We start from the raw sequence: 72,089 nt of genomic DNA, 5'->3' as shown, positions 1-72,089 counted from the left end.
AAGAGAAATTAATACTGTAAATTATAATTATTAATTTTTTTTTATGTAACCGCAAGGTTACCAACTATTATAGTAGTTGTAATCATGATGTCCAAGTAGACAAACTGTCCTTCAGAATACGTTATCTGATTAAAATGATTATAATTCTTTACTTACATGAATTTAATAAATAAATCTTAAACTTACCTATTTACAAAATGCACTCTCACTTTTCAAAACCTTCCTCGACAGGTTCGAAAATTTCGTATTAGATTTTGCTTTTACTAATCAGGCGAACCCTTCAAGCTTATTTAACTTTCGCATAATACCACTTGGACTTACACTGAAGGGAAGTGATAATTGAAATCAATTCTCAGGATCCTGAGAGTACTCAATGAAATGGTTTATTTGAAAATTTAACTGACATCTCCTCCGAATTAATGAAAATTGAATCCGCTTTTAAATTAAAAGGAAGTGAAAATCTGTCACTCAATTTTCGCTTTAATTTCTTTGTATTTGGTGCTCGAATAATTGGCGTCTCGTGTAATTAATATGTGATGGAAAGGGAATTAAAATAACAAAAAAGTCGCCAAGAGCCCCAGGTTCTGATTTGTTTCCAATATCTTTCAGACAGTTCAATATCACCGGGGGATCTTGAAATGAACAGTTTTAAATTTCCGACAGCTCAATGAAACTGACTGGGTTGCAGTGACTCTACCTTACTTTCTTCATTTCATCTTATTTAAATAACAAATTTTTGCTGATGAAATAAATGATTAAATAATAAATTACTTTTTCTGTTAGTTAGTTGAAGTATCGTAGGGATTTTTGAAGAATTAATTAGAATGAGTAAGTTAGACATTAAATTTCTGCGCTGTTAATGGGATTACTTCAAGTGTTTGATTAGAAATTTGTATTTGTTTAATGAAATAAATTAAACAATTCACGATGCTGTATGACTGATTAATTCTTCTTATATAGAATTAAAAGTCCGAAATTAATGGAAATTTGATTTTGTTTTGTTAAAAATTAGCATTTAAAGTTAAACATTTTCGAAGTAATTTATCTTTAAAATATTGAATTTTATTCTTTTTATTATAATTAAATCTTATTTTAATCTTTTTTTCTTCTTAAAATAAACATTAAGATGAAAAGCAGCCAATAAGAATTCGTTATTTAATCCCTTGGGTTTTTTTTTCAAATCAAACTTGTTCATTCTGTATTTTAAAAGATTACTGATATGAAAGAAAATCACACATTTCATTTTTAATAAAAACATGCAGAAATCGTAGATTTTTTATTCTATACTTTTATTGAACTGGACTTGATTTATGATTATGATAATGGAATTTTGCAATGAAATTTGGAGTCATGAGGGTCCAACGAGTTTGAATTTTGAAATATCATTCATTTATGTATACTTTTTGAGTCCATTAATGTTTTTAGGATTAAATTATTTATCAGTTATTCCATTGACCAAATTAAATTTTGATTCCATATCAATGGAACCATCCAGATGTAAATTTCAAAAACAAATTACGTCCGCAATTTATGAACAATAAATTAATGTTTAGAATGTAGACAATAATTACAATATATAGGCTTACTTTTTACTAAACATAAAATAGTTTATTTGAAAACCATATTTATTATATTAGTTTAAGGATGTATTTTTTTTCTGAAATGTTAAGTAAATTTGGAATACCTTAACAATTTGAATACATATATGATATTTTAGACTTCAGTTGTAAAAATAATAAATGCACGAAATACAAACTTTAAAAGACAGAACGTTGCATTTTCAGCCACCAAATTTGATATATAGTTATTTTTTATGTGGTTTTTAAAATTTTTTTATTGGATTTTTGTTTAATTAAAAACTAACCGAAATATTTATTGTTTTTCTTCGGTAACTTCGGAGCAGAATATTGTTCCTAAAACAATTTTTATCATCTCAAAAACTGTTTTTAAAATGTCAGTTTTTGAGTACTCAAACAATCAGCAAACAAGTTATTTTTGTAGAATTTGTTATCTAATATTGATACATTTTTCAACATTGATTTGAAACAATATTTCTCATTGTTGTAATGAAATCCAAACTGATTGTTGAAATTTTTCGCTGGCCTGATTTTCCAGTATTAAAATTATGATTATATATATATAATATAGCATTAACATGAAAGTAAAATTTTCACTCTCACATTTATTGATTTATTAATATTTTTGGGCTTCTATTCTTCATCATTTTCATCAACGATAAAACATTATCTTGATGCTGTTTATCTTATAATATAAAGGTTGTTCTAAAATTAATGCAAGATTTGAATTTGTTACCATTTATATAGTAAAGTGTTGGCAATCCCATTAAAAAACATTTGACAGCTGATGGTTTAGGTTTAGTCAAAATGGAGCGTTACACGTTAGAATAACGTGTTTTCATTGTTGAACAATATTTCAAAAATAATGAAAGTCTAGCGGCAAGAATTCAAAAATTTGAGAAATGACCCCCTAGATCGTATGATTTAACACATTGTATTTCCTTTTATGGAGTTATATGAAGTCAAAGGTCTTTGACAACAGGCTCACAAGCACGCGTGCGTGAAAGGAGGGAATCAACGTGGCATCGATGAAATTCAGCCACATTTATGCAAATGGCCATGGAACATTTCGACTAAAGAGTGTGTATGTGCCAGCAAAGCAGTTGAGGCTGTTTGCACTATGTGTTATTCAGTACATAACCTTATCCTGTGTATTTTACGAATCAATAAAAATATATCAATTTAAAGAAAAAAAAATGTATTTTTTTTTTATTTAATTGAAATTTTGCGTTAACACTTTGTTGTATGGCTCCATTTTTACTAGAACTAAACTATCAGCTGTCAAACAGTTTTTTTAATAAGATTGCCACCACTTTACTATAGGAATGGTGGCAAATTCAAATCTTGCATTAATTTTAGGACACCCTTCGTTTCTTAAATATTATCATTTTGAATTTTCAGTCAATTATTTCAAACTAAAAATTCAAATTTTAAAGAAAATTTTTTTAAATTTGAAAGTTGGGAGGATTTTTTAATACAATTTGGAGAATTTCTTCACTTATTATGAGAGATTTAATACATTCTTGTTCAGAAATATATATAAAATTTATATATTTTTTTTTACTATTGAAACTCGGTCTGACTAAAAATTTTCTAATGTATTTTTTATCACTCTTCTTATTATGTACTGTTATTTTGATATATTTATGTTTTTTGTAATATTTGTGCTTCATTACAATTAAATTCATGTATTAAAAGTTAATAGACTGAACGTAGTCTGTCAAATTCATATCAAATAATCCTTGAAGTTCTTATAAATATTTACACTTTTTTTTTATTTTAAAATGAAGAAAAATGTAATTCAGTAGCATATAAATACAATCGATCCTAATATTTTAAGCAGAATTTTTAATTTTTGACGTTTTGTAGAGAATTGTGAATATTACTAACTTCCCCGACTTTTTAACAAAGTAGTAAAATTTAAATAAGGACATGAAATCTAAACTTACACTTTTTTAAAAAAAATCAAATACTGGTAAATGGAAAAAATAGTTATCATCTAATATTTTGAAAGAAAGGTTTAAGATGACGTTGGACTCTCTTAGATACTTTTGCGAATTGTTCACTTTGAGCAATGAAATTTTTTATGCATATGTATTTATATAAATACTTCAAATTAATTAAAAAATTTTTAAACGTAACATAGGATTTTTAAAAAAGTAAATGATATATAACTTTTAAAAATTTCAAAATATTCCAAACGATTTAATTTTTAATTTTTCTATTATTTTTTATTCCTTATTACCCAATTCAAATATATTTGGAATAAAACTGTGTATTAATTTGTAATCCCAACTAAATGCTAATTTTTTAGAAATGTTTTTAGGCTCACTTAGCGAATTTTCATAAGAATTTTATGTTTTTCTAAACAATAATTGACTTTTGACTGTCTAAAAAAACTCGAAATATAAAATGCATATCTATTTTTTAATTTTTTACCAAAATCTTTATAATCTATTCTATTCAAAAATGAAGACATCAGGAACATTTCAAAGATGTTTAAATCTAATTACAATATCCTTTTAATAAATCATTAAAATGTGCTTTTATTTTGTAGGCCCTTCAACTATTTATTTTGTTGAACAATACATTTTATAACACTCTTATAGTTGAATATAAATATACATTTTTATTATGAAACGTTAAAAATAAAATTTCATGTTTTTGATCATTTTTGCTTATTTCAAAATCCACTGTTCTCTTAAAGTAAATAAAATTGAAAAAGAATAATATATGACTGAACATTTATATTCAATAATAGAAAATAAATTGTAATTTATTAACTTAACTAAATCGATCTGATAATCAATATTAACATTATGAAAATAATTAAATGGCAAAATTCGATTATTTATAAATGCATGTAAGAAGGAAGTTTTGATATATATAAATTTCGAAAGAAATTAATACATTTTATCAATTATTTTTGTAAATTTTGATAGTTTTCTATAATTACTCTTCAACTTTTTTTCATTATCTGTTCACAGTGCTTTATTAGACCCATTAACACCTCAAAAGCCTTAGTAAACTTCGAATAAAAAAATTAGTACAAGCTTAAATATAATCTATTCTTATGTTATTATATGCTCAACGGTCTTGTAGCGTGCATTAACTATAAGAATTTAAAAAAGCCATGCTGCTATGCGAATTATCAGTTAATAAATAAGTTAGCAAAGCGGGAAGTAGCAATAAATAACTACGCTAAAATGTTTATGAGGAAGAGCAAGGAATAAAATTACAGCCAACAGCGGAATTAATTTGTTCGTAGAAATATTATTCCATGCCCTTTTCGCCCAGGGCTAGAGCGGAAGGAGAGAAAAAAAAATCTAACCGAAAATAGCGAATCAATCTTTGTTATGTGTCTGACTTCGCATAAATAATTCCCTGAAAGCAATCATTTGAAGAATAAAGATTTCATCTTTCGATAAAAGTAATAAAAATAATAAATAATTCGGAGAACAAAGAAAAATGAAAAACAAAGCGCTTGGTTAATGCTCTTCCCTAAGGAGAACTAGGAGACACATTGCGCCATCTAGTGATGCTTTTGGTGCGAGGGAATCAATTAAAATTCTGCGTCTCCATGATTTTTCGCTTATGCTTCATGGATAAAATTGATGAGAAAGCATTTTTTAATAGAGCAGGAATTAAAAATTATGTTTAAAGGGGTTATTATTCAAATATTAGTCGGATGTGAAATTGATATTTGCATTTTAGAGTTAATTCTACAGTACACGGCTAATTTTAAATGCTTCATCTATTTTCGAATTTGAATCAAGAGCGTATGCCATAATTTCCATGTAAATTTTAAATGAGGAAACGTTGTTTAGCTTTTGCATGGACTAGTTTAGAGAATAGAAAACAAATCTTATTATTTTCTATGATAGATAAGTATATAATTTTTAAATTGCAATATAGAAAGCATAAATTAATGGCTAAAATATACAAAAAAAATAGCAAGATCATAATAATATTTTATATTTGCTTTTATAACAGAAATTATTTTTTAAAATAAATCTAAAAGATTAATGTTACCCAAAATCTTACGTTAACTGCTTAAAGTGAATTATATAGAAATTAAAATTTATATTCTAATTTGGTACAATTCTAAACTACATTTTTTTTTAAAAATTATTTTTTGAAGAAAGTATTGCTAATCCAAGAGCAATTAATACAGAAAATTAATTAAAATTATTTCTTAGTTTATTTTTCTAATTAATATTTATTATAATTAATGCGATTAAATAATTTATACATACACAATACATATACATATACATATACAATAAAGCGCGTTTGTGTGTGTGTGTGTGTGTGTGTGTGTGTGTGTGTGTGTGTGTGTGTGTGTGTGTGTGTGTGTGTGTGTGTGTGTGTGTGTGTGTGTGTGTGTGTGTGTGTGTGTGTGTGTGTGTGTGTGTGTGTGTGTGTGTGTGTGTGTGTGTGTGTGTGTGTTTTCAGGGATTGATGTAAAACATCGCTTGAATGAAAAGGCATGTAATGAAAATTTATCGAATAATATTAATTATTATAAATTCAATACTTTTTATGCAAATTAATTTAAAAGGAATAATTTTAACTCCTTTAAAGGCAGTTTAATGTATTTTTATAGCAATTAAAACGATAATTAAATTTTAAAATTCAAATTTATTGTAAAAGTTTTTAGAATATCATACTTTAATTGTATGTTTTGAGATGCATTATGCATTTCTTATTATATACGACTTATATTCACAGAGTTAATTATTTAATTAAACAAATGACAAACACAATCATCTGACGTTTTGATTAAACGCAGCAATGTGAATAGAATGGAATGGAATGTTTTTATCAGCAGTGAAAAAAAATAATAAGTTCGAGATTTTTTAATTGAATTTATTAGTGATTGGTGAAATAACTCATTTGCATTTTTTAAATCTTCATTAAATTAATACCAGATAATTTGTATTCTATTAATTCATCGTGAATGAGTTCGAAAACGATCTCTGCTCTCAGAAGATATCAATCTTCTTGTCCACCAAAACCTACGTATAAATGAAAGTTAGCATCCTTTGCATCTTGCAACCCATACTTTGCATCCTTCGTGTGATATAAGCGATGTACTTTATTTTTGCAATGGTTACGAATCCATTAGGATTGTAATGAAAGACATATAAATGATAAAGGAAGTATGAATGAGAAATGTATAACGAATGCTTTACTGTATTTATTGACAATTCAGTTCTTTTAACTATGAAGATAGCAATAAACAAATTTTATTTTGAACAATGATTCAAAATTTTATTTTGAACTTTAGGAGTGATTTTCCAAAAATGTTACTCCCTAAGAAAAGTATTTCGTTCTCGCCTAAAAATTGTGCATCTTGGGTAAGGCTATGAAACCCAAGAATGTTTATTGACCTATATATATATATATATATATCAAGTATGAATCTGTGTCGAGAGTTTATTTAAAGACAATCCTTATATCACATGGAAAAAGCTTTTACCGAATAGCGTTGTCGCACTCGACTCCGAAGGATTTAATCAAATGCTTGTGCAACCCAATCTAGGAGATTGCGTCTTTGGCCAAGATTATGAGCAATGGTATGGCAAGGTATGAGGTGCAAAACAATGACATTAATGTTCTGGTGGTAGAAAATAATCAGAAGTATCGACGAATTTACGGAGTTGCATACTGTGTCACGGCAGAAAACTAAGGATGATATTTGATCAGGAAAGGAGGAAATACTAGACTCAGTAGAGAAATAATCTTTTAGCAAAATAAAGAAAATACTAACAACATGGAAAATTATTGTATTGTACCTGGAGAAGCATCACTTCTACTAACAGGGCAGTAGTTATGTGCACTACAAATTCTTTAAGACGATGATATACAGTATTTTCTCCAAATTCTGAAGTATATCTAAAGGCAAAAGTCTATATAAAACTTTCTTGTAATGAAAAACATGCATTTAAAAAACAATTTGCATTATTAAAAATTTGTTGGAATATTTTTTGTCGGAAAAGACTGCATTGTCCTTTTTATATTGATGCCTATGGAAAAAAAATGTTTTGCTTAATATTTTAAAAAATATTAATTAATAATTAAATAAGATTCGAGAAGTAATTAGCACGTTAAATGTGGTTCCACTTTATAAAAAAATTCTAAATTTGCATGAAAATGATAATAATTACAGTCAACTCAGATATTACATTTCAGTTATTTATTTATTTATTTATTTTTTATTTATTTTTTTTTTGTTAATGTGACTCTAGTATAACTTTACATAAGTATAGCGTTATAGCTCATTTCAAAAGCGTTTAACTTTATTTTTATTTAGCGTTTAACCTTATTTTTAATTAGCTTGCATAAAATGGCGTATCATAGAAAAAATTACATTAAAGATTAAAGCTATACAGAATTAACAAGAGAGATTAATTTTATATAGAATAAACAAAAACAAGAACAAAAATAATAATCTGACAATTAAAATTGAGTAAAACACGAAAATTCATGTTTAAACTAAAATTCTTAAAATAAATCTTTTTTTTCTGTATTAATCGCCTTTGGCAACTAGTTGTTTCATCGGTGGTATTGGTTGTATTTAATATTACATAAATCGCTTGGATGAAACTTGATGTCCAAGACAGCGTCAAATTGTCAAACACGAAAACCATGTTATTTTAATAGTCTTATAAAATAATAAATAATTTAATTTAATCTATAAAAATTTTTAATGGAAACCAATTATATGACATCATAGCGCTATTGTGTTCGGTTCACCAATCTTCTAAATTTAAAAATATTATAACTTTACGTTTTTATTTATTCTCTAAACTGCATAGATATTAGATAAAATCCATCTTTAGCTTTCAACAACGGAAGAAAATCAGGCGATCAAATATTTGATGAAACAATGAAAATAATTTCGGTTTCATTCATAATAATGAATTTTTTTGGTACCTCTGATTTAGAGGTACCAGATTTGGTACTTCTAGGTCAAACAGTCTGACCTGTAGAGCGTCAACATACACGCACATTCATTCATATTATAAGTAGAGATTTAATCAGAATCAAATCTCATATTTGTGACAAAACAAATGGTTTACAATTTCAAAATCTATTAAGTCATTATTATTACTGGTTCATTAAGTCATTATTTCAAAGTTTATTAGTTTTTGAATATAATAATGAGAAGGCAAAATGACGTGAATTGACAAATATTATGAGTACTATGATAAAATGATAAAAACATATGGTTCTTTAAAATTAAAAAAAAAAAAGATTTTATAAAGGACAGAACATGAAATTTTCAAATTTTATCAATCTATTTCGTAAAATGTTTTATTTATCTATTAGGAATCATTTCAGGAAAAATTAGCAAATTAAGTTTATGTTGGAGTGACATCATAAAATGAATCTGTTGTGTAGTTCCTAAGTCCTAGTTATATTACTTAAATAATTTTAAATGAGATATTTCTGGGTGTTCTTTTTTTTTTTTTTTTTTCCAAACTCCAACTTCTTGAAGATAAATATGAAAGTAAAACTATCAGGAAAAAAAAGTAAAGAAATTAGAACTAACGAGACTCAGAAACAGCATACCTAGAGAAAGGATACAGTAATTAATATTACATTAACATTTTGCCAACTCTTATGCTTAAAATAATTAGCTTTTTCATTTAAACATAATTCTGAGCACAAAAAGGAAAAAAAAAAAAGTTTTTTAAAAAAAGAGAGATAGAAAGGAATTCCTACATTGAAAACTTGTTTATAATTCATAATTCCTTCTTAACATTTCCTTTCCAAACTTCTTCCACTATCTGTAAAAACCAAAACCTAAAATAAAAAATAAAAAAATAAATAATAAAAATTTCAAAAACTTTTATGCGGAGTACGGAACAAGTTTCAGTTCACAAAAGATATGCGATAACTTATTCAGCGAAAAGAATAAAATCCACTTCTACATCAAACAACAGCGATGTAACAGGAAATAAAAATTTAGCATTTCTGATTACCTTTGTCGAAATGCAGAAGTTACAAGTAAGAAGCCAAAAGAAAAAAAAAAAAAGAAAGACCGAACAAACTTGGGTGTGAGTAATTATGAGAGTAAATTCCATTTCTTTACCTCATCTACATATTACTTCTCCTCGAGGCAAAAGGTAGGAAGACGAAAATACAAAAGAAAAAAAAAAAAAAAGGAAACTACACATACCCAAATTGCTTCTTTGAGTTTGAATCTTAATATTCACTACAACGACAAAACTCACCTTATTACTCAAATAGCAAAGATGAGACAGTTATATAAACATAAAATTTGATAAAAAAAAAAATGTGTGGAGATAGCTCTGGAGAGCTAGTGGGACGGAAAAAACTACTAGATGATGTAGGTGCCTTTTCAGATTGAGAAATACATTAAATGGGTAAATGGCAAGGAAGATGGGGACTAACGGTGAACCGCAGAATTAAGTTAAGGGGGACTTTTCTGAAGCGGTTAATTAATTGAGATGGGGTGAAAATGTGTGCCACTAGTGGCTTATGCCACTGAATGGGTTTTAGAGGTAGAAGTGGAGGCGGGGGTTATTAACTTTCTTCGTCTGATTTTGTATTTGTATTTTTACCTCCCACTTCCATTTCCCGATGCTCTAAGTTCATTTATTTGCGTCTCGTCATTAATTTGAAGTGATGTTGGAGTTAAAACTTGTTTCTTGATGTTTTACTTGAATGAAATTCTAGTTGAAGTGGATCAAACACTTGAGAATTAGACGGGTTATTCCTTCGCAAAAGGCAAGTGTATCTAGTGAGTTGGTACTTATTAATGACGGAAAGAGAATTTGTTTAGAATCTTTGGAAAGTTGATTTCATGTTTGTTTTTTTAAAGAAAATTATGCTTTTTAAAGTTTGTGGTTATTAATGAGTTTCCAAAGCATAAACATCCATACTTTCTCGCCTAACATTAAGTTGAACAAATTGTTTCAAAATTTCTATTAAAATCTCGCTATAAAGAGCATAATTAATTCATAAATAGAAATCATCGGAACGCATCATTCTAAAGGATGTCTTATAATTTCCAATCATAAGCCATTAGTGAATTAATGATGTTTGAACTTATTTATACTTTGTGAATTCATTAATTATATACCAATGAAAAAAAAATTATCAAGCCTCTCAATTTTGAGAAATTGAGAATTTCTTCATCTGATTGTGTTTTTGGATTTATTCCTCCCAGACTTCCATTTGTTAATATTTAAAGTTCGGTGTTCTAAATTTTCAAGAAGGATTTAATCAATATTTTTACAGACATATTTGATATTCTCTTTAAAGGTAAAAATGATTCACAGTTTACATTTTTGTTACAAAATTTAATTTACACGGGATGCAATTACGCTTTGATTCACCATGCAATATTCTTTATATTAATCTGAGTTATGTATTAAATAATTAAAATTCGAAAATCAATTCTTGCTAAAAAAAGGATTTGTAGACAGTATCAACCAATTATTGAATATCTGTGTGTAAATACAGGATAATTAAGCATGCTATATCTTCAAACATATACCCTGTTCCTGATAGTGTTAACTCGTGCCTCTATAAGGATATCCTATGCCCTATAACATATGCCCATAATGGTCTTTGAAGCTCTGAGCATGGAAAAGCCAGTAACGTCAAACATCTAAAACATTTGAATAATATCCATTGAATAATATCCATATTACTTCTGATAATAAATTTCGATGAAAAAAATTAAAAGTGATCATTTGCGCTGTTTCCATTTTCATTTTATTTTTATACCACAAATATATGGAAAGTGGAATTATGACACTAAAAAATAAAAGATTCAATGAAAAGATCTTAACAATTCATTTTTTTCCCTTTACTTTTTTCTAGCATTTATTCTGAAATATAACTTTCGAAAAAAAATATTAACTTTACCAATTTTTACGAATACTTTTTTTTATTTTTCTCTGTTTGTATTTTTTTCATATTCTTTATAATCCCTTCATATTTTTTTAATAATTCTATCAGAATGAAAATCAAAATGCTAAGATTGAAGGAAAGAAATTACCTTTTTTAGTTCATTGCAGTTGAAGGGAGACGGAAATTGATAGTCAAGAGTTCATTAGATTCAGCCTATTTACATTTACAGAGCTCTTTAAATTAATAAAGCTGAATTGTAACAAGAAAGGTATTAAGAAAATAGACCTAGGTGTCCGGGGTTCGGTCATGGTTGTTCTCTTCCTTGTGTTCTCTCTGTGAGGTGCGTGAATGAGCCCCCCTGTAAAAAGGGGTTGTGCAAGCGAGTGTGTGTGTGCTATTTTCATTTGAGCTAGAAGTCAGACTTCTGCCTTCGGGTGCTCAGGGGTCTTTACCCTCAGAAGCTACTGCGCAAAAATGTGGCTTAAAATAGTCACACGACAAAAAAAAAAAAAAAAAAAATACTTATTTTTACCTTATATCATATAATACCTTATTTACCTTATATTTAACCATATTTGCTTTATTCATTACAATGTAAATTAATCGTATTTTTGATAAATGATAATATAAGTATTTTTTATGCAATTTATAATTAATATGCACCTTAACTGATTGACTCATTATACGTCTAAAGAATTAAATATTATTTACTCTACAAACTATTTTCCGATCTTATCCTATCTTTCACTTTAGAAACTTGCTGTGCGTCATTATTTTCCCATATTATTGCATGCATAAAAGTCTAACTTTGACTTTCTTATTATTAAGATATTTTTATTTGTAATTTCTTGAAGCGAAATACTTTTATATTAATCATCTGCTATGTTTGTTTGGTTTTTTTTTTCAGAAATTTCTCCGTTTTGAATACTATCATTTATTTCTTATCAACAAAATTTTAATAATTCTCAAAAATCATAAAAATGTCCTTTTAAAAATATACGATTCTTTTAATTCTGAAGTAATTTAAAAGAGGTGATATTACCTCGGATGGATACATCCTTATATAATTTTAAAAAACTTTAACATAAAGATAATTTATTAATTTAATTAAATTTATTAATTTAATTAAATTTATTAATTATTGTCATCTCGCAAATGCTAATAAAAGAGAGATCCAATAAAATGAATACCCTCACGATATGCACAAATGTTTTTGGTTTTTGATAGAACAATATTTTTTCCATGTGTGAATACATCATTGATAGATATTTGGATTAATTAATTAAATTTATTAATTTAATTAAATTTATTAATTAAAAACATTTATTAATTATTGTCATCTTGCAAATGCTAATAAAAGAGAGATCCAATAAAATGAATACCCTCACGATATGCACAAATGTTTTTGGTTTTTGATAGAACAATATTTTTTCCATGTGTGAATACATCATTGATAGATATTTGGATTAATTAATTAAATTTATTAATTTAATTAAATTTATTAATTAAAAACATTTATTAATTATTGTCATCTTGCAAATGCTAATAAAAGAGAGATCCAATAAAATGAATTCCCTCACGATATGCACAAATGTTTTTGTTTTTTGATAGAACAATATTTTTTCCATGTGTGAATACATCATTGATAGATATTTGGATTAATTAATTAAATTTATTAATTTAATTAAATTTATTAATTAAAAACATTTATTAATTATTGTCATCTTGCAAATGCTAATAAAAGAGAGATCCAATAAAATGAATACCCTCACTATATGCACAAATGTTTTTGGTTTTTGATCGAACAATATTTTTTCCATGTGTGAATACATCATTGATAGATATTTGGATTAATTTACAGAAAATATTAATATATTGCAGTACATATAGATTCATTAATAATGAATATCAATTTACTATTTTTTCACTTAGGATTTAAAGAATATGAAAGCAATAGCAAATTCATATGTAATAATATAACTAAATTATTGCATATAAAATTTTAATAATAATGCTTTGAAGATATTAATTATCATTAAGTTGATTCTGGAACAATAGTTTCTAATCTGTTTTCTTTACTTTTTAATAATTAATTCAGAAACAAAGAAAGGGTGGAAAAGATTCGAATGGTAGAATTTAAGGTCATTGAGCATTCACCTTAGATAACCAATATCTTATCTAAATGATCAATAACTGTCACAGTTACTTTACGATTCGTGATCGAACCCATCTCTGGACCAGCACAAACAAAAATCCGAAAACAGGCGGCATTACACTGTACTATTAATCAACTTACAACAACAAGAACACAACGATTCATTGTTACAATCTCCATTAAAATTAAATCCAATCCAATCCTAAGTGACTGTGCCAGTTTCTCATAACGCAGCAAAGAAAATTACAGCTGCTCCGAACAATACTTTATTGCAGGCACTTTGAAAAAGTGAGGGCAATTATTATTTAATTCTGGTAGCGTCGGATTTAGGACCCCTATTTACAAGGACAGACCCAAATCCATGGGAAATAGCCCTGGGGTTCTTGTAGTAAATTTTTATTTTTGATTGACTTTGCCCTTAGGATTTGAAGACCGGTTACCCAAGAGAAAGCGATAGAGAATTCTCCCCATGTATTGGGGGCCTGACTGACTGACTCTGCACCCGTAACCTTGAAAGTGACGAGGTGCCTGGTTAATTGTCTGCTGAAGAACAGGGTTCATTACACGGACAGACCAGGCTTTCAAGTTTCTAGCTCCTGTGCATATAAACACTGCTGGATTGCAGTTCGACTCACGATTCCCAGGCTCTTTTGAGTAATTAATTAATGCAGTGAAAGTCTCTTTGTTAACCATGGAAGTGTTTTTCGAGAATCAACTCTGATTTTATGGGTATAAGAAAAGCAAATTTGGAGATAATAAGTACATGAATGTAGAATTTTATTTCCCTAAGTGTAGTCGTTAAAATTGTGTATTTAGAAATGATTCGATTTCCTGCATTCACACTATATTTGTCCATTCAGACTATTTTTTTTCAGTACTTATTTTTCCTATACAAAAACTATTGGGTAGATCACAATAAAATTATGCACACATACTCCCTTAATTATGTCCATTCATTTTCTAAAGGAAAGAGTAAATAGTTCATGTCTTGGCCGTTAGGAGAGAAATGGCGCTAGAAGTGAAGAAAGTGTCTATTTTTTTAAAAAAAATTTCGTTAATAATTTTTTTTAAAAGGAAATGTAAATTATTAAATAGCACGTTCTCGATTGTTATTATGGGCATTTGTTATTTGTTCAACGATTGCACTCACAGTTCCCTCGGCTCTGTGTATTTCATTTTATTTATGATCTCGACAATGTTTCAATGTAAAAATCACCAAGAAAACAATATTCTTCACACTGTGTGAAAACCTGAGCATAATTATTTTTTTGACGGAATGCCTTGAATGTTGCAAAATCATCGTTAATTCTCAGGTAATCGCCTTTAGAGACTAAAGTTCAGTTGTAAAGTAGTACCACAATCGCTGAAATCTTATTTTAATGAAACTTGATGCATAGTTATCCTGGTAAAAATTTTTTTAAATACATTCAATTTTGCGAAAATTATTAGAGGCACGATACTTTTTTTTTTTTTTCATTTCATCAAAATGAGATTTTATTTTTTGTTTTTATCGTGTATCATGCATTATTTTTCCCTCGTGAATAAGAATAGCTGCTGTAAAATAAAAAATAAAAATCCAATTGTTACCTTAATATTTCATATTTCAATAAAGATGGGATGAATCATATTTCCTTAAAAAAAATAGTCATAGTAAATTGTTCATAGGAAAATGAATTTACAACAATAAATTCATTACTTTAAAAACATTCAACTGAGGTTCGAACTGCTTTGTCTTTTTACCATTTTTTGAATTTTACTCGTAATTATCTAGAGATAATAGCGTACATACAAGAATGAGTTTTATAAGTTAGTAACCAAAACAATAAAACGTTTTTTAGAAAATATTTTTAAAAATAAATTAAAAATCCAAAAAAAAAAAATGTATCTTAAATGAAAATGGTATGATTCAAAACTTTAGAATTCAAACTTTAGAATAAAACTTTAGAAAGACCTTGAGGCATGCCAATAAAATAGTAATGAATTTTTTTGAAAAATATTATAGCATACCTAATATTTTTGAATTTTCATAAAATTAACTGAAAGTTTCCGATAGAACAAATATATATCAACTAAAGGCAAAAACCTCTTGAAAAATCCATGGAAATAACTGTTTAAGTTAAAAATAGGTTTAAATCGTAAGCCTTCTAAAGGAGGAATTTATCGCCTCAAGTATTCAAACTCTTGCTGACATTATCTATTTCTGAACTAAAAATTAAGTTGCATTTCTATTGAGTGTTTTAATACTTTGTTTCAACTTATATATAATATGAAATTTTCAATTTTCTTTCTCTTCATATAGTATTAAAACATTCGTTTTTTCAATGAACAGATTACTTATACTGCACTTCATAAACTATTAAACATACCCAAAAATTATTATGCCAAATTTAAGGTCAAATTAAGGTCATGGATAAGATTTTCATTTATGAATTTTTTTTCGTAAGAATAATTTATGAAAATTTAGAATTTGGGAAAATGGCATTAAAACACAATTTGTGTAAAATATAAAAATTATTACAACTTTCAAAAGATTGAATGAAAAGATGGAATTCAAACTATTTTAGAAAAAAAAGAGTTGAGAAATTAAGAATTTTGAATAAAAGATATTCTATATTTTCACCAAAAATTGACTTTTCAATGTAAAGTCATTAAGAAATAAATGTTTTTAAGCTATTCAGTATTTAAATATTATATTTTTTATCTATATAAGTTCTATAATTTATATCCGGATTTTTTTTATTAAGAAACTAGCCGCCTTTGGCGACCAGCCGGTTCGTCAATCTTAATGCACGTTAAAATTTTAATAATTAAATATTTTATGAAACTCCCATTTTAATTTCTTCTTCATTAAAATATTTTAAAACTTCAAACTTTAATAGTCATATAATTCACTCATAATATTATAAAGGCCTTCAGCCATAACGTAATATGTATCTCTCTCATTTTCTGTTAGCTCCCGTAGAATTTATGCTTTAAATTAAAGTGGAAATAATTAAACTGCAATAAATATATTAATATTTTTTTTACTGAAACGAAGCGTTTTTTTTTAAATATGAGTACTGAAAACGGAGTCGCTGAGTATTTAAACCTTATGGGCACTAAAGAATATTTTTCTTAATTTATATAATATTTCAAGAAGTTTTCAACAAAATTTTCTCAGATTCATCACGAACAGATCGATTAATTAACAATGTTTAGTTTTAAAGGCATCAAACACTAAAAAAATAAACAGAATAGTTTGAAATAAACTGTCGAAAACATATTAAGCCTTCAAAACCAAGTCCGTATCCGTTGAAAATAGTTGTCAACAATCAGAACACAATGCGCATGCGTGAATTTTAAACGCCAATTATGGCAACGCAAATGCCTGAATTTTCTACTCCAGTTGGGATAACGCTATGCAGATTAGAAATTTTTAATCTCCTTTATTCTGTTTTATTTTAATTCAAAAGTACTTCAGAATGAATCTGAAAGATCGATTCATTAACAATGTTTAACTTTAAATGCATCAAACAGTAAGAAAATAAACAGAATCCTTTGAAATAATCTGCCGAAAATTTCTTAAGCCTATCCTCTTTAGCGTGGGAAAAAAACTGAAGCCTTACTCCTTTGGCAGTGGGGAAATGAAAAGATTTTTTGGCGGGAAAGTTAGTTTTTAATTAATAATTAAAATTTAAATTTAAAATTGAAAAAAGGGAACCCCAGGTGCACATTCCCGACCTCCAAGGTATGCATGTGCCAAATTTGGTAACTGTAGGTCGAACGGTCTGGCCTGTAGAGCGCCAACACACACACACACATTGAGTTTTATATAAGTATAGATAGATAAATTCCCTTTATTTTTTTACTCAAATTTTTTCTATATTCATTGTCAAAAAGTCTCAATTTCCTTAAAGTACTTTCTCTAAGTAAAGATAAATAACCTTTTTATAATATTTATTGCTAAAGCATATTTATCCGCTAAAAATGAAAATTTTGCATCAAAGCCAATAGATAGAAATGGTTTAAGTTCAAAGGCTGATGACTCTGGCATCTGATTAACAGAAAAGTCGATGAGAAAGTAAAGAAGAAATATTTTAGAATATAAGGAGTGCCCATAACCAGTCAGTCAAGAAAACTGACTATGTATCGATTTATTTCAAAATAAATTACCTACAGTGAGAACATAACAGATGCACTTTTTTTTTAATAACAAACACAAATATTAATCTTTTCAAAACAACATTTAAAACGAAGCGAGGTATTTGTTTGTGAACTTTATTCTGGTTTTCAAACCACTGATAATAAATGATCGTGTAGCAAGATTTTATCTCATTTCTCAGAATAAATCAAAATTGAAGGCTATATTGATTCCATAGAATTAAAGCATTAATTCAACTCTAAACCCATTTTCATTTATATATCCATACAAAATAGATGGATGTTTTATGCATACATTTATTTGATGCATATTAAAAAAATGTACTTTTTAAAATTTAAATACTGTTCTCTTCTTTTGATTTGTATAAGTAACTAAATTCTTTACCATTTATGATATTATATAAATTTTAATACATGGACCGATCATTTTAAAAATGGTGTAAACCCATTCAAAAAAGTAATCCGGTAATTTTTATGATAAATTTAATGCATTTGTAATTAACTATATAATATAATACATATTTATAACTATTTCTTATTTATAATAGTTAATATTTTATTTTATAAAAAATGGCAATGTCCTTTCTGTTGTTCAGTTTAAAATTTGACCAATAAAGGAAACTGAGTAGCGATTCATTATGAGAATGGTGAATATTAATAGGCGTAAATCACAGGGTTAATTTTTTTTTTAATTTTATTTTCACTTTTTGAAAATAATCTTACTTATTTTATTCTCTTCTAAAAATAGAAAATTTTATATTGTCATCAGATAGTGATACAGATAAGAAGAAATAATAAATCAGTATTATTCTATAAAAACTGAAATTTAACAATGTTAAATTTAACAATGTATAAATATATTTAATGTTCAAAATTTAAAAAAAATGCTACATCTGCTTTTTCTGTTATTAGTGATTTAAAAAAAATTGAATTATGCAAAATAGTGATATTTAATTTTTCATAATAAGAATTAAATGAATTACACAATTGAATGATTATGAAAATCGTTTTAGTCCATATACAGTCAGTAAATATATATATATATTATTATTTTAGTTCAATTCGCTAAAATAAATGTAACCTTTGTATTTACATACCACTTAACATAGTTAATTTATGTTTTTTAACCCTTTAAAGGGCCATTTTTTCTAGTCATATTATGTTAAAATATTTTTAGGCTTGAAATTAGAATAAGAAAAGGGATTCATTTAGCATATTAGATAAATTTAACTTGATTAATTATTTAATTTGGTTAATTAATAATTAAGTAACAAATCAAGCCACATCATTTTGTGTAAGATAAAGAACTGAAACATCTAAGTTTATGCCTCTGTAAAAAAAATTGTCAGAACTTATGCCAACCTACATTATTTCATACAAAGATTGATAAATTTGGTGGGAAGCATACCTCCCACGGTCCTAGAAAGGGTTAATTGAATGAATTGGCTAGATTTCAGATGATTTTGAGACGAAGCTAACTAAAATAGTAGTTGAAAATAATTGTTACCGATGTAATAAAACAAGCCCCAGCTGAAAAAACATCTTAATTGCTCCTCTACATTTTTGAGATATTTAATTCGTGAATTAGAGAATAAGTCCTGATTCCTGGCATATAACTGCAGTTGTTCTTGCTGTGACCTTCAAATTAACGAATTCCCTATGACCATCTAAAAGATGGGAAACTGATGGAAATAGTGGTCATTCGTCACATAATGGCCACAGTGGCTTTGATATAAAGCTAATTAAAATAATAGTTGATTGTAATTAATTTTTAGATAATAAAGTAGGCCCAAACTGAAAAGGCAAACTTACTTAATAGTTAAATACTTAAACTTTTTTCTGAAGAGTTCGTGAAAAATAGACCAAAATTTGATTCCTGTAATGTATCTATTATTGTCCTTGCTGTGACCTTCGAATTACCGAATTCTCTATAATCATCTAAAAGGCGGGAAACTGATGGAATTAGATTTTGAACCCACAATCTGCCGGGTCAAATATCGATGTGACCTGCAAATCGGGGAAATAACTACAATAATCATTATACAATTGTTGGGAAACTTCTTTAACGATTGCATCTAAAAGCATATCAAGTGATATTTAAGATAACTTCGACTAATCAATAATAACAGAATCACTGAAAATCAGTGATCTAGTTCTATCGTACGCTTCCACAATATTAATCTAAGGTTAGTAAAAAAAGGATAATTCTGTCTAAAACAATTGAATGATAAACTGCAATTAAGGTAAGCACCTCTGATAATGAACCTTAATATAAAATTAAACGAAATAATGCTTGAATAAGATTCTTTTTTCCCTACCTAAGACCCATTTATTTCCTAGAATAACGAGAGAATGAACTGCACGGTGACTCCAAGGAATAAAATTCTGAGGACCTGGTACACTTTTTTTCCATTTCTTCTTTAGTCCTTTTTTTTTTCTCTGGAAGAGTTCTTGTTTTCCAACGCATCTTTTTCTTTTTCATTTTTTTTTTCGTTCTGACAATGTGCGTTTTCATAATGATGGTCATTTCGCTGACTTCTGCATGCGCGTATCTCCGTGACTAAGCGCAATTTAACACGGCAGATCAAGTTCGCTCGACGTCGTTTCATTGTTTGTTCTCATTTCACACTGTGAAACGTTTTCATTTCAGAGGTTTCTGGAAGACTGCCCTTTTCTTCTTCGTTTTCGTCCTTTTTTTTCCATTTCTTCTTTATTTTATTTTTTCCATCATTTTGTTACCTTTCTGCTCCATGTCCTCTAGTCCAAAAGAGGGGAGGGAGAGGGTGAAGAAGTTATTTCCCAACTTATCAGGAGATATGTATCCATCTATCAGCTGGAGATGGCCATTTGCTCCAGCTGTCGGGACAGAACCTTTTTCCCGGACCATTTTACGGCTAACCTTAATGGCAACAATTTTACGGGAATAAACTCGGCACAAATGGGTTGATATGAGGCTGAAAATGAGAAAATTTCAAATCGAAAGAATATAATCTTCTCATCGTTCCGTTATTAAAGACAAAAGAATACTTTTCGTCTCTTATAGTTAGGAACTCAGTTCTACGTTAAACAGAAAGGAAATTCTCTTTAAATGTAAAACATAATTTAAATTTTTCTACAGTACAGAAAAATCCGTGACACACATGTCACATAGGATCGTTCTTATGTTAGGCAAAAAGGAAAAGTTGTTCATTTATTTTAAAAAAATTAATTTCACAATGCACTTATTACAAAAAGTGTAAAAATAAATAAAAGACATTGTGACTTTTTTGTGTATATATGTTCCACATCTTATCTTAACCAACTGTCTTGAATTCAACCAAATTTCGTATATTCATTTACACAGCCTATGAGAAAGAATACTATGGATCTTTAAAACTGTAAAAAATATTTAAATATTCACTAGAAATCTACACAAACTTTGAATTTTACTTATTAAATTACTTTAACTAAATAAAAATTACTTTAACTAAAAAAATTCTTTTTTATTTTAATATGTTTATTGATCATTTTTATTGTCTTAAAGTAATCTCAAATGATTAAAACTAAGCAACAGACGATTTCTTAAAGACGCCCTTCCTTATATTTCGCCATTTATGAGTGAATTTTGGATTGGATAATAAATTTGGATAATTTTGGAATTTTGGATTGGATAATTTTGGAATTTTGGATTGGATAATTTTGGATTTCGATACAATAAAAATTAATAGCTTATGAAGAAAATTAAACATTAATAGCTTTTAAAAAATCCCCTGGTCCAATTGATATTCTAATTTTAATTAAAATCAGAATATAAAAGATGGTAAAAGTTTTAGACGATAAAACGATTTCGTATCTTAAAACATTTTGTACAAAAGTATTGTTTACCTTAACCCTTTGTAAGGCCATGGGAAGTATGCTTCCCACCAAATTCATCTATCTTTGGGTGAAGTTGCGTAGATTGGCTTAAGTTCTGACAAATTTTTCAATAAGACAGAAACTTAGAAGTTACAGTTCCTTGTCTGGCACAAAATGGAGTGTCTTGATTTGTTACTTAATTATTAATTAACACAATAAATTAATTAATAAAATTAAATTTATCTTATAAGCTAAATGAATCACTGTTCATAAGCCAGTCTCATTCCTAAAAATATTTTACTATACAATGACTAGAAAACAATGGCCTTTTAAAGGGTTAAAAAATTAAACATAAAAGGATTTTAGATCCAAGATAATAAACCATAACCATATTAACTGATATACATATATAAACAGATAAATATTTATTGTACTTGAGATGAAAATTTATTGTACTAAATATCTATTATGTATGCATAAATAGACGAAGCGTATGGAGAATATTTAAATGTGATCTTATCGACTCCATCATGAAGAAAAAAGGAATTTTTATTTAGTTTCTTATTTTGATGATTTGCTAATTCTATTTCATTTATTATTTACCATTTCGTCCATTTTCTCTCCATAATGAAAACAAACTCAAAAGGAATAAAGCGAAAAATTCAAAAACGAAATAATTTCAGAGACTTCAGTGAAATATTACAAAAGAAGATTCCTCAGGCAAAATGGAATCATAAGAATCGTACAAAGTGGAAAACATCCACCAAAGACCTTCCTTGTGATTCTCTTAAACAAATCTAGACGAAAGCATTAAGTATGCACCAAAAATTGGCAGAAAAGGGATCATTTACGATTCTCACCTGAAGCACAAAACTGTAATGTTTACTTAAAAGAAACTACCTCCCCCCATCTTCTCCTCTAAAAGTGTAGAAACATCTTTCTAAAAGACATTTTAGAAAGTTTTGGGTTCTTACTTATATTTGGACCTCTACTTTCTTGAAAGACCAGTTGTAACCCTACTGAACCGCAGGCTATCTCTAGGGAGCTTTGTAACACAGTTTGCGATAAAGCTGACGTAGTTCTTAATTAAGGGCGATAAATATTTGCTCTGTTTCATGCTTCTAGTTGAGTTAATTTTGTAGACTTTCTGCCTACTTTTTTTTTTCTGTTCTCCTTTTCCTACAAGAGTCTCTTAGTTAACTTCCAAGAAATATATATTTTTTTTCTCGTGCTTTCACTTATTTATTTTTAGCGTACGGTGGGAAGATTCGGCGAATTTATTGGACTGGTTTTATTGAGAAATGTATTAGTTGTTTATTTTCGAAAGTTACGATGTAGAGGTAGTTAGTTGACTTAGAGTAAGCTTATTTTCTTATTTGGCTATCTTTTGATTTATTCTGTTCTTTTCCTGTAAAAAGAAATGCTTCAAGTGCATAAGCAAGTCCAATTCTGTTATTGAATATGTATAATGTAAATGGAATTATTTTATTTCTAATTGAAATAACGGATAATAAGATTCAACTAGTGTTAGATAATATCCATTGAAGAGATATCACATGTTTCTCATGGGCTGGAGGATGACCATCAACTTCATTCAGACGAGTGTATTTCTTGAGAGAGAGTAATGCTGAAGATAGGAAATATATGGTATTGTAATAAATATGATTAAATTGAACTTGGTGCATTAGTTCAGTTGAATTGAGCTTGGTGCATTAGTTCAGTTGAATTGAGCTTGATGCATTAGTTTAATTGAACTGAACTTGTTTCATTAGTTTAGTTGAATTGTACTTGGTGCATTAGTTTAGTTGAATTGTGCTCTGTACAGTAGTTTAGTTGAATTGTGCTCTGTACAGTAGTTTAGTTTAATTGAGATTGGTTCGTTAGTTTAGTCGAATTGTGCTCTGTACAGTAGTTTAGTTTAATTGAGATTGGTTCATTAGTTTAGTCGAATTGAGATTGGACCATTAGTTTAATTGAATTGAGCTTGAACTATTAGTTTAGTTGAATTGAGCTTGAACCATTAGTTTAGTTGAATTGAGATTGGTGCATTAGTTTAGACGAATTGAACTTGGATCATTACTTTAATTGAAGTGAGCTTGGTGCATTAAATTAGTTGAATAGATCTTGATGTTAGGTTTTCCTTCCTAATTTTTTTTTTATTGTTATACCTTTAATTACGTGTTATAAAAGTGTGAAACGCAGATAGATCTGAAATACTTTTATTAATATCCTTCTTAACAAAATATATTTGACTGGTTTAGTGCAATTTTTACGTCATTGTAGCAAATACATCGAAACCAGGCTATAAATCAATCTTATTTGTAATTGAGTCATTTCATTTGGTATAACGTAATTAAGAAAATCCATGAATCAAGGAATCATGATAAAAGTGGAAGTATACCACTTTCTCATGAACTAAATGGCCTTGAAGCCCCTAAATATCACATGAGTAAGAAATCTGACTTCAGCTCCAGTAGCCATATCGGTCACTTCGATCCTCTGCTGCAGCATAAGGATTAATCTGACTGACCGAACAGACAAGACGGCATTGGTGGGAACTAAGGTTGAGTCCTAAGGGGGATGACAACTTTAGATTATGGTACAATCCTTCCCGCGTAATAGGTAAGAAGTAGCTGTCTGTACCCATTCAAGTGGTGAGAACCAACCACCATGCCAGAAGCTTTTCCTCCTCATATATGAGATTAGTTTAGTTTAGTTATATTAACGTCCCGTTTGAAGCAACGCAAGGGCTATTTTGGGATGGACCTCGTAATTTTGAACCACGGTCAGATGATGAGGACGACACCTAAGCTGGCACCCCCCTCTCCACACCACACCAGCGAGAGGACGCTTGGTCAGGACGGATTTAACGGGCAACAGACCCCCTTACACGACGGTTCTTCGGTGGAATCGGGTCTCGAACCTGAAAACCTCCGGTTTCGAAGCCGACACCTTACCACCAGGCCACCGCGGCCCCATATATGAGATGTTCCCTCGGTGGAGTTCAGCTTCAGTAACTGGGAATACATACATTTTTGGGGGGCATTTTCAGGGGAGAGACCCATCTGCATTTGTACTTGAGGGAAAGTAAAGCTTCCAATACACAATCCGATAATCCCATTTAAAACTCATTAACCTATTTATAGAAAAGTTACTTCCACCTCAGTGGAAAAACTAAGTACATTGCATTGTCACCATTTTGCTTTACCTAAGATGTAAATATGTTTTATAAGATTTTAATCAGTTTTAAATCAGGATATATCTACATATTAGCCAGAGTTTGAGGAGATATTGTGAACCATTCCATTTTTTTTTATTTGGCTTACTTTCGAAACAACTGCAATGCATTATATTTTTCAATGAATTATATATTTTTTCTTAATTTATTAAGAAAAAATATATAATATTTATTTAATATTTTTTAATTATATATACACTCATTTCCAAAATTAAGGTCACAAACATAAAATCTGAGAAAAATGAAAAACTATTCACTGTGTTGCCACGAAATTTGGCACAGAGGTACACTACAATGGAAGAAAGAACAAAGACACATAACAACATGGAAAAGATTTTAATTGGGAATAGGGAATATCAAAAAGAGTTACATTATGAATCAGAGATAAAGCATTTATCTCGGGAAAAAGCCTGTCTAATATGGAGTGTGACCACCGTGCACTGCTATACAGGCTTCACAACGAGCTTTTACACTATTTATGAGGGTGTCAATAAATGCATGTGGCAACAAAGCCCATTCTTCCAAAAGCGCGGGTTTTAACTCTTAAAGGGTATTAGGAGGGGGGTTGCCCTGTGTAATGGCTCTTCCGAGACCATCCCAAACATTTTCAATAAGATTGTGATCCGGAGACCTCGAGGGCTAGTCCATACGTCGAATATCCTCTTCCTCAGAAAAATCATCAACGATCTGGGCTCTGTGTGGACGCGCGTTGTCGTCCATAAATATGAAGTCTCGTCCAAAAGCACCCTGGAAAAACCTCATATAGGCTTCAAGGATCTCATCTCTATAGAGATGTGCATTGACAGTACCCGCATCGAAGACGTGCAGTGGTGTACGACTGCCCAACATTATGCCACCCCAGACAAGGATTCCTCTGCCATCAAGTCTGTCGATTTCTTTTACGTAGGAGGAATGATAGCGAGCTCCTCGCTTTCTCCAGATGAAGATTCAACCAGTGTCACTCTGCGTGGTAAATCTCGACTCATCACTGAAAAGAACAAGCCCCATTCTTGCTGTGCCCAAGATTGCTGTGTTAGGCACCACAAGAACCGGGCTTTCCTGTTGAATGCAGTCAAAGGGGAGCACTCAACTGGTTACCGGGCATAAAGGTCCTTTCTGTTAGACGTCTGTATACTATTTGTCTGGAAATTCTTATTCCAGATGCAGCAGCAAGTTCAAGAGCAAGTTGAGGAGCCGTTGTCAGCCTATGCCCTCGTGCGCTTAATGCCAAATAGCGATCCTGTGCAGGCGTCTTTGTTTTGTGACGATCTTGGACGGCCTTCCTGGTTACAGTACCACTTGTTTGGTATTGATTCCACATACCACATTCCTGGATACCACTTTGCTTGAGACTGCCCAGCTTCAAGCTTGCCAACAGCTTTCCATTTCAATGAATCGTCTAAACGATTATAAGAACTCATTCTCACTGGCAGCGTGTTAATTTTTTTGTTTTAATTTAATATTCACAAAATTGCAGACAAAAATCCCAGATGCCTAAATGGTCTAATTTTAGTAGTTCCTCAAAAACTAATGCTAAATAATATTTTTTCCCACAACAAAGGTTAATATCGTGTTGCCGGTCCTTCACAATATATAAAATATAATTTGTTTAAATTTTACTGGTAGCCATTTAGAATTACTTTGAAAAACATTACTGTGACCTTAATTTTGGACATGAGTGTATATATATATTGTTTATAATAACAACGGCTGATGTACTGAAAGCATATGAATTAGTTTCAAGTGCTTTTATGCAGCGAAGTTTTGAACCTGACATTCGAATTCTTTTCCTTTTTTTCTTTTTTACTTGAGAACGAAGTTGGTGTAATTACAAAAGAAACCACTCTCGAAATTTTGATGAATCCCCAAGTTTCAGGTCTGTTTAAGCATGAAAAACTATATTTCAAAATGTATGTATGCCTGTCTTCTCATTTGCGAACGCGATAGCTCAAAAATTTGCTCAAATAGCTCAAAATCTAACTCGAAAAATTTTTGAGTTAGATTGCTCAAATTGTGATTCTTATATCAAATTTGTAGATATTTGTTGAAATTTGACAGAAATGCATGGGAGAGGAATCATTCCGCCTCTCTGTATGTCTACGAACACAATAATTCAAAAACATTAAGAAGTATTTGAATGAAAATTGGTATGCTTATATAATGGAATGAAATATAGACCAGCATTCAATTTCAGACTAAATCTGTCAAAAGCGAGACCAAAGGAGATTTGTTGATCCATATATTTGCATTTATGTAAAGCTGACCATTCAAAATAAAACGACTTTGATAAATAAAATTGTTGTTGCTAAAAGAGTAGAAATGTGTCAAATTTTGAATTCAGTTAGTAGTAATTCTCTTAAAAATATGTTATAATATTAAAAGTTAAGAAAAATTTTTGTCCTTTGGAAATAAAATACTTTGAGAAGTTTTTAAAATTTGTTTATTTTCTTTCATATTTCCGATAGCAATCAAACTTTGGAGCACAGCATCTTGTTTAATTGCAAATATGCATCATTCTGTGCGCCATTTTCTTAGAAAATATTTCATTCTAAAAGACTAGAATTGAAACCTAATAGCCTACTTTTATCAGCAATTTTATATTTTTTATTCATAATTTTTTTCTTTATTTTTTTAATCAAAACAACAGAGAAGCTTTATTGCTGTTCTTAAAGACAGCCAATTGTGAATTCATTTCTAAAAATATTTAGGTGAATTAGTCTTTTATTCCTAATAGAAGATAAGAAAAAAAAAAAAAACGTTTTTCACAAATATGAATTGAAAATTCGTTTTAAATCGACGTTTTGCTCCGTAAATTGAATTAGTTCTGTAACTGTTTGGAGATGGGTTTTTATTTGATTACGCCCCACGTGCTTCAAAAAATTACTTTGGCGAAAATGCTTGGCAATAAAAGTGTTTTAAGAATTAATAAAAATAATGAAAACTTGCAGTAGATAATTAGATGATTCAATTTTATGCGCTTAAGAAATGAAGAAAATTGGATAAAACAGTAGTGTTGTAATATTTAATTTTTTAAATTACTTTACTGATTTTAAATAGTATTTTCTTGAAATAAACAGGTGCGTTTATTATTATTATTACTTAAATATGCATAAAAAGTTAATGCATTATTATATAAGTTGTTAAATTTTAAATTTTAGTGCATTAATTTTATTTTGTTTATCCATTAATTAATTAATCCTTTTCCTTGATCAGTATAGAAATGTCTTATCAGTTATTTCATACAATTTATTTTGTGTCAGTGGCGTGGCATTGCATATAAATATCAATTTACTTCGTTGAAAAACAAAATATTAAATTTTTTTTACGAATATTGCATATAAATAGCAACTGAAACTTGATATTTTATATAGAAGATGAGAATCACCCCATAATGAAAACTAGATTGTAGAATAGAAATTCATTTAACCCTTTATAGGGCCGTGGGAAGTATGCTTCCCACCAAATTTATCAATCTTTGTATGAAATTATGTAGGTTGGCATAAGTTCTGACCATTTTTTTAGAAAGACAGAAACTTAGATGCTTCAGTTCTTTTTCTCACACAAAATGATGTGCCTTTATTTGTTACTTAATTATTAATTAACAAAATTAATTAATTAATCAAATTAAATTTATCTCATAAGTTAAATGAATCTCTTTTCATATTCTAATTTTAAGCCTAAAAAATATTTTAACATAAGATGACTAGAAAAAAATGGCCCTTTAAAGGGTTAAAATAAGGATTAGCAATTTTTTGGCGGCTAGCTGTTTCGCCTGAAATAATGATTTTCAATTAATTTTCTTTTACATAACTTAATGTTCTCGATACTTTCATCAAAGTATTTTAAGCAAAATATTTTAATAAATATAAATACTTATTATCTAGTAGACTTACACCTGTTCTTTTGATTATGAACATGAACTTTCTAAAAGGAGTCGAGTCCCATTATATTATAATGCCATTAAAAAACTTAAAATGCTGCAGTGTAGTTTCCCTTCCTCATTTCTCTTGAAATGTACGAAACTAATAAGAATTTTTTTTCCTTGTTTAAAATTTAATATATTTTTGGCGATTAATCGCTGACTTGAGATTAATATGCAAGTACAAGAAAATTGAGTATGAATTTAGAATGCATAGTTTGCCGAACGATGAAACTAAAATTTGACATAGAACTAACTATATTTCTTGAAACAAGATTACATACCGAATTTCATTTATTTACGCCATTGCATTTACATGCATTCAGAAGTACTGACAAGCTTACAGTCAGCTTGTTGATACAACTCATTGTCAGATTTGGTTCAAAATTTGATAAGAGCCTACATTTTAGATGCTAAACTGTACACCAAATTTTATCAATTTATCTCTTTAAATTTGGTTATTATTATTATGCACTTATACTCGGGCAGACGAACAGACAGTTGCTTCTACGAAATCCTTATACCAAATTTTCGGCAGTGAAGCTCAAAACATTTTTGGGAGTCGTGGTGGTAAGATCTCGGCTTGTGAGCCCTAGAGTTTCAGGTTCGAGACCCCATTCCACCGAAGAACCGCCGTGTAAGGGGATCTGCTGCACGATAAATATGTCAGGGCCAAACGTCCTCCCGTTGGTGTGGTGTGGCCAGCCTAGGTGTCATTCTCGTCATCTGACCGTGGTTCACAATTAAGAGGTCTGTCCCAAAATAGCCCTAGTGTTGCTTTAAACGGGACGTAAATATAACTAAACTAAACTCAAAGCACTTTTGGATTATGGTGTTCTGAGTGAGACAATCAAAATTCCAAAAATGTATCTTTTGGGCCCAGGGAAATCTGAAATGTGAGGATTCGTCAAAATTTTGAGATCAAAATTTTTGACGATAACAATACTTTATCCTTATATTACGTCATATAGGAGAAGGTAAAAAATCAGAACTTATCCTGATTAAAGTATCTCAATTCGAGCCAAAAATAATTTTAACTTGTAGAAAATCAGCCAAATTAAGGATGTTCGGAAAAATAGTGGGGAAAGGGATAGAACAATCGAATTTGACTATGCAAATAAATATTTATCAACTGTTATTAGCTCAGAATTTTAATATGTTTAAAAATAAATTGTAATAAAAAAAAATTCATCATGCCAAAATTTTAACTAGATAGCTGTAATATTTTATTAATTCACATATGATATCATTTTATTTCAGAAATTACGTTGAATGATTATAAAAACAAATCCAAGAGTCTGATAATTTGAGTTTGAAAAAATTCAACACTTAAGATAAATTTGATACTAGCTTCTTTTATGATATAAATCATTTATACTTAATGATATTTCTCTTCAAATAACCTTTTAGTTATAAGTCACATCTAAAAATACGATATTTTTGATTCTCACGATATGATTTGAGACCGATTCAATTTAAACTGATTTAGTTTTTTGATTTGGTTTTGAAATTTTTTGTTGCAAGAATCCTTCTTGGCTAAACTGGACCATGCGTATAGTTAAAAGTTTATCAAGCGAAACCATTAGAATTATAAAATTTTATAATATTTTCAAGGGTAAGTAGAATTTAATGTCACAAAAAATTTATAAATTTGCATAAAGGCTTTAAAATGGAAAAAGAATTGCATGTGAAAAGAAAACAAAACCAACGGGAGTGGTTACTGCAAATCGTTTTTGCATACAGTTTAACAAAAATGTTATCTCAGTGAACGCTTTGTATGGCATTGGCTTACAGTAATTGCAGCGTACCTTTGGCTTGAATATAGCATTGTTACTGAATCTGTCGTTTGATCCTTAGCTGGTTCATCTTGCGATTAATCTCTGGTATGCGGTCAAAAGTATCCAAAAAACAAATTTGGTATTCAGACACGTTCTTCCAAACCAATTGATACAGAAATTTGACATATAACTGCACATAAAGTCGCAAAATCATGTACCAAATTTAAAATATTTAAATCATTGAATTTTTGAGTTATCACGTATATATATTTCTGAAAGCACAAACCGATAGAAAGGTCAATCTTTTGTTGGATTTAACTCAAAATTTGATAAATGTCCACAATATAGATATTAAATTTATGTAAAGAATTTTATCTCTCTAGCATTTTTCGTTTTGTAGTTATATTCGAAAAGCCGGACAGAAAGACTTCCGCTGAACGTATGTTGCTACAATTTGCTAAAAATTTAAAAATTTGGTTTTAAGCCTATATACCAAAATTCATCCATCTAGCTCAAAGTGATTCTCAGTTATCTTTGTCATAGACAGACAGACAGGATGGACATTTTCCAAAAATGTATTTCTTGAACTGAGGGATGTCTAAAATGTAGAGATTCACCTAAATGCGGAGTTCGAATTTTATGACGAATCTCTATATTTCGTATACGAAGAAGTTAAAGGTAAAATCATATACAAAAGAAGTAGCCAATAACTTTTAAGAAAGTAAAAATATACTTTTTCGGCCACTATGTCTTTCATTTCTAGTGACGATGAGTTTGGAAAATTGTTGACGAATGGAATTAAAAGCAGGACATACTATTAAAATATGGTTCACGATAATATTAATAGGACACATGGAACAATTGGAAGTCTTCTCTCCAAAAAAGACAAGCTTACGGTTAAAACATATGTGTCCTATAAGAAATCGATAGACTGGTTTAATATAATTGTAAAATAGTTAAGACTGAAAGAAAAAAGACCAGTTTTAAGAAATTGATTTCCAGTAACCTCACACAGAACATTGATTTCTTTTAACAGATAACAGATTTTTACGTGTATTCTTTGAATTCCAGAAATCTAAGTCAAGTTAGTGCAAAAATAAACGCCAATTCTCAAAAAGAAAAAAAAATGCTCTTATAGTTTTAAAATTTTATCCAAAGAAAAATTTATTTGTTTAGTTTGGAAATGAAATGTGTATTTTGGTATTATTACTTTCTCGTACACGTAGTACAGAGAAGGTATAGAAATCCTTAAAAAAATTGGAACGCGAGATTTTAGCGAATCTCCACGCTTTAGACCTTCCTGGGTAAGGAAAACACATTTTTGGAAAATGTCCGTCAGTATATCTGTCTATCTGTGACAAAGATAACTGAAAAACGCTTTGATCTATCTGTCTATCTGTGACAAAGATAACTGAAAAACGCTTTGATCTATCTGTCTATCTGTGACAAAGATAACTGAAAAACGCTTTGATCTATCTGTCTATCTGTGACAAAGATAACTGAAAAACGCTTTGATCTATCTGTCTATCTGTGACAAAGATAACTGAAAAACGCTTTGATCTATCTGTCTATCTGTGACAAAGATAACTGAAAAACGCTTTGATCTATCTGTCTATCTGTGACAAAGATAACTGAAAAACGCTTTGATCTATCTATCCATCTGTGACAAAGATAACTGAAAAACGTTTTGATCGATCTGTCAATCTGTGACAAAGATAACTGAAAAACGCTTTGATCTATCTGTCTATCTGTGACAAAAATAACTAAAAAACGCTTTGATCTATCAGTCTGTGACAAAGATAACTGAAAAACGCTTTGATCTATTAGTCTATCTGTGATAAAGATAACTGAAAAACGCTTTGATCTATTAGTCTATCTGTGACAAAGATAACTGAAAGACGCTTTGATCTATCAGTCTGTCTGTAACAAAGATAACTGAAAAACGCTTTGATCTAGACGGATGAAAATTGTATTCCTATTTTTTACAATTTTCAAATTTATTGATTTCGATCAAATTTTGGGCGAATTCCTCTCAGAGGAAGTCTGTAGGTCCGGCTGTTCGTGATTTAACGCAATAATTACAACACGAAGAGAGCTATGTTGATAAAATTCGACATATAGAATTAAAGTCTATATTCTTGAAACGTCTATACCTTTAAAATGTTGACTCACATACAACAGGGGATTGGCTGTCTGTCGCTTTGTACCTTCAGAAACATGTAAATGTGATGAATCGAAATCACAAGGACTTAAATTTATCAAATTTGGTATGAGATTTTGTGACTACAAGTGAAGTTCTGCGTCAATTCTTTTGTTCCAATTGGTTAAGAGAAACTCGCCTAGGAGAAACCCAATATTTGGCTGCTATTAATCGCATTCCAGGGATTAATCGACAAATAACTCGCCAAGGCGCCCAATATATGTTTAGTAAAAATATATATTCTTTCTAAAGGTTAATATTTCGTGACTATTGTAGGCCAATTGCCTCTGAGAGACACACCTTTTTTAGAGAGTATGGGTGAAAATTTTGGAACAGTCTGCTGGTTTCTAAACAGAATTATTATTAAAGAATTGATTATGTATTATTTATTAGTCAAAGTAACTGATCAAATAAATAATTTTAAAAGAATTTCTGAATTTTTAAAGAATTATTATTTTAGTTGTATAAATAATTTTATGCAATTAAAGCAGACGACGTTATGGACCATCTTACATAAATAACCACTCTTAAACCAATAAAAAAGAAGTTTACAATTCTGATTCACAGATTTAATGTCTATGAATCTGTAATTATTTACCAATTTTTTTAAAATTCTTTAAAATTGAAGAGACGTGTTTAGAATAGCTTAAGTAATACCTTATTTAATTATAAGGATAATCAAATGAAATTTTTTAAAATTTTATGAGTTAGTAAAATATATAGTAACAAGTCAGTTTTCAAAAGTCATCTCAAACAAGTTCAAACCGGAACTGATACTCTCTTCGGGTCGAAGAGAGTCTCAATTCCTGTCAAATATCAAGAATATTTGGTGAAGAGCTACCAAATTTGACTTACGATCGTTTCTTGAATCGTTGGTATTCATTAAGAAAGGTTTTTTTTTCTATATGTTTTCAATTTCATTTCTAGTAAAAAATAATCAAAATTTCAAAAACGTTCTTAAACAATTTCGAAACGTACTATTGCACAAATATCGTACTTACATCACTTTAAAATTTAAAAAAAAAATAAGAGTTCTTTAGTGAAACCAATTTTATTTTTAAATATTTTAAAGATTATTATGTTTATAAATTTGCATATTTTTTTTTAATTTGCGTGATTAGATATGCAAGATAAAAAATCATTCAAAGTGCTCTGCAAAAAGACTATTGAATATAGAGTCACTAAATGCAGTAGATAATTTCTACTACCTAAGCGACTTTTCACAGAATGAAGAATTTCGATAATTTTAACTAGAATTGTAACCAAAAATCATTCAAATGCTTTTCATCAATAATTGCGGAGCATATTATTGAGCAAAAAACTATTTTGAATATTTTAAAATTCTAGAAATAATCTTCTTGGTGATAATTTTTATCACCCTAAAACTTATGCTCTAATATCATTGAATTTTTTAAAAAAAGTATTTTTAAATGCATTTTTACAACAATACTTTACAATATTTTAAAATATTTCATTTGTACTTAATTGCGAAGTGTAGCCAATTTTTATTGATTCAGGTCGTTGTGTTTTTGAGTTATTGTATTTACATGAAAAGAAAAGTACGGATTGATAGATGATCAGCCCTTTGACAAATTTGGTTTCAAAATACGATGCGGGTCTGCATTATAAAACATAAATCTATGTACCGAATTTTATCTATATAGTCTTGCAGTTATTGTGTTTATGTCTTGCAGTTATTGTGTTCAATTATACTCACACAATCGAACAGACTGACTTGCTGCGAATGTATTTTATCCAAATTCAGTAGAAAATTGCAAATTTGGTGTAAAGAATATATATCAAATTTCATCCTTCAAGCCTAAAGTGGTTTTGAGTTACAGTGTACGCAGAAAAATAGATATCATTTTATAAAAAAAAAAAAAATGGGCTGGTAGAAGTCTGAGATTTCTCAAAATCTCCAGTTCGAATTTTCTGACAATTACAATACGTTTTCTTTGTATACTTTGTACTCAAGAAAGCAGTAATGATAATAATAAATAAATAAAATAAATAATGAGTATATAAATAAAATAAAAAATAAAATAAATAAATGATAAATCAGAGGTTCCCAAACTTTTTTTTCTCGTGTACCACTTTCAAAGTTTTACAATTTTCGGTAGACCCCCTGCTGCTACATTTCTACTGTATTCCCCAAACACCTAAAAATATCACCCTAAATTGGGGGTGTTAAGAAGAAAAAAAAAGTAGCATCCCGGACGAGCGGGCGCAAGGGCGGCACTTTGCAAGTCTTGACACTTGTACTATTATCTATTGTTCTATTCAATTTTGTGTTTGAACTGAGTCTCGAATATTTTGGAGTACCTACTAGTGAATGATGCTACCTGCCTACGTTGATAGGTAAATCCAAGCCAAAATTTTTGATCTTTATTATGAAAACCAGAAAATTTTTCATGGAGCCCTACTTACAACTTGTGAACCCCTGTCTTCTTTTCACCTCTACGTGGACCCCAGTGTGGTCTCCTATGGACCCCTGGGGGTCCACCTGGACCACTTTGGGAACCTATGTGATAAATAAACAAAATAAATAATAAGTGAAAAAATAATTTAATAATTAATAAATAAAACATAAATTAGTAAAATAAAATAAATGATAAACAAACAAAATGAATAAATAAATAATAACTAAACAAAATAAATAATAAATAAATAAATAAATAATAAATAAACAAAATAATAAATAAATAAGCAAAATAAATAAAATAATAAATAAATAAGCATAATAAATAAAATAATAAATAAATAAGCATAATAAATAAAATAATAAATAAATAAGCAAAATAAATAAAATAATAAATAAACACAATTCCAGCTTAAGTTCCTACAATATTTCAGACTTGAAATTCGAATATCTTTTAAATTTTCTCTTTATTTGGAGGCTTTAAAAAGGAAGTTGACTCGACAGATCGACATAGAAAAAAGAAAAATATATAAAATTATGTCAGAATTGGAAGACAAAACAGGTGGTAAGCACGATCGTAAAAGATCATCCAGCAACTTTTGAAAGTTGACACGTAATTGGTCGATACATCAATCTATGTCTTCCATCGCTGTTCAGTAACATCCTTCCCATTTCCGTTTCTTCAAATTCCTTTGACCTTCTGCCATGGGTGCTCTGAAATTGCAATAGCATTGAGAACAACAGAGAAGAACACTTAAAGAAAGACAATAATTTTTCAGAATTAAAAAAAATTGAACACTCCTGCTCAGGATATTCATAAAATATGTTCCGCTGATCAGTTAAAAGAACACAAGATGTAATTTTCATTATTGCATTTGTTAACATAACATAATTACATAATTTAAATTACATACATAATTATTCTATAAATAAATATATCGCGTTTTTAAAATGGACTAAAAAGTAAAAATAATTTCTCCCCTTAACCATACAAATTTATAACTCCATACAGATTCTTAATTCCGTACAAGCTGCCCTGGAAATTAGTAAGTGGGTATTTAAAAAATACACAATCACAAATTTTCCTTTATAAATTTGCATGAGACTAGGCAATATCATATTATACTTTTTAGTCTGTTTTAAAAAAGTGATATACTAAAAATTATCTAAATAATAATTTTCTGCTTTTTAGTCTTGCGTGTGTGAAATTTTGCAATCCCTTTTAAACTAACTTCCGGATGAGCTACAACCAATGACAAAATTTGAATCAAATAGCCAGGAAAGCGGCTTAATATTGCATCGCCATCCAGTTCTGAGGTATGTTTAAAATTCCAAGTCTCTAGCTCATTGGGAAATTAGTTGAAAATCGATTGTAAAATTTTTAACAGACAAACAAACAGACAGGAAAGAAATCGAATTTATAAAATGCTTGAAAATGGAATTGACACAGACACTGATACGACTTCTCATAGCGCCATCTATCAGAAATGAAAATTTTGCTTATTTAAGTTCGATTGCTAAATCTGTACTGAACACATAGACAGATAAAAAACGAGTTAATAAAATTATGTTAAAAAGGAACACAAAATGTTATAAGCAAAATAATTCGATGTCAGCTGAAATATACACCTTTTATACTATTCATATTTGTCATCCATGTTTAGACATTTAATATTTGCATCATATTTTGTAACGAATAATTGTACTGACTATTATGATAACGAACAGTTCATTTTATAATAATATGATCCCAATAACTTTTTGAAGAAAAGAAAATGTAACATTTCAACCGTCTGAGACATAGAGAGTAGTCCTAATGAATATTTTCTATACCGGATCAAACGCAGAAAGTCTATTTTCGTTTGATTTTATTATTTAGAATCAGTTGAAATATAAAAAATCGTTTTCTAAAAACTGTTCTAAGGCTGGCTGTAAAAGAAAATCTTCAGAGCTTTCCCTTTTTATGATAAAGGCAGGAACTGGATTTATGATAAAGGCAGGAACTGGATTTATGATAAAGGCAGGTACAAAGATTCAGGTACTGGATAATCAATGGTCAAGGGTTAAAATTCCAAAAATATATTGTATCTTTCGGTAAGTAAACGGGGCCGTTACTTATTATCCAACAAGTTCAATAATAAGTAACTATGCTGTATTCCACATAAACACAAATCCCGAAACATAGCTGAAGCGTATAAAATGACAGCACTTTCAGAAATCACAATACTACTCCGAGTGCTTTTGGAGAGCTCTTTCATAGATCAACACTCGAAATGTAGAATCCACTTGAATGACTCTCTTCATTCTTTCGAGTTTATGTTAGTTTTAAATCAGGTTATAAAGCCTTCCAGAAGTATAATGGAATCTCAAATCTTAAAAGAGATATCGTCATAATTCTTGTATTTTCTAGAACATTCATTTTTGTCATCTGTTTTTTAAGATAACACATTGAAAACAAGGTTGGAAGTCGTTAACATAGCGCCTATTCAACATTCATTAAAATAACTGTAAAACTATCTTCAGCACTAGGAAACTAACTGCGCATGAGGCAATATTAGAAATTTGTAACAATACTAAAAACAAAGGTTATTTCCTTGCAAAATTTATGGAATCTTCTCGTTGCAAGCCCATTAGGAGATATAATGAACATGTATTAGGAGAACAGTGAGCGTAAACATAAAAATTCTCCCAAATGCCTACAACACATTTGCTTTGCTGTTATAGGCGATTTGCAATCATTGGTGAAAATCAGAGCTTTATAATAGCATTGCGCAATTGCCTAAATTACAAGGAGAACATAATTTATGAATACATTATTTACCAAATATAAATGTTGCGGAATTCTTTTTTTATTGTTGCTTAAGGATACAATTTCTAAAACTTTGCTTGTTTCAAGATTTCAGAGTGATATCGTAATTTATATCTTCTTCTTTTGTTGATTGTAATCATTCTGAAAAGTATAAGTAATGCTAGAAGAAGCATTCATTTGGTGAAGTGAAGTAATGAAATAAAATTCAAATTTGAAAACCAGCTAACATGCTGTTACAAAAAAAGACAAAAATGTAATATATTATTACAGAAGGCTTAATAATTAAAATAATTTTAAAAAAATAAACGAAAAAGAGTATTTTTATAGTTATTAAAAATTGCAGATTTAAAAAAAGCAAATATACGTAAATGATTACAGGAATATAGAAAAAAAATTAAGTTACTTAAATTTGAGCTTTATTTAGAATTAAAGTAAATTGAAACAATTATTTGTTAACTAAATTTTCCTTATTGGATAATATCTCTTTTTAAGCTTAATTGTTGACTGGTGATAAGATAAAGATATTGAAATGAAAGCATTCCAGACTCGAAATGAATGTAAGGATGCAAAAGAATAATTAATACAAATTTCAGTTTAATTTTGAATTAAAATTGATTTATTAAATTATAATTTTTTTTTCTTATTGGAAGATACCTTTCTGCCAGTTTTAGAAGGCTCTATTGAGTCTTGGTATGATCTCGAATTTGAGCCAGAAAAAGGGCGGGGTTGAAACTCGACTTCTTCAAAGATACATGTATATACAGAAAATGCAATTAAATAAGGAACTAAGAGTAAATAATTCTCTTTTACTTCCAATATGGAATGGAAATGTGGAAAGTGAGTGCCATCACATGGACAGTCTTCTGACCATGGTTTTAAAAAAATGCAGTCCATTTCCAAATTACTCTCTTGCTCTTTCCAGACAGAACTTTGATATAATTACAATCTACAAATAAAAAAAATGTAAGAGAAACATTTCATTAGCTAATAATTTATTTTTCATTAAATTGTAAATAAACAAAACAGGAGTCACTCTTTAGTAATTTTATAATCAATTTAAAGTTTGAAATTCGGTATAAAAGAAAGAAAACATTCATTTTTTTATTGCAAAAATAATGTTCCGCAGCTAAAATTAATAAATGCATGTAACGCTAAAATCATGTCAGATGAATTATTAAAATTTCGCCAAATTAATCAGAAATGAATGAAGTTAAAATTACAATTAAAAATGAAATCTCAAATACTACTAAAGCTGAGATAAATACTACTAAAACTACTTTATTTTTAAGATTTAATAACGCGAAAATCAAAAGTAATTTTGTTGATCCATATTATGATTCAAAGTTACGAATCAACCAAAGTAAGATTCTATTTAATTTTATAAAATCCATTAGAAATAAAAATATTATTTTATAACAAAATCATGAGTATTATCTTTATGTACAAATATTAATTTTGTTTGAATTTTATGCAAACGCATAATGTTGTCTCGCCTTGATGAAATATGGCCAAATTTCTCTTCAATACAAGAGGAAGATCTTTGGAAATTTCCAAAAATTAAGTCTAAAAATTAATTAAAAAATATTAATTAATAATTAAACAAAAATTTTGTAGCTTTCAGTTATATCATCCAAAAATTATTTTTTACTCTACCCCAATACTGAAGAAATAAAAAAAAGTCTTTTTAAAGATTACATATTCATTTCAGCACATTTCTTTCTCTAGTTTTAATATTTTTTTTAGAAATTTAATTTCATACTCAGTATGCGACATTCGTACTATTTATTGAAACTGATTTCGTCTGTCCATCCATCCAACTTCATGCTGTTGTTTTTTTTCTTCGTCATTTTTGAAATTCAATCAAAATTTTTATCTTTTGGTTATAAAATCCGATAAGGTCTCTTTTGCTTTCATTTCATAGCATCACGCGATCTCTCTCTCTCTGACTTGATACTCGTTTTCCCAACACTCCCATTAGTCTGATGCACTTATTGTAATACATTATTTGTTGATGAACCATTCTCCCATGTTGAAAATTTCCACCTTTTGGAACATGATTTGTTTGTTTAAGTAATCCAACTCAACACCTTATCATAACATCTTTTTTTCTCATAAACATATTGTCGGTACTTGCCTCGCAGTATAAAACATATCATTGCATAATTCAATAATGTCTATTTCTTTTTCTACGGTCAGGACAGTCTCTATATTATAACATATGTCCAATTCTTCCTCCAACTTCCATCCTACCATTCTTCCATCTTGAAAATTTCCCCCTTTTGGAATATGATTTGTTTGTTTAAGTAATCTAACTCAACACCTTATCATAACATCTTTTTTTCTTCTAAACATATTGTCGGTAGTTGTCTCGTAGTATAAAACATATCATTGCATAATTCAACAATGTCTATTTGTTTTTCTACGGTAAGGACAGTCTCTATATTATAACATATGTCCAGTTCTTCCTCCAACTTCCATCCTACCATTCTTCCATCTTGAAAATTTCCCCCTTTTGGAATATGATTTGTTTGTTTAAGTAATCTAACTCAACACCTTATCATAACATCTTTTTTTCTTCTAAACATATTGTCGGTAGTTGTCTCGTAGTATAAAACATATCATTGCATAATTCAACAATGTCTATTTGTTTTTTTACAGTCAGGACAGTCTCTATATTTTATGTCCAGTTCTTCTTCCATCTTGAAAATGTCCACCTTTTGGAACATGATTTATTTGTTTAAGTACTGCAACTCAACACCTTATCATAACATCTTTTTTCTCCTAAACATATTGTCGGTACTTATCTCCTAGTATAAAACATATCATTGCATAATTCAATAATGTCTATTTGATTTTCTATGGTCAGGACAATCTCTATATTCTAACATATGTCCAGTTCTTCCTCCAACTTCCATCCAACAATTCTTCCATCTTGAAAATTCCACCTTTTGGAACATGATTTATTTGTTTAAGTACTCCAACTCAACACCTTATCATAACAACTTTTTTCTCCTAAACATATTGTCGGTACTTATCTCCTAGTATAAAACATATCATTGGATAATTCAATAATTTCTATTTGATTTCCTATAGTCAGGACAGCCTCTATATTCTAACATATGTCCAGTTCCATCCAACGGAAACCTTACTGTATATATATGCACTGTTATGGTCAATGCAAGACCATGTGTTATTATTAAAAGTCACTTTTATCAGTATTGATAATAATCTATAATTATTCATTCTGATCGAATTTTAAAATCGATTATTATTAATAATAATTAATTAATCACATTCGCCATAACATGTATATGAATTTTTAATTTGCACGCGCAGTAATTTGTTGTCCATTCATTTCATATAATAATATTTCATTTTTTTTTTCAGTTTTATCAAACAACAAGGTGAAAATAAATGTATTACACATTAGACGTTTAACTATAAAAAAAGTCAATATTTCGAGCGAAAAAACGGGATCTGTGAAGTGGTAGTTTATTATATTTATTTTCATATGATTTAGTCTCAAACAAATTTTATCATACGATCAAACATATATTTTTCAAAAAAAATTAAAAGATTGATTAATATACAAATATATTTAAATGCACGGCAAATTTATAACTCTCCTATCAACCAGAAAAATAAACAAAATATTTTTCGTTCGATGTACTCTAAGGATGTCGATAAATTATCGATAAATAATGCTCGCCATCCGATTTATTTCCTTTCAAAACATTTCGCAAGGAAATATTTATAATGCGTTTCTCTGACAAGTAATGAAAGAGGAAAAAAATTAGAAAGTCGTGTAGACGCGTTAAAAATAAATGTATAATTACATAGACACTCCCTTGCTCCTACACTGGGCCTTTCTCGTCTTTGTGAAACAGATTTATGGCTTGTGCTTTTTCATGGTTAATATTATAAGCGAGCCTTTGCCATATTTTGTGGGAAGATAGCTTACTTTGAGATAAGTAATTTGTACTTTGCGCCATAGGGAAATTTCAGTCTCCCCCTCTTGTGTTTAATGCACGTTGTTAAGGGGGTGCCCATATTTTAATCAACTTGCACTGTAAGGCACGCTTGTCATTGTCACTGCAAGCATTGTTATTTCAACTCAGCTTTAAATATCGCGTGCAAGACACTTTTTATTAGACTCGAAAGGTTCCATATTTCACACTCTGGGGGTAATTCATGTGTTGCGATCAGCATAATTAAAGTTACTTGTGGGAAAACCAGTGTAACGGCTTAGGAAATATTTTAATGCCCATAATGTCTGCTGCAATTTAATCTTATAGATTATATTCTAAGCATCACACGCAAATAGAATAATTATTTAACATTTTAAGCCATTTAAAGATGTAATATTACACTAACAAAATCAAGTCGAAGTCAGTGGTGGCTCATCAGCTCCAAAAAACTGCGTTATTAAAAATAGTCCAAAATTTTATTTACAGTTATCTGAATTAAATTATAAAATAATTATGGATATGTGCCTTTTCGCTGAGTGCCGTCTGATTTAAGAAAATGAATACATGTTAAAACAGGTGAGTTTTAATATGCATTCCACTGGAGTAAATATCCCTATCCACTAGAAGGCACACAAAAATATCTGAATGACCGGAAGTCGCGACACAAATACCGATATGCAGGAATATATGTAAAATATATGTCGCGATACACCGCGATATGCAGGAATTAAGGTTAAGTTCTAAGGGCCATCGCTGGCCATGGCATAAACCCTCCTATAAGAAGCGTATCTCATCATTGGCAGAGGGTAGATGACTCTGCATCATTTCTGTATCTTCCATGGTGGTGAGAACCAACCATCATATCGGAAGCTTCTTATCTCCACTTCTGAGATTTCCCACCCAGGCAGGACAAATAGAAATCAGAACAGGCGCTAATTAGAACCACTGTAAGCTTTGTCTAGTCCTTTGTACCTAAAACTTCCTCGCATACTCTTTAATAAAGATATTAACCTACCCCCCTACCCCCCCCAATGAAAAATTGTCGATCTTTGGTAAAGCAGAGAACGACTTGCATAGCATTGGCGTGCAATAATTACGAAATATTAACTTTTTGGTGAATTTAGCATTTTTATTGAATCTCTGGTGCCATTCTTGGCGATTTATTTGGCAATTAATTCCTGGCATAAGATTAATAGCATCTGAAAATCGAATTTCTGATTTAGATATATTTTTTTGAACCGATTGTAATAAAAACTTGACTCAAAACCACAATTGTAGTCACAAAGCCACTTACAAAATTTGATATATTTAAGTCATTGTGTTTTTGAACTATCGCGTTTACATGTTTCTAAGAGGCCGATTAACAGTCATTCACTTTTTGAACTTCACTGAAAATTTGTTAGCTGCCTACTCTACAGATGTTAAATTTGTGTAACAAAATAAAAGATAATAGCAAGAAAGTCTAAAAGGTAACAGTATAAAATAATAATTGCTAAGTATTCTGAAAGAAACATTTCATTGTTATTATCATAATTAATATTTTGCTTCAGAAGTTAAAGCCATGCAAATAGGGAGTGCAATACCGGTATACCGGGATACCGAATACCGGTATTTTGAGCCATTTGTACAATTTTGTAATACCGGTATTCACAAGTTTAAATACCGGTTTTTCGGTATTTACTAGAAATTTTTAAAACTGTCTCCACTATATGTTCAGGGATCGCGAACATAGCAAAATAGTATACATTTTTGTTTTACGATACAGAAATCAGCTATATCCAAAACCATCCGACGAGAAATCGATTTATTTGAAGATGAGGGGTTTAGATGTAAATACTTGGAAAAAGTATATCGCGCATTGCTAACAGTACCACCAACTAGCGTAGATGCCGAAAGAGCGTTTTCTACAGCTGGTCATTTTTACACAAAATTACTTTTCAGGCTTAATGACAGTACAATTGATACATATTGTTTTTTAAGATCACATTTCAAAAAGTTGTAATAGCACCCCAGACTGAATAGTGATATTTACACTTTTTTGTGATTTAAATAAATAAGATGTTTCTTTACTTTTTTGTGATTATATACTGTTATAATTTATAAGTTACAAATTATTTTTTGTGATATTTACACTCTCTAACAAAACTGGCAAATACAACAAAGAGAAACCTGTGTTTTCTTTCTTTTTCTAAAATTTCTAATACCAGTATTAAAACCGGTATCCCGGTATTAAGATTTTAAAAATACCGAATACCGGTATTGAAATTTTGGTCCGGTATTGCAATCCCTACATGCAAATCATTAAAATGTATAACCTACCTGTTACTTAAAAGAAATCTTTCAACTTATCTGTGCTATAAAAAGCATAACCTAAGTTAATGAAGGGCAATATATCGTTTCCATCAATCAATTCTATAATTTATAAAATACAAGGTTCATATTATATCATAAATGCTACTAAATAACAATAATTCGTTTTGATTAATTAAAACTCTAAGAAATATGTTACAAACTACGAATAATAACATAAATGCTACTAAATGACAGTAATTCTTTCGAATAATCAAAACTCTAAGAAATATAGTATAAATTACGAATAATATCAGAAATGCTAGTAAATAGCAATAATGAATTTCAAATAATCATACGAATAATATCATAAATGATAGTAAATATCCATAATTAATTTCGAATAATCATACGAATAATATCATAATTGCTATTAAATAGCAATAATTCATTTCGAATAATCATACGAATAATATCATAAATGCTAGTAACTAGCAATAATTTATTTCGAATAATAAAAATTCTAAGAAATATTATACAAATTTCGAATAATAACATGATACTACCGAATTACAATAATTATATTAATATAAGCAACGATATACATAATAAAAATTGCAACATAAATGCTACTGAATGATAATAAATTTGTTGGAATCACATACTATACATACATCTAAAAACACTACATTTCAACTAAAAGGAACAACGAATCTCACTAACGAAGAAAAAAAAAATTTGAACAAAATCTGACTTGAACTGTGAATCTTAATGTGCTCTTTTAAAAGAAAGAAGAAACTGAAACCGAAATGTACTGAAAAGAAGACACTGATTTAATTTTACTCTCTCACAGAATAAATTTCATTTTACTCACAAAATAACACTTTTTTTTTTTCAGTTATAGTCTTTCATAATAGCTGTAGCGAATAAAACTGCAGTGTGACCAAAATTCAGGAAAGCAGCTGTCAGGCACCATCCATGTGTTGGTGATGATTTATGATAATTGCATCCTTTTTTGCAGTTTCTTTTAATTTCTTGCGAAATTCTTCTATCTTTTCATCTTATCATCTACAAGGGAACCATTTTAGAAGTTAATTAGTGTAGCCTGTCTTTTTTAATTAATTTCTGATGCAGACGTCATGTTCATAATTGGATTTTTTTCTGTCGTTCCTACTGATAAAAACTCACATCAAAGAATAAAATGCTGTTTTGAAAAAGAATTTAGAAAGAATAATTGAAAGCAAAGGTATCAGGCGAAGAAAATTTCCAGCATGTATTTTTGGCGCGAAATGGATTTATTATAATTTAGTACCAGATTTTAAAAAAATCCAATCTGACGGATTAAATGTTTTTCAATCTCTTTCGCCTTGTTCAAATACATATTTTTTTAATAATAGAATGTAATGGAACATTCGTAAGTTAGATTTTGGCGACATTAGTCAAGGAAAAATTGTATTTAAAATGAAATTTTTAATAAAATATGAATACGAATAATGAAAGCTCTTCAAAATCGAATATGCATATGTAAAATTTCGTTGAATCCTTTACGTTTAACATCTGTCCATGTAATTTAGGTATTATATCTGCCATTGTTTTCTCTCTGTCTGAAAGTAAAAGCTCGAGTTAAAAAAAAAAAAAGACACCTAAGAAAATTATATATTTATTTTTAAGTGTTTGTACCATTTTCATTGTCGTTATAATACATATTAAACTTAATTAATAGCCATACTAGCAACTTTATTAGTGCCTTTCTCTATCGCGCGCTCTTTTTAGCGACTCTAAATCAGAAGTATTACTGAATTGAAGAAAGTTGATGAGTTTTTTTCCCCTATTTGTTTATTACAGTAATTATTCTTAACAATTGAATAAATAAGCGGATGAATGTACTAACATATTTTTAAACAGAAAATATGTTTTTAATACATGAAAAATATGTTATATTTTACTTTAAGTGAAAATGCCTATTTATTATTAGATCAACATTTTTAAATTTTTCTGATGAATTTTATTCCATGCGTCATTAAAACTTCCATACGGAATCATTGCTCCATCTGTTCATCTATTATCAGTTTCACCGATAGAAGTGAAACATTGTGTACTGAAAAACATCCTATCTTTACCAGGCTTCCATATATATATTCTTGTTCTCCGTTTACATATTTTTGTTTCCCGTATAGATGGTATATGGATTGGTTTGATTAATAAATATTTAATTTGCCAACTTTTATTACAGCAATAATTTTTATAGACTTTTTGTTGCTATTAGGTATGTTTTTTTTCCTCATCTTTTCATCAATGTATGCTATTTTATTTCCGCACAATATTTGATAAAATTTAATCAATACAATGTTTGATAAATTTTAATCAAGGCAATAACTGACAGAACCTAATCAAATTCGTGTTGTATTAAAACAACACAACTTGTTTATCTAATATGGATTGTTTTGCATATTAGTAATAATCGTGCCAATGAATATCTGAATAAAAAGAATTTAACTCGCCTTGTAAGAAAAAATAAAGCTAATTTATTTTAGCAATTTATATTAAAGTTAAAAAAATTTATATTAAAGTTAAAAAATAATATATTTACCTAATTTGAAAATGGAGTTAACGATGCTTAAAAATAGGTGCTTAAAACATTTAACATTTCTTCTATAATTAAAAAGTAGTTAATGAATTCAGTAAATTTAAAAGTAGTTCATGCTTTTATATTAAAAGCATTTAGACCTTTATTAATTTAAAAGTAAAAATACATTTTATTTTACTTCACATCTGAACTTCAAACGAATAATAAAGAAAATTTAAAGCCAAGTTTTACGAAATAATTATAAAGTTCTTAGTACTAAAAATAACAAAGGAAAACAAAAGATAATTATATTTTGAAATAGAAAGTTTAATGAAAGAATTATAAAGTTTTTTACTACTAAAAATAACTAAGAATAATTATCTTTTGAAATAATGTTCCATAAAAAATGTTTAGTTCACTAAGTTAAGATTATATTTTTTTTGTTTATGATCATTTTAATAACTCATTAAATTCTTTCGTTTCTGACCTGATTTATAATATTTTGTTAACATGATAAATCCTCATCAAGCATGAATTTTTTGATACTTTAAAGATTTTTTTTTCATATGCGTTTTTAATATTTATTCCAATACATAGTGAAAGCCATATTCTGATGTTTTAAGAAGCCAGCTATTTCTCAAAACGTTGTTTTGGAATTGGTTCCTTTCTTTTGGAAAAATGATAATATTTACTCCCAAATATTTTTATTTTGGATTATTTATATTCAATTTTCTCCTTTTAAAACTAATCATTTCTTTTTTCTTCTGATGAAGCTTATTATATCCATTTTGATACTGTTCTAATTTTTTTTATTATCTTTTAGCATGATATTCTGTTCTTGCTTTAAGATGAAACAAGTTTCTGTAATCTCTTTTGCTTGGTGGCGTGTTGAAATAATTTATGATTGATCTAATTTTACACTATGGTATGCATTATTTCTAAAACTCGCAACATGAGTAGAAAATCACGCTTTATGAAAGGCGATGGTAAGTTGCTATTTTTTGAAATCTTCTGCAACCAAATATGGCCAATTATATCCAGATTTCTTTTTAAAACTCCAGATACATAAAACTGTAAAGACGGATTAGCGTGTGTGAGAAAAGAATAGAAAATATTAGTTTGGACTGAAGTTGAAATGTAATTATTTTTTTCTGAAAATTACTGTAAAGATAATTCAGACTCATTGAAAAACGTATGGGTAAAAAAATCATTTGATCAAGCGAAAAGAAGTAGATAATTCAATGATTTTTATTTTAACCAATTACTGACAAGACAGGGCAATTCCAAAGTATATCCAGCCCTTATGTTTAAAGAAACTCCTTATCGATCTTGTGGCAAAAATATTAAATATGTGGGGCTCGTGATTTTAAAATGTGAATTGTAACAATGTCACTGAGTAAATTAGTCAAGAGATTGCTTTAATAAAATTAAGGAGCTAGTTAGTAGGTCTGGTTTTAAGCAAAAGGCATTTGAAATTATGCATACTTTGTATAAGACTCACTCGTCAGCTTGGGCTTGGTTGACGTGGATTTAGTTTTATTATATTAATTTTCCGTTTTAAACCAATGTTAGGGATATTTTGAGATAGACTTCATAATTTTCAACAGCAGTCTGATGGTGAGGACGACACCTGAGCTGACACCTTCTCATTAAAATTCTGCAACATGCCAATCAGTTGTAGTTGATATAGAAATAGTGTAGTTGATGCGTTGATTATTGTCTCCAGTCACATGAGTTCATCCAGGGGACTATTTTAGATAGACTCTCTGACAAAAAGACATTTTGTTCTAGTGTTTTTCGAATAGGCAGAAATGTTTCAGACAACCTCATCCATAATTCGTAAAACTTCGATTTGGATAGAGCGAAGCTATGTTTTGGTATGAATTTTTTTGCAGATTATCAGTAAATTATCTCTTGCGCAGTCGCCAGTCAGGAAGAATTATTCGGGAATCCTACAACTAATTTCATGATACCTGGCCAATTTTTGATATTATTCACTAAATCATCTTGTCCGCGAAAGCCCCATGCCAACTATCATTCATTTTTATTTTTAAGCCAATTTATAATAGGCAATTACTAATGACAAAATTTGGCTATTAGTCATCAATAAATCATTGATTTTAATTTGTAATGTAAAATTAACTGATTGGTGATTAAATGATTTTTTAATTGGACAAAATGTCAAAGTCATGATTCACTTTTGGCATATTTAATTTGTATTAGCCTTTTACGATCAATTAATTGGCCGGGGAAGTCTGGTTATGTTTAATTCTAACTTAATCTCTTAAGCCTAAATTGATGCTCTGCTTCCTTCGACAAAGTGTTTTTAAACATCAAATTATGAATTACGTTAAAGTAGTATTTTTAATAGGTTTGCACTTTTTATGTTTATTGCGTATATGAACATTACTAAAGTAGTCATTCCATTTCACATTATCATTAAAAATGTAAGTTTCCGGTTAGTCTATCTTCAAACTGCATGTGACTGACTGACTTTAATTCCACTTTCTTAATCTTCATGTAAAACAGCCTATGCATTAAACAGATATTTTAGTTTAGTTTAGTTTAGTTTAGTTTAGTTATATTAACGTCCCGTTGTAATGCAACACTAGGGCTATTTTGGGACGGACCTCGTAATTTTGAACCACGGTCAGATGACGAGGACGACACCTGAGATGGCACCCCCCCCCCGCTTCTCCACACCACACCACACCAGCGGGAGGACGTTTGGCATGACGGATTTAACGTGCAACAGGCCTCCTTACACGACGGTTCTTCGGTGGAATCGGGTCTCGATCCTGAAACCCTACGGCTCAGAAGCCCACCAGAACCACCAGGTCATAGCGGCCTCTATACATTAAACAGAATTTCTCTTCCTTAGATTGCAATATTAGAAGAAATTCTTTCGATTTAATATATCATACAACAATGAAAGTGATCTTAATTCCATTGCAACAATGAAATTATTATTGAAAATTATATTAAAAAGATAGATTTAAAAATTTGTCACAGTTTAGAAAATAATTACATGATTATTTAATTCATTTCAGTAAAAAAAAAATTTTTTTTTAATTTAAAATAATGTAAAAATATTTTTTTTTGTGGTAATATTTTTGAAAGTTACCGTCAGAAAACTACAAAACTTCGAATAATATTTAATTATTGAAAATTGTGTCTAATTTTTAAAAAAAAAATCTCTCAGAAATACACATTTTCGATCCCCAAAGTTTATTTGTACCAAATTTGGTAACTTTAGGTACATGATCTGACCTGCAGATCGGTAACTAGCAATATTTTTCTTCGTTATTAGTAGAAGTTAGACTTGAAATGCAATATAAGATCAGTGAATTTTGTTTTACGTTCCCATGTGTTTTTAAATAAATAAATATTATATTATTGTGATTATTGATATAAAAATATTAAGTTTAAAATTTTAGACAACAAAAAAGGGCAAATCATATAAAATTCTATTGAGACAAAAAAAATAATCAATAAGAATTAACTGTATTACTAATGAATTATTGGCGATGCTTGTATTTTAATTACTATATAATCCAAGTCTCATTTTTTTTTTTTTTGCTTATTCGGCTTAGTAGAGAAATATACCTTAGTGGAGAAGTAATTTACTAATGATTCATTTTTTAGTAAAGTTTCTATTCTCATAAATATAAGGCTTATTTATTTTTACTTATTCCAGCTTATTGGAAAATAATTTACTATATGATTCATTAGTAATGCTTGATATGCTTACTATATGATCCATTAGTAATGCTTGTTTACTTATAACGCATTTCTTACTTTTTTTGTTTGTTCCAGCTTAGTAGAGAAATATATCTTAGTGGAGAAATAATTTACTGTATGATTCATTTATTATTAATGCTTGTGCATCAATATATATTCCACGTCTTATTAACTTGCTTATCCCAGTTTAGTAGAGAAATATACCTTAGAGAAGAAATAATTTAGTATATGATTCATCTATTAGTCATGCTTGTACACTGAAATTCTGCATCGTACTTTTCTTGCTTGTTCCAGCTTAGTAGAGAAATGCACCTTAGTGGAGAAATAATTTACTATATGTTTCATCCATTAATAATGATTGTGCATTAATATATATTCCATGTCTTACTTTTTTTGTTTGTTCCAGCTTAGTAGAGAAATATATCTTAGTGGAGAAATAATTTACTGTATGATTCATTTATTATTAATGCTTGTGCATCAATATATATTCTACGTCTTATTAACTTGCTTATCCCAGTTTAGTAGAGAAATATACCTTAGAGAAGAAATAATTTAGTATATGATTCATCTATTAGTCATGCTTGTACACTGAAATTCTGCATCGTACTTTTCTTGCTTGTTCCAGCTTAGTAGAGAAATGCACCTTAGTGGAGAAATAATTTACTATATGTTTCATCCATTAGTAATGCTTGTGCATTAATATATATTCCATGTCTTACTTTTCTTGCTTGTTCCAGCTTAGTAGAGAAATGTACCTTAGTGGAGAAATAATTTACTATATGATTCATCCATTAGTAATGCTTGTGCATTAATATATATTCCATGTCTTACTTTTCTTGCTTATTCCAGGTTAGTAGAGAAATAGACCTTAGAGGAGAAATAATTTACTTTATGATTCATCTATTAGTAATGCCTATACATTGATATTCCGAGTTGTATTTTCTTTGCTTGTTCCAGCTTAGTAGAGAAATACACCTGAGAAATAATTTACTATATGATTTATCCATTAGTAATGCTTGTGCATTAATATATATTCCAAGTCTTACTTTTCATATTTATTCCAGTTTAGTAGAGAAATATATCTTAGTGAAGAAATAATTTACTGTATGATTCATCTATGAATAATGCTTATATTTTAATAAATATTTAATCCAAGGCTTATTATTATTATTATTATTTTGTTTATTCCTTCTTAGTGGGGAAATGTACCTTCTGCGTTAATCAGATTGAAAAATCTTGTTATAATTGAATGTCAGTCCAGTTATGCATGCCAGTCAGCACCTACTTAAATTGCGTTTATCGTCCCCTGGATTGTTTTGTTCTCAATCAACAAACGCATTTTAGCTTCGTCAGACAATGGCCCGAAAGTGAAGTTAAACAGTTTCCATTTTCTCTTCCTGCGTTTGTGAATGGCAAAATAATAGCCATTACTAAAAGATGTCATTGTTGGGTGAATGGTGAAGCGACCGAGGCGATTGTTTCATTGTGCTTTCTGCCTGCCAAACAACTGTCAGACGGAAGTATTATGCATGCCAATAGGTCATTTGTTACGAAAGTGAAAGATTTTACTCAATTTTAAACGATAATGGACTTGGAGAGGTGAAATGTTGGGGAACACACACCCTTTTAATTCTGGAAAACCTACCTGATTTATTGCCGACGAAGAACTCGGGAAAACGTATCAGTTCGTCTTGTGTTTCAGCAGAAATTGATCCTTGAGAGAAAACATTTAAATGCTATTTATTTTAGAAGCGGATTGGGGACTATTCGAATTGTTTATTGTTTAATAAGCATTGGTTCCGATGGTTTTAGTCAGTAATGAATTTTGTTAACATTTATAAAGAATGCAGAAATTCTTTTCACATTTAGGTAACCGATTTAGCATTAATGCTGTAATAATGCCTGTCTTGTACCTTAACACAAGTGATGAGGCTTTTCTTGACAACACAAGTTTATTATATTTTAAGGATTAAATGAATGATAAATATTTACAAATGTACAATTAAATTTCGATTTAAATCTAAATTCATTTCTTTCAGTTCCTACCAACATATACGCTTACCGGTGTCAGCCACCAACTCCCTCTCAATTCTTCCTCTCACTTTACTTCTCCTTTCAGCCTTGCGGCAAGAACGTGGAAGTTAAAGGCATAACAATGACTTATGCATATATTATTTTAACAGACCTAATCTAAAAAAGTGCCATATTGTGGTGAATTTATCAAAACTAAAAGACCCCCAATCGCCCTTTTAATGAAACTACAGTGGTAGCCCGAGATACCTGGATATCACTGAGATATTTCTTCTCTTTCATTAGGTGTAATTAATTGAATATCCATGGAATAAATTTTGTTAGAGACACGTATCCAAATGGATTTGACAAATTGGAAAGGCTTCTGACAACTCTCAAAGGATATCCTAGTAACTCTTGTTTAATAGACATAAGGTAAGCGGGGTTCTTTGTTGCATATCAAAATCCCCTACCACCTGAAGTATCTAAATTTAAAATGTAGAGAATTTTGTATTTAAATTCCCTACCATTTGAAGAACATTGCAGTTTCTCCAGGTAATAGGGAACTTTTATTATACTTAAAAAAGAACTTCAGCTGTTCCAATTCCCTGCGTCATCTGAACTCGAATGATCTTAGGAATGAAAAGAAAAAAACGAAGATTGTTGAAGTTTTAGTAGAATCATGAAATGTTTGACAAATAGTAACAGATAATTTTGTTTACAGTATAGACAAAATAATTTTAAGACACTTTCGGAGAAAAGTTCAGATTGTTATGTTTCTCTTTAATTCATTAATTACTTAGATTCTTAAAAATTAATCAGGGATTTTTTCGTTACATATCGAGAATAAAAAAAATAGATCAAAGTAATATTTTAAGAATATTTTATACTCTTGCATAGTACAAGTCTTAAAAGTACATTCAGAGATAAATCTAGTTACCATTTCTAACAAAGTCATTGGAAAATAGATTAAACGAATCCATGCTTCCTGAAATTATATATCATGCAGCATCCTGATAATTGTTACACATATTTTAAACTTGTAATTTATCAAATCAAAGAACTGATATTATTTCTTAGATTTCTGTTAGCAGAGACTTAATAAAATTAATTTCTGGAACTAAGATTCCATCTAGAAAATTCGAGATGAATTTTGCGAAATTTCAGGATGCCTTTAATTATATAAAGCTAAGTGTGTTCAAACACTAACATTCCAATAATCAATCATTTAACCGTTAATTAAGGCTAATAGTTGCGTTGCCGCTTTCATATAATTATCGATTTTATTGATCTCGGAACTGTTTAAAAGAGAGATTCTGGAATTTTTAATATTAAAAGCATTTATCTATTTCCCCATTAATATTCTATGTTAAGTTCAATTCAATAAGATTAGAGCTCCGTTCTGAAGTTACGCGAAATATATTTTGAAAAGCCCTTTGCACTTTTTAATACATTTTCATGTCTGTATGAAATTGTCTTCTTTGTTGCGGTAGTTCTTTTTTGTAATGTTGTTTTTTTTAAATGTACAAATACTATAAGTCAAAAAATTAATTACAACATAATAAATTTAGCAGTTGTTTATGAAATGGCACATGTAAATAAATGTAATTTATCGAAATTCTTGAAAAGAACATTACGATATATTTTAGTTTAATCTTAATCTATTATTTTATTAAACTTTTCTCTAAAATAAATTTAAGAAATTCTACAATCATTTAATGGTTCCCTTTGTTCTGACGTATCAAAACCGTCCCCAGAATGTATCTAATTTTTCAAGATTTACACATCAAATTTGTGGTTTACCTCATTTGATATAAATAATGAATGTGACACCCGAGATGATGACATATCAATAGTATCATGTTGATGTCACCGGCAAAAATTGATCGAGTTTCCGATTACACAACCTTAATTTCACCAGCTAATATCGATGGACTTGCCAGTGACACAACATTGCTATTACCGGCTAATATCGATGGACTTGCCAATGGCACAACATTGATGTCATTGGCTAATATTGTTGGACTTGCGAATGGCACAACAATGATCTCACCGGCAAAAGGACGGCCAGCTTGCAAATGGTATCTCGTTTATGTCACCTGCAAATAGCAGTGGATTGGGCAGTTTCACCATTTTGGTATCATCGGAAATGAAAATATTAAAGTTTAGATTCCAAAGATAACAATTGAAGTGCGTGTACTGAACTGTTTTAATGCGTACATGATGGAATCAAACCTCGAACTAGTAATTTTTATTTCATAGCAGAAAGTTTTATTTCAGATTTTTTTTTCTTTTAAATTTTAAATTTCTTTTATGTCTTTTGTAATAATTTAGTAAAAAAAAATCACATTATTGATTATATAATCACACATCACATGTTATAATGTGATGTGTTATAATGATTCTAATTTTAATTATATACAAATTACAAATATAATTACAAATATAAAACCTTGTATTTAAATATTTAAAAAAATCCTTACTAATAGAACTTCTTGCCCTTTACCTAGTACTCAAGCCAATATAATCTTATTTCATTTTACAATAATTTTTCATATTGCATTGTCATAAATATAGTTCTGAAATCTGCTCTATAATGTTTTAATATTTTTTATCGAAACGAAAAAAAAATGAAATTTAGCATTTTTATTATCACACATAACATTTTAATTAACAAAATTAGTTTTAGTTCAAAGTTCCGTTGGTTCCTTGGCTAGAATTGTGGCTAGAAGGCTGGAGGTTCATAAATTCGATACTCTATTTTATAGAAGATCTGGGCTTTGTAAAAAAATATTTTTCTAGATTCAAATATCCTCCGACCACTCAGACGTGAAAATGTGGAAACGAATAATCTACATCCGGGTGGGGGGGTCTTGTTTTCTAATTGCGTTTCGAATGAGAAGGTACGCCTCGAAATTACTCTCGTATGGTTTATATCAGTAAAACTAAAGCTAAATTATACTTTGCTTAAAACCAATGAAGATTTGTCATGCTTAACAAAAATGAAGAAACAAAGAGGGATGTAGAATTGTACAAAACTATCGAATTTGTAGCATATTACTTTTTATATAAGTATTCTCCATTTGATCCGTAATGAAGGAAAATTTATAACTCCAAACTATGTTTTTCCGAAAATAGATTTAGGTATTGCGCTTGTTATTGTTACTTCACGCTTGAAAAATCTGAAGCTTTATTTAAAACAAACTGAAAATAAATAAATAAATAAATAAAAATAAAAAATACAGCAAGTTGAAATTTCGACATAACTAATTTCAACAAAGATACAACACGGCTTTTTTTTCAATAATTAATTTCATGCCTTATTTTCAATATTGCAATAGTTAGTAAATGCAACATTTCTCAATTTTCAGATAAAATAGTTAGCTTTAGTTAAAGGTCTCGTTAATTATTTTGCAAAGTTTGGGTTAGAGGATTGAGGGTTCATAACTTTGAGAACTCGATTCCATTTCATTTTCTTACTGTCCATGAATAAATGTTCTGATATGCTCATATTTAATAAAAAATGTAATTATTTATGCTTTGCTTACAACTTGAATGGTCCTAGAAGTTATAATATTTATCATCAGATAGTAGTAATAAACGCTCATATATAATAAAATGAAACATGGTTATTGTTATGGTAATGGTTATTCGAAGTATTGAATGTCTGAGGCTTATTTTCAGACGATTTAAAAACTTGTTAGAAAATAAAACTTTTATGCTAAAATTTCCTTGCTTTTTCGATAAATATAGATTGACTTGAAATTCGTTTCAGGAATAGCAACAGAAATTTCAGCTGGTGTCCAATTTAAAATCATATCATCAACCGATGCTTCGTATTTTCTATATCTTTAATTCTTTTGACTATTTGCTGGACACTTCTTTCTTTTTCTTGCGTACAGCCGCCCACCCCGCCACCACTGAACGTAGCAGTAAAAAGACTATTGCTGACTATTGACTATTTGCTGGACACTTACAGGTTTTTGATTCAAAAACTTTGGTGTTAACTTTTTAGAAAAGAAGTAAAAACGTTGGTACGCTATAGATTTTCCAATTCCACTCTTCAATTTGTCTACTGATACTCAAACCGATTAAATTCTAAGGGATTTTTTTACGAATATTTTTGTGGCATCTGTTACTCGCATGTCATTTTTTTCTCTAACTTCGGTTTTTTAACGACAAACAAAATCACAGTCAAAATACCCTTTTCAAAAACTTACTTAAACAGCTTTGTATCCAAATCTGATGCACTCGCTTACAAAAAGATATTCCTCGTGTAAAAGAAAGACAAAGAAAAAAAAAACTGTTCCTGTTTTATCAGTTCAAAACAGTTCGGACTGGCGAGATTCACTTAAAAATATTTTTCTTTTATTTCCTGCTGAAATGCGTCAGATTGAAAAATGGTAATTCCTCTGATTACACGAGTAGCTCTAGCACTGACTTGGAAAACCAGAACAATCTCAAGAACATTAAAAAAAAAATCTCAGCAAGAAGAAGAACCAAAGAAAAAAAAGTTCCTCGGCCAGTTAATAGACACGCCTTTAATGCTTTTTATTTATCGTCAGCTGAGGGATCATTGGCTGATTAACGACCCTATAAAACCATCATTTAAAAGCGCCCCCTTGGCTTCTGTTTTCCGCCAATTATCATTAAGCTCATTAGACGTGCTGAGTTTGCTTCCTTTAGAGTTGGCAAAAACCGGAATAGCTGAACAAGGCTCATTTAGTAGCATTAATAACCTCCCCATCTTGAGCAGTTCCATAAGTCATTCTCCTTTTGGAAAGTTTTGAAAGGGAGGGGGGGGGGAGATAACTGGTTATTTTATGAAGTTGTTGCCATCCCATCTCCCCTCCCTTCCTTTGTGAATGCACGAATGGGTTATTTCCATATTAAGTTTCCGACTTTAAATGGATTATAGGATAGCAGCTTAAACTGCTGGTTGAACACAACATGAAGCAGTGAGCACCAATGATTAATAACTGGATTATAGGAAGTATAAAAATCGATAATGATAAGTATTCGGGATAGCTTTTTGATTTAAATGTAAGTAACGTCGGCTGAGATTACATTTTTTTTAAAAACAAATATGTATATATAAATTTTACTTTGGTTCAAATAAGTAGAAATAAAACATTTGCAAAATTTGCTTTCATATTTTGATTTTAGTTTATAGTACGATTAAATAAGTTGTTTTTGAAAACGAACTGACTAAATCTGAGAAATCAAGTAAATGTCTTGCTGCTATCGAATAGGATATAACACGGTCTATTCAAAGAATAATATTGCAAAATAAACTCTGAATAAAGATTCTAACTTTTTTATGTTCGATTTAATAAATATTCTATACAGACCTTTGTTTAACTGTGAGGAACTTCGGCTTTGAGGGGTTTTTTAAAATATATAAATGCTTCATTGGTTCAAATGAGTAGGAACAAGACATTTGCAAAATTTGCTTCCTTTTTTTTATTTTAGTTTATAGCATGATTCAGTGAGTTTCTCTTGAAAATAGAGTTGAAAAAAATCTGAGAAATTAAGAAAATGTGTTGCTGCAATCAACAAATCGGGTATAAAAACCTATTCAAAAAATAATATTACAAAATAGACTCTGGATATAGGCTCTGAATTTTTTTTTTTTTTTTTTTTTTTTGATTTGATTTACTAGTAGCATATAAACCTTTGTCCAGGCATAATAGGAAACTAACTCATGCCATACCATAATGAACAATCAGGCTCATGTCATTTTCTACAACTAGAATTATTTTTGTACTATAATATGTAAATTGTACAGGTATCTTACGCGAGTACTTAAATGAATATACTAATTTGTCATGATCGCTAAAAAGAAAAAGCGCAATCTTTTTGTTTAATGGAAATAAAAAATATAGCTGAAAATTTCAGAGTAGCTCAGTTACAAGTTTTCAAAAGGAATGGATGGGAGTTCCATTACTTTAATAATAATAATAATACCACGACTTTTTTCATAATTTTTCTGATATCCGACGAAAGAGACGTAGTTAGAAAAAATGTTTCGAACTAAAATAGTCCAAGAGGAATTAAAACCAGATTATTGGGTGATGAAAAACATTCGGCAAAATTCTTCACATTAATAAAGTATTTTAATTAATCTTATATGAATTTAAAATGGAAATAAATAATTGCCAATAGTATTCAACTTTGTAAAAAACAAGAAATAACAAATTTTATAAGCATTATAACATTACTGTTCAGTATTCTATCAAAAGTCATAAATTAAATATTTGATTGAAATTAGTATTCATCGTTATCGTTTGTGGTGAAAGCTTATAAGCCAGTTAACAAATACGCTACCAGAGCAATTGCTTTTGTATCGTGGTCATGTTACTGGACTGCGAACCACAAGGTCCCAGGTTCTATCCTCGCTCATACTAATCCGCCACACGTTTTTAGATATGTTATTATGTTTATTATGTACCTTTGTTCGGTGCATTTTCAATGCTAAGTTATATACTCAATTCAATATTCAGATATATAATCATATGCTCAATTTAATGCTCTAAAGTATAAATAACATGGAAACATTAGAGAAAACAAATTCAACCTTTAGAATAGCCAACTTGATGCAATAATATATTTGGAAACTAACTGATCTTCTTGATGTTTTTACTACTTTTAATCTCTTTCTTGTAAATCGTGCATAAATGTATAAAGTTTGTTAACAAAACTTAACTATGTTAGACTATTTAGGATTCAATAATCAGTTTAAGAAAATGAATTTTTAGAATTTCTCTTATGATATTAAATAAAGTAACTTTAATTGTATCAGTAAAGGCAAAACTATATATTTCGGAATATTCAATTCTTAACTAAATCACGGCATAAATTTTAATATCGTTTGCTTAGTGAATAAAACATTTCTTTAAGTTGTTTTTTCTTCACTTAAAACGATTTACCGCTTGTTCACTTAGACGATAATTTAAAGAGTTTTGTGGTAAAATACATATATAGAATAGACTTAAAGTCAGAATATTGATTTATCATAAGTCATGGCACACTCCAATATAATCTCTAACTTCGAAGATATTATAATAATGATGTTTTTTACTCGATTATTTGGAGATATAGTAAGAATGATGTCTTTTACTCAATTATTTCCTTATTTTAGCCCATAAGCAGAGTTAGAAAACTGAACTCTTGGTCTGAATATTAATTTTAATGTGTAGATCAAATGCCCTTCAGTTAATCAACGTTTGCAGAGAAGATGTCACCTCAGACATCGGCCTCGTTATCCACCCACGGTTAAAAATAAAATCCCTTATATTTTCCTTGTGAGACTAGGTTTCGATATGGAATGCTTATACAACTAAATAATATATCGCAACATTTTATTAGAGATGAAAAAAAGAAAAGTGCATCTCTTGCTTTCAATTAGTTAAAAAAATATTAGATTATAAAATTATTTTGCAAAATCTTTTAAGTCTCACCAAGAAAGCTTTAGTGACAAAAGGAATCTGACACTTATTGATATTTTTCAACAGCATCCATTTCCATTATAAAAGAATCAATAGATAAAAAAGAACAAACATTTTACAACCTTTTAAAATCTTTCATCTACGCCATAAACGATATAATAAATAAAAAGAAACAAATATTTCAAATTTCCGAAATCGAAATATAAACCATCGTCACAAACATTATTTAAATAGTGCCAAAAATGCTTTAGTAACAGTCGGAATTTTATACTCCTCGTAACTTTTCCTCTACATTTTTCCTCTTTGAGAAAAAAAAATAAAATAAATACATATTCACAAATGTAGTTTTCTGGTAGAGATATTTCTCGCTTAGAGTTGAGCCAACACGATAAATTGACAATTCTCTTCCTCTTCACAAACTCTCACTTAGTTCCTCCTGAGAATTTCGTCTCCAAAGCTAATATATCTTCGTCCAATTTCTTATTGCCTTTTCGATTCAGTGATCCTTGAAGTTTCTTCGGATCCGAGTGTTTCGTCTTCGTCACTCTGCGACGGCTTTATCTATGAGTAATGTTTCGTATAAATGAAAAAAAAAAAAGTGGAAACTGCTACAACAACAAAAATAAATGTTCCTCCCTTAAAAGGGGAGAGAAAGTGTGGGCGGTCACTAGGTGGATGAAAGTGACCATCTGTTCGAACGAAACGGGATTACACAAATGCTGTCTTTCACTCAGTCTTTTCGTTATTTTAGACCCATTATTACTATTTTTCCTTTGGCTGGACTTTCTTATTTCTATCCTCTCGTTTCCTGTCCATTGTCTTGCGGCCAGCTAGGATGGACCTAGTCTTCCTCTTTGGAATAGCTTGCTGAAAAGAGCGAAGAAAAAAGAAAGCTGTAATAATAAGTGAAAAGGAAAAAAATCCTAAAAGGGAACAATTAGGGAAACGTTGCAGAGTGTAAAAAGGCCATAAAAGAAAAAGGCATTGAATGAAAGGACATTATCTAGCCCACTACTTTTCACAGGCAGTGAACATCGAAAAGCCTCCTAATTTTATTTTCTTCCAGCTGAAGCCTTTAGCGTGAGAGATTCGTTGATTGGATTTCTTTTCCATAATAATGGAAGGGGGTCGGTCTTTCCTGATTGGAGTTGGGCATAGGCAGGCGACTGTTTGAAAATGGTGATAGACTTTTTGGCAATTATTCTAAATAGCTCTGCAGGTTCTTTCGCAGCAAATCGTTTATTCAAAGAAACAGTGCTACAAGATACAATACGAAACTATCATTTGCTAAATGATTTTCGGAAGGATGAAAAAAAAAATTGGGGTGGAATCAAAATAGGATGTAATGGGAAAAAGGCTGTAATTTTTATTCTATAACAGTCCGTGCCGTTGAAGCCGTAGATATTCGGTTAGAAATGGAATGGGCAAATGGTGCATTTGATTACGTAATTAAACGTGCTATTACGGTAAATGAGATTCAGCGATTCGAACAAATAACCTGCAATTAAGCTTTATTCAATATTGCCAGGGAAACAATTCTTTTTTCAAGATGATATTTTATTGATAAATATTATTAGTCCTTTATTATAATTTATCCTCATATTTTGAAAAATGCTAATATGAATTGTCTTTAACTAGAATACTTTGGATATAGTAATTAGAATAATATATATATAATAAACTTAAAAATATAAATAAATAAGAAAATTCGTATTGAAACCCAGCATATACATTTTTATGATGTAAAAAGTTTGTATTTTTAGTAAGTTGTGACAAATGGTCTGATCTATATCAATAGCAAAGGTAAGCTCACCACCATCAAGAACAGCGACACTATACGGTATAAATTGTAACCAATCAATTTCAGCTGAGACACCAGCCTTTTTTCATACTGAGTATGCATCCAAATCCCAGAGACTAACATTTCGTGATAATTAATTGGTATTCTAAATATAAAGCTGTTTTAATTATTCTATGCTTGCATTATGCAATTATTTTGTCATTGTGATAAAATTAATTATTTGGAAAGTGCTAGTTGGTGACATAATATTCTGCTTATGGGGCGTTTCGTTATCATATCCATTGCTTTCCTCACACCATGTATTCTGCTTGAGAGGTTAAACAAATTTGTTGTAAAAAAAATAATATTTTCTATTTATAGAGAACAGAAAATAAAATTTTTTCAACATGAATTTCCAGGCAAAACAAAATGAAATAGAAATCAGAATGGAAAGCTAATTCCAAATGGAAAACATATACCTTATGATTGGCGCTGCATAATCCGAAATGGTTTTAGCGGCAGTAAATTACATCAAATCATTTAATCAAATGGAATATATATATATATATACAAGTCTGTTTTGATATATTTGCGCTAGTGAATAGAGTAAAAGGAGAATTAAGTATGAGGCAGGATTTGAAATTATTATTAGTATTTACGTGTTGACTTGCTGGCGTCCTGGCATATGGGTAAGCGCGTCTTCCCCGTGATCTCGGTGTCCTGGGTTTGAGTCCCGGTTTGGGTATGGTTGTTCTTTCACTGTTCTATCTATGAGATGTGCCCTCCTGTTTAAAGGGGTTGTGCAAGCGGATGCGTGAGTAGCTAAATCGCACTCTTGGCCCTAGTTGGCGTTACGAAAAAAACAAGAAGCGCTCACCCCCCCCCCCCCATCAGATCTGCTTAAATCTCTGTCTTCGTAACAGCGGACTTTTCGATGGCAAGTGCCATAAGGAACAACAACGTGACAACATGTATCGACTTCATGAGACAAAAAGTATCACTTGCCATGATTTCGTGTTTTATATGCGATCATTTCGAGTAAGGTATTAAAATTCAAATGCATCAATGCAGACAATAACCTCAGATTTTTGGCATTGAAAAAAAAAATCCTTAGCAACTATAATGATAACATTGCTGTAGATATTGCAAATTTTCCTACATATTTAAATCAGATTTTGAATAAAATATTAAGATAAATTCATTACGTGATTAAATCAATTCAAGGTATATCTTTTCAAACAAACGAGTAAATATAATAATCATTTTACTTTTTCAGATAACCGTTTTCATTTCCATGTCTCGGATATAATTTTTTTCTCTTGATGGTAAAACATATTTTCAATAATAAAATGAATATTTTAAATAAATAGTATTTCTTGATTCAAATGAATCTTAAAATAAATTGTAACTCTCCGTACCTTATCAAGATTATCTCTTAATGAATCATGGAATCATTTTAAAACCTATACTTTAAAACAAGTGTATGGTTATTTTTTTAGCATTAAGCTTTTAATTGCGATATGAAGCAAAAAGTGCTCTGTTTTAATTGTACAGATGATTTATAAAACCTCTTATAGTAGAAAATTTGAAGCAAAATGTTTAAATCAAGCTTGCATCAAATGTTTAACATTTTTTTTTATATATATAAAATCAATATTTTCTGCCAGTTAATTATCAAAAAAATATTTTCCAATTACATTTTTCTAATCAGACTGATAATCAAAAAAATTTTTTTTCGTTATTTTTCTTAATTATTTTTTTCAAAATCATAAAAACAAGGAGAATACTTCCATTTAAGTTAATCATTTAGTTTTTTTTTGTTAAGTATAAGCGTTACGTTTGTAAATAGATTAAATATTTTCCAATTATAAATATTTATATATGTTTATAGTTTAAATTAGTTTTTATGAAGATAACTAGAAGAATTTAAACTTCTTATCTCATAATAGAAGAATCATTTTATTAAAAAAATGAAACTAAAAAAAATTATATAAAATATTCATTTTATTAATTTATTTGACTTCGAACAGTGAGAGTTAAATTAGGTACTTAACGATAAAATGAAATAATTTATTTTATTCATTTTCAGTTTAAAAAATGTAATTAATTTAGCCTTGTCATCATAATGAAAATATTATTCTTACTCTTGATTAAGGCATTGAACATAATGATTTTTTTTTTTCATTTTAAATGATGAATAATAAAATAATAAATAATAATAAATAATCTATACCTATAATAAAGTTCAATGTGTGTGTGTGTGCGCGCGTGTGTGTGTGTTGGCGCTCTACAGGCCAGGTCATTTGACATACAGCTACCAAATTTGGTACATGTATACCTTAGAGGTCGGGAATGTGCACCTGGGGTCCCTTTTTTTGAAATTTTAATTATTAATTAAAAACTAACTTTCCCGCCAAAATAATCTTCCATTTTCCCCACCGCCAACTTTTCTGCCAAAAAAATCTTCCATTTTCCCCTCCACCAAATGAGTAAGGCTTCAGTTTTTTTTTTTTTCTCATAACAGTAATGAGGCTAGGGTTAACATTTTTCGGTGGATTATTTCAAACGATTCTGTTTATTTTCTTAATGTTTTATGCATTTAAAATTAAACATTGTTAATTAATCCATGTTTCAGATTCATTCTGAAGTTACTTTTGAATTAAAATAACACAGAATAAAGGAAATTAAAAATGTATAATCTGCATAGCGTTACCCCAACTGGCGTAGAAAAATTCACGCATTTGCAATTACCGTAACTGGCGAAGAAAATTCACGCTTGCGCATTGTGTTCTGATAGTTGTCATGACAATCATTATCAACGGACGATTTAAATTATTTTTAGGTTAGTTGCATGCTTTTGTAAGTAAATTGTATTTATGTTAGTTATATATTTTTTTGTATATGCTAATAGTTTTAAGTACATCATTTTTAAGTAGTTTTTTTAAACCTGTTTTCGACCGATTATTTTAAACGATTCATTTTATTTTCTTAGTGTTTGATGCATTTAAAATTAAACATTGTTAACCAATCGACCTGTTCATGATGAATCTGAGAAAATTTTGTTGACAAATTCTTGAGATATTACATAAATTAAGAAAGATATTCTTTAGTGCCCATAAAGTTTAAACGCTCAGTGACTCTGTTATCAGTAATCATATTATAAAAAAAATGCTGTTTCAGTAAAAAATATAATTATATTAATTGCAGATTAATTCTTTCCATTTTAATTTAAAGCATAAATTCTAAGAGAAGTAACAGAAAATGAGAGAGATACATATTACGTTATGACTGAAGGCCTTTATAATATTATGAGTGAATTATATGACTATCAAAATTTGAAGTTTTAATATATTTTGATGAAGAATCTATTAAAGTTGGAATTGCGTAAAACATTTAATTATTAAAATTTAAACGAACATTAAGATTGACGAACCGACTGGTAGCCAAAGGCGGCTAGTTAAAATAATAAAATAATCAGGGGTTTCCAGACGTTTAAATTTTGTAACACATCCATTATAAAAAGAATCTATAGCGACCTACTTCGTCTTCGGCGTACTGAATTTTTTTTTCAGAGCCGATCAACATACATTCTTCCCGATTTTATTATCTAAAAAATAACTTTTGTATGGAAAAAGACATTTATCATTAAATATATTTAAACATTTATCATTAGATATTGCTTAACGAATGATAAAAAATTATCAGAAATTAAGGTGTATACAAACTGAAGGGAATGCGCATATCGAAAAGCAGTTTATAATTATGTGAACGGAATGTGTGGAAACTGCATTAACTGTAGAAATGTAATCTTAAGCGAAATCGTAAATTGAAACAACAGGTAATACTACATATTTATCTTATTCAAAAAAAAACCCGATTCATTGTATGCACCATCTATTATTTTTCGTAAAATTGAATTGTTTCATTATTTCATATTATTCAACATAAGTCGCTTGTTTACTTATTGCGTCATTTTGCCGTATTATTATTATGCCGCTTGATGAAAATTTGAAATCTGTATAATATTTTTATAAAAAAAAAAGTCTAAATGCATTCAAAATTTTGTCACAAACCTAAAAAATTAATACGTGGATCTTCAATGTATCGCAACCAATAATTGTAAACCAAGTGCATCGCAACCAATTATTTATAAAATTCTTCTTTGTAGAATTACTTTTTGAAGAAATGATTCTTACAACTTTCGCCAACAGAATTCACATAACCTTTTATCATCTCTTCTTAAACTGTTTTGTTTCTCGATCGTTTTTCGTAAGATTAAAAAAAATTATCGGCCTAATTTTTGTCCAAAAAAGTTTGTTGTAATTTTGAAACTGGAATATAAATACGAAAATGAAATATTAATTAAATATGTTAAAATAGATTAAAATTATTTTTAACAAATTTTATAAAACATCTTACATTGAGAAGAATTTCCTTTTTAAAAAAATGTCACAACAATTTATACTATTTAATTATTTATAAAGTATATTATTAATTTATCTCGAACTAAAACAACCTATTTTTTTCCACTAGTCATATTTCCAAATTCATGATCATGCAGATGCAATCAATGCTGATATCAAGAAAATTTAGAATTGTATGCATTTTAAAATATCTCATTAACAATTTTAAAACATTTCCTTCGCTTCATTAACGGTTGAGAATTTTGAATTTTATACTTTTATCACTATCCCTAAAATTAATTATCCTTAAACTGTTTGTCTTTTTTTCAGATTTCCCCTATACAAAAAAAAAAAAAAAAAATTTATGTATCTGGATCGTCTTCATTTAGAATGTGTAATAATACTGATTTGTATTTTTTTCCATTTAAAATGCCTTAAAATGCCGTGGACAGTATTCTTTCAAGTTCTTACTTTAAGAACATCTAGTGAAACAAAGTTCTTGATTGCAGACGGCATTTTTCCATCGCCGTGTCATCGTTACTTGATGACTTACTTGGTCATTCGAAACATCGTCTTTGAATATTCTGAACAATTTCGTTTGTTTCAAATTTATTTCTTTTTCGTCTCATGGTGCGTCTGTCAGACGAATCATTGCGAAATTATCTCTGTAATGGTCTTTTGGACTTCTGTTGCACTTACACACTCTCAATTGCACATTTATACTAACTTTCTTCCTTTAATATTTGACCTGGATTGTAGACTCATTTCCCAATTTTTAAATATGTAATAAAAGTGAAATTCGATATTTTTCAAACTAGTAAACCGTAACAGTGATTCTTTTTTTGTGTGTGACGTCTACTTTTGTTACCAGATATTGAAGAATTCAAAAGACAGTACCATGAAGTTTCCCTTACCCACCCCCTTCCCATTTTGTGTTTAGAACAGCAATTGAAGGAACATAATATTAAATTTAAATAAAGTTAAATATTAAAATCGATTAATAAAATAATCCAGAAGCAGAAAGAAAAATATGGTATAGATCTTTATATCCTTTATATATCCTTATTTATACTGCAACTTGGTGGAATCAAAACGAAACGTTCCCTTTTGCGTCTCATTATCTTAGTATTATCTACGCTGATATATTGTCATCATGTTTTTCTTGACAGCATCGTTGTGTCTGTTGACAACTTTTAGAAGCAATCCTTTTGTGATTATTTTTGTACTTAAGCTTTATTTATATGTTTGTAATATTCCTATGGAGCAATAGCCATATTTTGAGGTTTATTACCGTCTAATTTAAATCCTGCCTTAGAAACTTTTATCCATATTTGGGAAAATCCATAATTTGCCAGTGGGTTACATTAAGAAACGACCCAATAGTCTCAGTAAGGGATAACGAATCTTATCCCTATCTGAAAACGTGAATACACAGTAGCAAAATACAGTCAAATCATGCACAATAACTGTACATTCAGTAAACCACAGAATATATTCAGCAAATCGTTATTATATAATCACAGCAGCCCAAAAAGAGCCCAAAGGGAACTCGCTAGATAACAATATTTCTAATAGAGACTTCGCTCAACTCAACTACTAATCTCGGCACTCGAGAGGTTCCTCTTAGTTTTTTATAGTTCCCACGGCAGTGTATCGAATATTGTAAAACAAACAACAAGACTTGAGTCTTAATGGTTCTGTCGTCAAGAATCTGGAATGTTCTGGGTAATAAATTTTTTTGCCAAATGGTCGCTAAGGCAGGGGTTCATTGACCTGGGATTGTTTCATCATCTGTTAGAGCTAACTGTAAAAACCTCTTCCTTATGAGGAAACAAAATCCCCAGGGATACAATATTATAAATTACATTATATCGTAATATTATAATCTATCAAAGTCCAACAAACGGTAAACGGGGAAAACTAACTAGATGTCAAATATGAAATAGCAATCCTTATTAATTATTCTGACAAAAAAAAACAAGTGATACCTGAAAAGCAAACATTTGAATTTCAATCAACCAAAAAGAATAAAGCAGTTTCAAGAAAAAATTAAATGAAGACTTTCACATTTCATTCAGTTCTGATGCAGAATTTGATATATTAAAGTAATGTTTCCATCTTCTTTTTCTTTTAGTTTTTATTTATTTGTTTGTAACATCTACTTGCATATCGGCTAACAAAATAAATTTTATTTTCGTCTACAATAAGCTTATATTCCTAAATTCCTATTTATAAACCTCAAAACAAATGTCCAATACGAGACAAAAATATAATGCTAGGAGGGTGAAAGATATGAAATACAATTTCATGTGAGTAGCAGTGAAGCCATCTTATAAACTTGGAAACGAACACTTAAAACACAATCGAAAAAGGAAAAAAAAAAAAAAAATTCAAAGATGAACGAGGAACTCCATTCACAGTTCATATATCAATTAAAATGAATCTGACTTTCTACGTATCTCTGAAACAAAAATTTTAGATTCTGATGAGACATTTTGACGATTCAGTCTAATGAAGCATTACTTTAGCAAAATTTTTTTCGAAGACACTAGAGGAGAAACAAAGAATAAAAGTTTTTTATGGAGGAAATGTGTTCTCAAAGAATAAAAAAAAAAAAAAAAAAAAAAATAAAAAAAAAAAAAAAACCTTTAATGGAAGAAATATTGTAATGTAAAAATTATATTTCCATTCTTACAGTCTCTGATTGTATTCTAATTATACAAAGTACCATTCAGGTATAATATTTTTTTCATTAGTAATAACGTTTCTACTGTTGAGCATAATATATTACATTATTTTTCTGTTAACAAAATCTGTTAACAAAAAAATATAGACCTGGTCTATATTTTTTCTTAAATTTTCTTAATGAATTTTATGTATTCCATATTCGTCAGCCATTTAGATATTTGAGAGTTTTGTACTGAATATATATATATTATTGTTGTTACCCAAATTAAGAATATATGTTTCTGTGCATTTGAAAGAAAAATTTCCAAAGAATTTTTTATAAATAAGAAATTTTAAATATAAACTTTTTTTTCAAATGTAAATTGTATTTCGCATCCCACCCCTTCCTCTAAAATATCTTTCATAAAAAACATTATTTTTAATTTCACCTAACACTCTGATATTCAATCCACGATGATAAAATATTGCACCACTTTGAAAACAGAAGTGTGAAACATCCAGATATGAATTTTCAGATATTGATATTTTAAACTTATTCCAAAACGTCTTAACTATTTTGAATAAAAATTAATGAACAGATATGTCTACAGCTTATCAAAAAGAAATTTTGAAACCTGCAGAAATCATTAGTGTATTTCTCCTTTAATTATTAGTTTCTTCTTTTATGTATTATTTACTTCCTCTAAAATATCTTTCATAAAATACAATTATCTTTAATTTCAGCGAACATTGTAATATCCATTTCACGATGATACAACAACAGATATTTCAACAAATATACAACAAATATTTCTTCAAATTATCAAAGAGAAATGTTGAAACCTGCAGAAAGCATTAGTGTATTTCTTCTTTACTTCCTCTAAAAATCTTTCAAAAATATCTAATTTCAACGAACATTGTGATATCCAGTTCCTGATAATAAAACCTTACTGAAACCTTCTGAAAATATCAATATGAAAAACCAAGATACGAATTTTCAGACATTGATATTTTAAACTTATCTACAAATATTCTAAAAGGTCTTAATTAATCTGAAATCTTTTGAATAAAAAGTAATGGACAGATATTTCTTCAACTTATTAAAAAGAAATTTTGGAACCTGCAGAAATCATAAGTTTATTTCTTCTTTAATTATTAGGCAAACATGAAATTCCATTCTAATTATACAATTCTAATTTCCGTTCCGCATCAAAGAACAATCAGTTGCTAATTATTTTCCAAAGATAAATTATTTTAAAAATATCTAGTAAAGAACTCGATAAAAAATGTTAAATTCCGACTTGCACATCTAGAGCTAATTTTTTTTGCCATTAAAAAAGGAATAAATTATATACGTCAATTATTAAACGAAATAAAAAATGCCCCACTTCCACTACTCTAATCAGACTGATAATGAAAAAAAAAAAAACATTTTTTCGATGTTATTTCTTTCCTAATTATTTCTCCTTGGATTAAAAAGCAAGAAGACCCCCCTTCATTAAAATTAATCTTTTATGCATTTTTTTAAATGTATGTAAAAACAACTTTTATAAATGGATTAAATATTTACTAATTGTAAGTATCTATGTTTATGGTTTAAATTTGATTTTGCAAAAACAAGTAGAGAAATTTAAACGTTTTATCTTAAACTAAAGTTATTTTATTAAGAAAAAAGCATTTAAATCATATTTGCATAAAATGAAGTTCATTTTATTAATTTACTTTGCTTTGAGCCGTAAAAGTTGAATTAGACTCATAATTATAAAATTCAATAATTTATTTCAACCATTTTTTCAAAAAAAAAAAAAAGTTGCAATTAAGTTAAGTTTGTTATCTTGATGAAAATTTTCTGCTCATTTTTTTTCTTTAAAATACCCTTTTTTATTATTTTTTTCGTTTGAATCATGTATAATCTAACAACTATTTATGAATTCACTTTTTATATATGGTCGCTTAAAATATTTGCATACAATATATCCTAAATTTATTAGATTAATTTGGACTAAATAACATTCGTAAAATTAAAATATCTGAAATCGCGTATTGTGTGAGGAAAAATATGCAAAATAGTATTTTATACTGGAAACTATGCAATCTATGCAAATATGAAAAATTTAGTGCATATTCATTTCTGTAGTAATCCTTACAGTTATATAAATGATGCATGTTGGAAAAGGCTTATAATTATGAAGGCTAAATAAGCTTTTTTACATTTTTTAAATGCACATTTATTAGAGTACTAAAAAGTAACATTTTTATTTTAATTACATTTACTTACCCTTCTATTCATTTTTTCTGCCTACCTTTATTTAAAAGTTAATATTTTTAGCATCGTATTGTAAAATAATATTTTTATTTAAATTGATTTCTACTTTTTAATCGTAAGTTTAAAATTCGAGTATTATAAAATTTGGAAATCAATTTTTTTATCTATATCTCTGGGCATGTGGATTGGCTTACAATAGAATGGGACATTTGTCATAGAGTTTTGCTTACAATAGGTTGGGACATTTGTCATAGAGTTTGGCTTACAATAGGTTGGGACATTTGTCACAGAGTTTGGCTTACAATAGGTTGGGACATTTGTCATAGAGTTATCAAACTTAGCGTAGGTATATTCTGGGTAATGAGTGTCGTTTCAAAGCAAATGGTGAGTGTTAATTCAAATAGTTGCGATTCAAAGCAAATTTTTTAAATTGTAATTATTCTTTAATAAAATTATTTTTGATAAAATTTAGTTTAATTAACACAAATATATTTTTAAAATTTTTAATAATACTTAATTAAAAAATCAAACGAGATTTCGAAATTTTTCTGCCATAACTCACTGGGATATCTTTGCACAAAATTGATTTTTTTACACAATTTTAAAATTAAAGAAAATATCTTTTCAATGATACAGTTTTCTGCATAATTTTTAACAGTTGATATATCACTGATGTAATGAAATTTAATAGTCTTTACTCTTTAATCAAATACTTGACCACGTGACTTTCCATCATTGCAGAATGCTATTGAAGAAAAATTTCGTTTATTGTCTTCGCAATTTACACGAAGCATTTGACGTTTAAGTAAGTTAATCATTCAAAAAAGTGCAATTATATTACCGCAATACAACAATGTGTAATTTTAAATCGATTATTCAAGCACTTAAGCCTTTAATGACATTATAATGTCTCGGAACTAGACTTTATCAAGCAAATTTCACCTCTGCTAAGAAAATAATCCCCATTAGCAAGCAATTAAATTTAAATTAA

The sequence above is a fragment of the Argiope bruennichi genome, chromosome 5 (genome assembly GCF_947563725.1).
Source record: "Argiope bruennichi chromosome 5, qqArgBrue1.1, whole genome shotgun sequence".
NCBI classification, from domain to species: domain Eukaryota; kingdom Metazoa; phylum Arthropoda; class Arachnida; order Araneae; family Araneidae; genus Argiope; species Argiope bruennichi.
The sequence above is the reverse complement of the archived record's forward strand: the minus strand, read 5'-3'. Positions refer to the sequence as shown.